The sequence below is a fragment of the Papaver somniferum genome, chromosome 7 (genome assembly GCF_003573695.1).
Source record: "Papaver somniferum cultivar HN1 chromosome 7, ASM357369v1, whole genome shotgun sequence".
Taxonomy (NCBI): domain Eukaryota; kingdom Viridiplantae; phylum Streptophyta; class Magnoliopsida; order Ranunculales; family Papaveraceae; genus Papaver; species Papaver somniferum.
Genome location: NC_039364.1, coordinates 70,302,445 through 70,374,533, shown reverse-complemented (window position 1 = coordinate 70,374,533; position 72,089 = coordinate 70,302,445). Strand labels below are relative to the sequence as shown.

General features: G+C 37.1%; 2 protein-coding genes across 2 annotated transcripts; both read left to right on the top strand.

Annotated features, from left to right (window-relative positions):
• Window positions 1-13,146: 13,146 nt before the first annotated feature.
• On the top strand, window positions 13,147-16,418 carry LOC113292726 (mechanosensitive ion channel protein 10-like). Its single transcript, XM_026541598.1, has 6 exons — window positions 13,147-14,168; window positions 14,427-14,699; window positions 14,821-14,944; window positions 15,042-15,335; window positions 15,496-15,698; window positions 15,804-16,418. The coding sequence occupies exons 1-6, from the start codon at window positions 13,255-13,257 to the stop codon at window positions 16,072-16,074; spliced, it is 2,079 nt and encodes a 692-aa protein (XP_026397383.1). The 5' UTR covers window positions 13,147-13,254; the 3' UTR covers window positions 16,075-16,418.
• An 8,307-nt stretch (window positions 16,419-24,725) lies between these two features.
• On the top strand, window positions 24,726-30,232 carry LOC113297574 (cyclin-dependent kinase F-4-like). Its single transcript, XM_026546087.1, has 17 exons — window positions 24,726-24,927; window positions 25,660-25,920; window positions 26,148-26,745; window positions 26,827-26,905; window positions 27,033-27,101; window positions 27,172-27,261; window positions 27,354-27,492; window positions 27,707-27,809; window positions 27,896-27,948; window positions 28,036-28,102; window positions 28,277-28,385; window positions 28,550-28,615; window positions 28,705-28,773; window positions 28,886-28,949; window positions 29,049-29,165; window positions 29,281-29,400; window positions 29,750-30,232. Exons 3-17 carry the CDS (start codon window positions 26,738-26,740, stop codon window positions 29,986-29,988), a joined length of 1,392 nt encoding a protein of 463 aa, XP_026401872.1. The 5' UTR covers window positions 24,726-24,927; window positions 25,660-25,920; window positions 26,148-26,737; the 3' UTR covers window positions 29,989-30,232.
• The last annotated feature ends 41,857 nt before the right edge of the window (window positions 30,233-72,089 follow it).

Genomic DNA, 72,089 nt, shown 5'->3' with positions numbered 1-72,089 from the left:
ATATGGAGCACGCTATTTGATTCTTGAGTTTGAAGAGTTATTGCTTGTCTTTTCCACTGTCTCATCTTTTTAGTTATTTATTATTCAGATTTCGAGGATTTAGCAGGAGAGTTGTTGGTTGTTTTTCTTGGTTTTATGGTGGAGTTGGGTTGCCAATGTTTGGATGTGAAAAAATAGGAGAGATGGACTGATAAGGGGTACTTGGTTGGAGAGTAACTAGTGGGATGAAAATAGTTTATGGGATGGATGTGGTTGGGGATAATGTTTGGGGTGATAAGGGGTACTTGGTTGGAGAGTAACTAGTGGGATGAAAATAGTTTATGGGATGGATGTGGTTGGGGATAATGTTTGGGGTGATAAGGGGTGTTTTTTTACGGGATGTTAATGGGTATGGTTGTCGGGTTCTAAATGGTTTCTTGGGTGGGCCTTGTTTGGGGGTCCAATAAAATTTGGATTTTCCCTCAATGTTTCCTGATTTAGTTGTTCGATTCTTTTTACTGGGTTAGAGAATTATTTTTTGCTGATTGAGGATTAGTATAAATGGGGAAAGTTTGTTGATTAACAGTGGATTTTAAAAGGGTTTAGGATGGGTAAAGTGATTGAGTGACTGTTGAAGTTGATGATGGAATAGGTTTGACTTGGTTGGATGATTGCTGAAGATTTAGGGTTGATTTTATTGTTCATGTCATCGACGTGACTGGTTTTTGTGTCTCTGGGTTCTTCTGGTCATATGATTGGTATGTTTTTTTTTTAGTTTTGAAGTAAGCATTAATTTCTTTAGTGAACCGAGCAATCTTCATATCTTGCATTTTTTCCATGAAATTCAGGAGAGAAGAAGCCCATCTTGTCATATTCCTTGGATAATTGAGGACATTGTTTGATGATGTGACCAAACCTTCCACCAAATAAACATACCTAAGGAGTCTTTCGTACCTTAGCATGACTTTACATTTCTTTTGTGATGGTAGAGTAAAGTTCATTTCTTGCTTTATGGGTTTAGTTACATCAATCTTGACTGTGACTTTGGCGAAATTCCCTTCTTTAGCTTGGTCAGTTGCTTGTAAATAATACAGAATCCTAATTTTAATGATACAAACTCCGCCATTTTTATTTTCTAAGCTATCATTGGGAGGCCATGAACTTGGACTGTGAAATCATCTTACTTGTATCCATATTCTTGAGGAAGCTTGTTTGGATCACAGATTGCTAACAACAACATATATTCATTAAGATCCCATGGTGATATTGCAATGACCATATTGAAATCACAACCCAACTCAAAGCTTGAATTTCCGTATTTCCATAAGGTCTCATTGATCTTTGTAGCATGTTATAAAGTATGTTTATCCCACACTCCCTTCTTGTGACTGTGGTGATGACTAAGAATTATTTGTGATCACTGCTTGGTTCATCCGGTTTTTCAGGAAACTCAAAAAATGCTCATCATCTTTTAATAGGGATGTCATTTTATATGGAAGTTAATCCTCCCCCAGTTCAGGTGTGGTGGATGATGAGGCCACCAGGGTGATGAAAGGAGGACACAGATGGGAAGATCCGAAGAAGAAGAAAAAACCAACACTTCATAAGATTTCAACGAAGAAAAAGACACAAACATATGCCAAGAAAGTAAGACGCGGGATAACTAGATAACCCGCAAAACACAAACAAACTATAAAGCATATTAGAAAAAGATAGAGAATCGTCCTTTGACGTGAGACTAAATTAACATAAAAGATGAGAAAAGAAAAAATCTTCCTAGAGACAAGGATTTTAAGAAAGTCTGCCTAGTTTACCGTAAATCTATAGTGGGGAATCGTACAAGACTGAAAAGTGGGGGTCTAACAACCACACCCAATATTTCTCTTAGCAATATGTATGAACTAACTCCAATATACTTTCAAGAGAATCAACTAGACAGTCAGACTCAATCTTAAGAAAAGTATATCAAAGAGTTATATCTCAATTTCTCAATTCAATCTGCAATCAAACAAATAGGAATTTGCGAGCCCGATTGAATATAAGAAATAACCTGGACAAAAACCAATATCCAAGTGTCAATCAATTTAATCAACAACCAAATGTTGGATTCACAATTGATTGAAATTACGCACAACCTGTGATATTTCAATTATATAAACAAATATAATGCGTAAAAGAAATAACACAGACACCAGAAGTTTTGTGAACGAGGAAACCGCAATTGCAGAAAAACCCGGGGACCTAGTCCATATTTGAACACCACACTGTATTAAGCCGCTCCAGACAGTAGCCTACTGCAAGTTAACTTCGGACTGGAATGTAGTTGAGCCCTAAACAATCTCACACCGATCAAGGTACAGTCGCGTTCCTTACGCCTCTCGAACCACACCGGATTCTGCGCACTTGATTCCCTTAGATGATCTCACCCACAACTAAGAGTTGCTACGACCCAAAGTCGAATACTTGATAAACCAATCTGTCCCACACAAAAAAAGTCTATTGAATAGATAAATCTGTCTCCCACAGATAAATCTATGAGTTTTGTTCCGTCTTTTGATAAATCAAGGTGAACGGGAACCAATTGATATACAGACTTATATTCCCGAAGAACAGCCTAGAAATATCAGTCACCTCACTATAATCTTAATCGTATGGCAGAGAAACAAGATATTGTGGAATCACAAACGATGAGACGAAGATATTTGTGGATACTTTTTATCTTGCCTATCGGAGATTAAATCTCGAGAAAATCTTAGAGAAGATAGTACTCAATTACGATAGAAAACAACAAGATCAGAACAAGCAACTACAGAGAAAATAGTTGGGTCTGGCTTCACAATCCCAATGAAGTATTCAAGTCGTTAACCTACAGGGTTTTGGAAAAAACCTAAGGTTAAAGGAGAATCGACTCTAGTCACAACTATTATATCACAGGAGGTGTGGGGATTAGGTTTCCCATTTGCTAGAGTTCTCCCTTATATAGTATTCAAATCAGAATTTGCAATCAATGTTACCTTGATAACAAAGCATTTAATATTCACCGTTAGATGAAAACCTGATTAGACTCAAGCTAATAACTTTCAACTGTTAGATCGAACTTAGCTCGTTACACTCAAATGAAAAGTGACTTCATTTAGATATGAGTAACCGTACCTAAACGTGTACACCTTTGTTGGCGCAACAATAATTAACCGAAGTTATCCATATGAACACTTTTATACCAACCATATTCATCTTAACCATAACTAGTTCAAATGACTCAAATGAAACTAGTTATAGAGTTGTTCAATTGTTTATATTCTCATAGAAGTATACAAGATACAATTGAAGCAAAATCGATTTTGATTCACTCGAATCAAGTCATGAACATTATATCCACGGTTTGCAAAAGATTGCATTCCTTATTAGATAAATGTATTAGTTCATGAACAAATCGATTTTAGAACTTAACTTACTCAGGTATGCATACGAGTACGCATACCTAAGTAGTCGGACTAATTTTGGGTTCGCCAGTATGCGAACAAGTACGCATACCTCCAAACTCAGCAAGAATTCCCGGACCTGAACCTCATGCCAGTACGCGTACCGGTATGCGTACAAGGTTCCCGTACTTTCACTAAACCAACCAGTACGCATACGGGTATGCATACCATGGTTCCCGGACTTGGACTACATATATGCAAGTACGCATACTATGCTTATATCAAATTGTTCTAAACTCTCATTTCAACCATTGAAACATTCTTGGAAGACGACAATATTTGTCTCACACAAACTATTAGCTTCAAAGCAATTTTCAAGTGATCGAATGATCAATACGAAACATTCCGAGTCTACATCAAATGACTGTCTCACACAAATCATGTAAGATGTTACAAGGCGATTTTGACATGATCATCTTTTGACTTTCGTCAAGAATATAAGATGAACTTGGTTAAAGCGAAAGCTTGCCAACACATATTTCGAGAAATATGTAAGCGAGTTAAACTCAGCTCGAAATATCAAATGTGCATAATTGAAGTCTATATAGTTATACGACTTTTGTCTCAAATAAGAGATAAAGTAGATAGACTTTTGAGTGATAGATGAGTTCAAGTCTCCACATACCTTTTGTTGATGAAGTTCCACAAGCTCCCCTTAGTAGTTCTTCGTCTTCAATCGATGAACGCCGTGAAGTCTAATGCTCAACTACACTTTATATCCTAATCCGAGACTTAGCTATAAGTAGACTAGAAATCAAGACTTACAGTTTTGGCAACTAAACTTGACTAACAAACTTGAGATAGCAACGCTTGCGAGTTCGACCGAGCAGTGCTCTAACAAAGACGATTAACAGTTACTAAGTAAAAGGAAACACGTGCAACTATATTTGGCAAGTTATTTGTACTTATTTTGTATACTTAACGTGTTCAATTAATTGGTTGATTTGTTAATTGATTGTCTCATTATCATCCACGTATAAATTCTTGATCCGCCTTATGTAATTTCCTAAACTAAATTACTGGTGGAAATTAAAATGTTACGTGTGTACAAGATCATACTCTTTTGTCTCCTTTAAATTGCAATAATTCTTTATACATCTCGGAAAATTCTCACGGTATACATAAAATTACTCTTTAAATTACGTGGGCTTGGCGCTGTTCAAGTCAACATCAATGCCACGTCAACAAATTTAAATACCATCGGATAAAAATTGATGTGTGTGGTCGAGGAATTTTATTTGAATTTGTTGATTTTGTTCAAGCTTATGCGCCAGAACCCACTGTTTGAAAACTCTAAAATGGGTAAATTTTTAATTTTTATATAAATTTAGGAGAACCAATTTCATAAATATTCTTCTTAGGAATATGCTTAGTCGCCGACCGTAACGTGGAATCTATTTCTAATCATATACACATTTTTTTCCAACCAAAAAAATGATAATTCAAACAGACGCATGGCACCACTCTACATGTACAATAATTTTTTGGGACTGCGGCTCCTATAAGCAGTTGATACTATTCGACAGTGTGTATGTGGCGCAGCCCATTATCACCGAACATAATATATGAGCTGATGTGAGAGTATCATGTTTTGTTTTTTTTTTCTCTTTGATCAATGATGTGTATAGTGTTAGGTGATGTCCTTTGACACTATTGGATTAAATAATAAATTAAAATAAAAAATATAATTAAGAAAACATATGGAGGGAAGAAAATTTTTAGAAGTTGGACATAACAAGCGGAATGGATGGCATACGTTGCATAACTACACTGGTAATGCTTTAAACATGACTCATCGAAACATAATTTCCTTTTAAGTTCGTCCAAATATAATTTCATTTAAAGGATAAAAGATGTCTCTGCCGCGTGTTTTTTTTTTTTTTTTTTTTTTTTTGAGTAAAGATGATATTAAAAAGAAAAGGGAACAAAATACAAGCCAATCGTGCTAGGTGAACAGTTGTGTAACAGCTAAATAACAGCGATCGCCGACATGACACCTACACGATGGAGACAAACAATTTTTCTTTTGCCACGTCTCTTTTTCATAAATATATAAATAAAATAAACTTTATATCTCCGGTGGATTAATATTTCAGTTTAAGAATCTGAAGTTTATTTGCTTTGTATCATCATCATCACGAAGCATTTGTTGGTGGTAACATCAGTAAGTAATTCCTTGGTGCTCCGTCATGAATAGAACTAGGATCTTTCATTCAAAAGTATCATTACCACTTGGCAGGATTCCATTACATACTATCACTAACCTATCTAGTTGCAATGAAACCTAGCTATCATTTACCTTGTGTGGAAGGCTGATGATTTTTTTTCCTGATCCGTTAATTACCGATCTTAAACATGAATTCCTTTAATTTCCCTAATAATTATTTGTTTTTGGTCATGGAAACTCATGATCATGATCAAGTTTTTTCTTTTTCTTATCAATCTAATTTGTCCTTTTGATTAACTTATCCATTGAACGATCCCTAACAAAAAAGTACCCTTCAAATGTCCATTGTCGCTCACCACTATCAAATATATCTCGCCAATTTTTCATCTTCAGGGAGATACTTCCATTGTTGAAAATCAAAATCAAAACAAAAAATCTACTATAATGGCTTCGATCAAAATAATATCCTGAACCGGAATGACTAATTGTTTTTGAGTTTTGAATCGAATGAGAAATATTAGTAAGAAAAGATTAAAAGTTAGTAAGAAAAGATTAAAAGAAATGGGAGAGTGAAATTGAATCATTATCAGGATTGAAAACGGATCAATACTTCGTAGATACAAACGACAAATATTAACGTGAAAACTAATTGATGATAAGAAGGAATTTCTTCGCAAAGATTTATAAAGAAAATATTTTCTGTATTTAAAGTGACGTGGAGAAAATATTAAGCGACCTCTCTCGGACACACCAGCAAGACACGTCACCAACGCTGTCATTCAGCTGTTATATAGTTGTTCACATAGCATTTTCGAATACCAGCCTAGGAAAGCCATTCACTACAAGTTAAACATGAATGGCAGTTTCCCAATTTAAGAGTACTTGACTTACAACCATCCTCTAAATACATCTTTCTCACAAAACCAAAGTAAAAGAGTTTGTTTAACGAGTAAACATAGCTTATCAGACTGCATACTTCTTCCACCAAAAACTCTTGAACATCTTTCCTTCCAAATGTGCCACAAGATTGCATAAACCAAAGAGCTCCAAATATTCTTCTTTCTTCCATTCATATCCACAACAAACCAAGCATCAAAATGTGACAGTACATTATTATTCATACTCCATTTCACATGAAAAGAATCTAAGAAATAACTCCATACCTCGTGAGCAAACTCACAATGCAACAAAACATGATTTGCAGTCTCTTCCTCTTTCTTGCATAAGCTACATAATGTACTTTGCACATCAACCCCTGTGTCTCAGCATACTAAAAGTAGGCAGAGAATTATGATAGTTTGCCCAAAGCATAAAGCAAACTTTGGGTGGAATTTCCTTTCTCCAGATGTACTTCTCATACAAACAATCTTCTTGCTGCCCATTCTGAATCTCATAACACTTTTTCGCCGAGAAAGGTTCCAACATAGAAACTGTATCATCTTCATGCACTAACTCAGGCAATGGACCAGGCTCATTGCACAATAAATTCCATTCCAGCTGCTCACCATCTGAAAGATTTCTTCTTGATTTAATACACAGTCTACCATCTTCAATCATGTCTCTGCCCCGTGTTATCGGAGCAGTTCTTTTTTATAGAAACCAACCAAGTTACGTTAATAGTTATTATAGGGAAAGTAAAAAAAAACGAACAAAACAAATGATGGAAATCACAATATCCCTAAAGTGATTTGGAGTTGGACAACATGTGTTGCTTCTTAAAAAGTATTGGCAAGAAAAACCCGTAGGAAAAAAACCTTGACAAAGAAACGAATAGAACGCGAAAAATTCGAAAGTGAAAATAATAATAATAAAAAAATATCAGCATGATCTAAATAAAAGTAAATTTTCAGTAAACTAGAAAGTTCTAATTTTCCTTCAGTACCACTGAGAAGTCTTATAATATTGGCAGTATGTAAGAATTCGCGAACAAGTTATAAACATCTTAGTTCGCGATAGAACTATTAAGATGGGTTCTTGTGCTATTCTAGCGACCTCATGAGTGGTATAAGTGCAACGACGGTGTACCCAGAAATAGGAGGTTCTATTACTGATTGGGGATGGCGGGTGCATTGTCACAATCGAGGATTTAATTGGTGAGTATAGAGGTTACATCTTCGGAGAAAAAAAAAACATTCATTTGGACCACCAACCCTTGAGCTTAATCTACTTAAAGAAGAAGATAGATTAACATAGCCAACATTGTCATAGCAGTTTAGTTTGTATATAAAGCTGATATTTACCATACGCAAAAAAAAAAAAACTTTAATATTTGTAATTTTATTGTTCACGCAGTTGGATCAATCTAAGCTTTTTAAAGAAGTCTTTTATTGTCAGTTCTACAAAATCTTCTTGCGGTTGTCAATAAGTCTGGTTCCTTTATGGTACTATTGTGTATGGAACTAAACCCGATGAGAATGCTCCAAGTCCTAACGGTTCCGAATACGGGTTCTAATACAATGGACCCGGATCGGATTCGGTAAAAACCCTAGATTACCGTCCGGCCCGGATATCCGTTGAGTATTGAAAAACCATCAAATTTTTTCTTGAAAGCTTAATATCTTCATCTTTTTCTTGATCCAAATTATTATTATTATTTTATATTAATGTTGTAAACAAAGATTAAATGTAAGATAAAAATGAAAAATGGGAAAAATGCAAAGTTAAAACTCGACAAATAATTTTGCTAAACGGGCTAACAAAACAACAAAATGATCGGGTATCCTCCGGATACACCCGATTGAACCCGATATTTTTTCCGGTCCAAAAAGGATATGCCTATTACCGGTTGGGTATCTAAATGGCTACTGGGCCGGATCCGGTTCCAGGCAATTAGGCACCCATTGACGGTCCTAATGCTGCCAAATATTTAATGATTTTATAATTGTTAATATTCCTTGTGTGGCAGCTATTAAGGACAATTTTTCTCTCATCCAAATTCTTGAACTCAACAAAAGATATTAGCTTTAATATGGTTAGTTCCTCTTATCTTGGGTTGGATAGAATCCCAGTAGTGTTTTTCAAAAAAAAATAAAATGATACGTTGTGTCAAAGGATATATTATTTTTATTCTTCAAATATTTTATAAAAGTAGTTTTATTCTTAAAAATTGAATAATACTTTCATTTCTCTTCTTCCTAGAATTAAGAATCCGGAAGAAGCTTATGATTTTAAACCTATTAGTTGGTGTAACACTTTGTGTAAAATTATATTTAAGCTTTTAAATCCATGGAACCTCTTTTGGATAAATTAAATTTCCCATTTCAATCTGTGTATGTCCTAAACAGACATATTTTCAATAATGTAATAATAGCGCATGAATTAATTCATACACCGAAGAGAAAAAATGAAGGTTATCTGGGAATTAAAATCGACATGTCTGAAGCCTTCGACGGAAACGAATTGGCCTTTCCATTTTTTAATAATGATCAATGTAATATGTATAAGGACTACTATATCATATGTCTTGTTAAATGGCTTTCCAAATAAAATTTTAAACCTTCTCGAGGAATTAGGAAAAAAGGTCATTTATCTCCTTACCTATTCATTTCGTATGTAATTTTTTCACACTATCACCTTCCAACTGAAAGGACGATTCCATACATGGTATCAAGGTTTTTAAAGACAGTCGTCTTGTCAACCATATTTGTTCTTGACAAATGACTGTTTGAATTTTGTTAATGCCAATCTTGTAGAAAGCAAAAATATTCTTAGAATGTTGATTGATTTCAATTTTTCAGTAAATATGTTCTTATTAATTTCATAAATTTATTATTATAATTTTTAATTTTCAAAAAGTAAAATTGGATGATAATTCACAATTATTTCGAAAAATGTTTGTTTTGAATTCGCTATTCAAAAAATTTCCAATGGGCTTAAGGATTGGAAGAGTCGAATCCTTAACCCTTTTGAAAAGAGTTTCCCAATAAAATTTGCTAACAAAATATTTGCTCTCCAAAGAGATTTCTTTTCTTCTTTTTTTTCTTTTTGATCGAAATCCATTTATTTATTTATTTCATTTATTCCATGACCGGAACAGGAGATGGGGGCATGTTATACCTCAAAGCATGGTCTGGTATCTATAAGAATAAATATGGGAGTTGGGATTTAGAAACATTAAAATTATGAATGAAGTTATGAGGGAAGAGCAGGTTATACCTCAAAGCATCGTCTGGTTTTATAAGAATAAAGATGGGGGTTGGGATTTAGAAACATTAAAATTATGAATGAATTTCTGATAACTAAGGTTGATCGGAGGTTGATTACCTATCCTAATTCTTTGTGGGAAACCATCCTTAAACTTAAATACTTCCATATAAGAAAGCACTTTGAAAACTGACTTTTGGCTTTATAAAGGTATTTTTCAGACCATCGCTTCGTCGAACTCACAAGTTTTGTTGTCTCAAACTTGTTGTCAATGTTAGAAGTACAAAACTACATCTTGATTTCTACTCTACTAAAGTCAAGGTTTAAACTAGGATTACATTATAGTAGTTGGGTATCAGACATCAGTGGATAACCCTCGAAGGTTGAAGACTGAAGAACAAACGAAGACATTTACGAGAACTTCATCAAAAAAGAAGTATGTGAAGACTGACATATCCCTATTTACTCACGGCATTTATCATTCTATCTTATGAGACAATGTCGTACGATATTAGTAGATTTAATATTGCAAAGAAGAAATTTCGAGTTCAAACTTGTCTTAGTTGAACTATCAAATAAATAATTCAAGCAATGGATGTTCGTAGACCCTTAACAACATGGTTTTTAAAAGCGTACACTTCACGCTTCAGAGCGTACGCTTCGCTTCAAATTTCAGCATTTCGCTCCGAAGCGGTCATGCGTTTCAAACTTTTAAAAGAAAAATATGAATGTTTTAAGGGGGAGTTGAAACACCCTGCCTCCCACTCGTCTGGAGTAGGTTGAACTGGTGTACACACACTTCGTTTTTGATAAAAATTATACTTATATAAAATTTATATAGATATTATCTTCCTAATAAATTTATAATTACTAGTTACGACTAATTTATTTATAGGAAAACATCCGCTTCAAACATCAACCATGAAGCGACGTTTCACGCTTCGACATACGCATCGCTTCCTAAAAATGAAAAACGCTTCACGCTTTCAATACCTTGCTTAGCAATCTTAGTTAGAAAAATTTATTGTCCACTAACTATTTTTGTTTCAAGTTGATCATTTGGAAATTTCCCAAGAAACAGTGCGCACAATATATGGCTAATTGGAATGTTTCAAATTAATTATGTGATAAAAAGAATTGTTGACAATAGGTATAAATACTTATATGTTTTACCAAAATCAGTTTGAACTCCGTGAATTGTATAGGTAAACCCGGTTTAATAAAACCCTTTACATCTGAATTCTGGAATGAGGTAGGTTCGCAAACCCCTACATTTGACTTTCGCAAACTGCCGAGGTTTGCAAACGCTTGTGACATGAGTATCGCAAACTGTTAAGGTTTGCAAACCCTTGTTCCCTGACTTCGCGAACTGTCAGAGGTTTGCAAACCTGTACAGTTCCAGTATTAGCAGAGTATATGAACTACTCTATATGACTATGTTCGCTTTTGCTACAACTCCCAAAGACACTTTTCTGATAACTTTATTCACAAAATCACTTTGTGCTTGTGGATCACTGGTTAGTCTTAAGTTTTGTTGAACACCGCTATGTGTGCTTGTAAGTTCAAAGGCTACTTAGCCGCTATGAACCATCATTGTGCACGGTTCCAGAATCCTGGACCATATTGCATATCTCTCTGTGCGATTTTAAGGAAGACTTCTCACATACTTACATGAATTCCTATTAAGAACTTCATCTAAACTGAGAAAGTATTTGCTTGGGTCACAAGCTACCTTAGCTTAAATCCAAAGCTACCTAGAGCCTTGAAAATCTATAAATAGATAGACTCTTGCAACAGGATTTCTCAATCCCTGACACTCTTTTCTCCTAGTTGCTAAGCTTGAGTCATCCTCCAAAACCTAGGTTTCATCTGAGAAACATAACTGGGTTACGACTTTGAAGATTTCCCTTAGGGATTCTTGAAGCCCGATCACACTATCTTTACGTGATAGCACTTGAATCTCAATCTTGTTCTTGTTGGTCTTTGAGATTTTTGTAATCTTGGATCGGGAACGAGATAGATAGAAATCACAAAGTTTTCTTCCTCTCAGGCTTTGTGATTCCTGAAGATAAATATATATCTAAACTCTCTTTTTTTTGGGTTGTTCTTGAGAGGTGGTTAATAATCCAGGCTTCTCAACGAACTGAGTGTAAGTGTTCCGGATTCGTGAGGTTCGGTGGACTTTGCCTATTTCAACAGATTTCCAAACCTAAATTGAAACGAAATCAAATAGGCTTGTCTGTTAGAGGAAGATCGATGTCAAAAGTCTTCACTGAGGTTGAAGCAACTATTAGGATGTGTAGAACGTAAACTAAGGGAATCAACTGCGTAGAACCTTACGAGGTTCAAGGGACGTAAGGAACACGGTTGTAGCTGAATTTCTTGGAGGGTTAATTCGGTCTCAACTGCATTCCAATCTGAATTCTGATAGTACGCTAGTGTCTGTAGAGGTTTAATACAGTGTGGTGTTCAAAGCTGGACAGGTCCATGATTTTTCTACAAGTGTAGTTTTCTTCGTTAACAAAATTTCTGGTGTCTTGTGTTTTTCTTTTTCTGCATTATATTATTTATCTTTATAATAATAAAGTAGTAAGTAATCGATCTAGGTAGTTTAAGTCCTTATTATTTGAGATTAAAAAAACAAGACTCGTCCTTGTTGAATTCATATCTTGAAAGATAAATTACATGTTTCATACTTGTTAGAATTTGGATCCTCTTAATTTGGATACAATTAGATTGATCTTGGATATTGATTTCTCAGATCGTCTAAAAATTCTTTCGCACAATCAGGTTCGCGGACATTTGTTCTATAAATTCTCCTTTAAAAAAGGTTACCATTTATTTTAAAAAAATAATTATTAAGAGATTGTGTCACAAGGGGGGCAAAATAATTATTAAGAGATTGTGTCACAAGGGGGGCAAACTAACACTACCTTCCATGTCAATTCCTGCAATATTACGCTATTGGGGATTTGAACCTGGGACCTCCTGAAACGCATCAAACTTTGGGAAACGGGGATGACCAGCTGAGCTTGACGGACGGCATCTGGAGAATTTTTTTTATTGCATTTTAACATGTCATTTCAGAACATTACCGTCGAGTGTAGCCTGTAGGTAGCCAGGTGTTTCATCAACTTATAATACGCACATCAAACACCATTTCTTTACGTTATCTTTGATATTTCTATTATATTTTCAGTTTGACTCCAATGATTCAATTGAGGCGTGTCACCGCATCCACCTAAACGGGGATGAAATTATTTGACTTACACACAGCAAACATGTAATGCAAATTCATTCGCGGTTTAGTTTGAAATTGCATCCAAGTTTGCTGGTATAAATAAATACTTCGAAAGCTAAGTTTTGCTCCTAAAATAGGTAGTTGATCATAAATATCATCCACCAGAGCATGTAAAGTATTGCTGTGATAGTCTCCTAGCTCAACCATTTTCTGCTCATGCTCTTCTCTTTAGGAAGAGAAAGATGCAGAATACGCAGAAGGGGAAACCCATTGCAGATCAAGTTGTTCTTCAAATGGAGCAACAAAAAACTCCAAGACATACAGCTGAAACTGAATTTTGCAGTCATCCAAATTCTCCATCCACACAACAAACACCTAGAACTCTTAGAAGACTGAATTTCTCAAAACCCAAATCAAGATTTTCCGAAGTGAATTATCCTCACCCAACAAAATCACCAATGTATCGTGAAACCGAAGGTATAGACAGTGCCAACAATTCGTCATCAGATGATGACGACGAAGACGAAATATGGCACCGAGAACATGAAGAAGAAAGAGATCATTTTAGGAAAAATAACAAGAGATGTGGTTGGAAAATTATAGTGGAATGGATACTTTTTGTTGTTATTACAACTGCTTTAGTATGTAGTCTTACAGTTAAATCATTGAAGGATCAAACAAAATGGGGTTTAGAAACTTGGAAATGGTGTCTAATGATTATGGTGATTTTTTCCGGAAGATTATTTTCCGGTTGGGTTATTGCGATTATAGTTTTTTTCATCGAGAAAAATTTTATGTTGAGAGAAAAAGTTCTTTATTTTGTTTACGGTTTAAGGAAAAGTTTTCAAAATTGCATTTGGTTGGCGCTAGTTTTATTGTCTTGGTCATTAATGTTTAGCCCTGATGTCCAAAAGAACAATGAAATTTTTAAGAAAGTGTTTAGGGCTTTAATTGCGGTTCTTGTTGGTGCTACAATCTGGTTGATCAAGACTGTTCTAGTGAAAATCTTGGCTTCCTCATTTCACGTGGCAACTTTTTTTGATAGAATGAAAGAAAGTGTTTTCCACCATTACATCTTGGATTCTTTATCTGGTCCAGCACGAGGTGAGATTGATCAGACAGTGCCGGCCAAGCGGAAGATTTTCGGACCCTCAAGGTATCTACAACTTTCAAACTGCTTTCTGATAAGTTTATGTTTTTAGCAAAGTTGGTTTCATGTTCATATTTTTGAATTTCTGGTAATTCAGTTACCTACGATTATTCTTACACTTATCTTTACAAAGTAGTACTTGCACAGGGTTCCAGAAACTTTTTGTATTCCTGGAAATCTGTATTTTGGATCTCTAATTATGAGCACACAGAAATAGCTAGACATGTGATTGATGCTAAACATTCTTACAATATGTATAATCAGGTCGATGCCAACAAATTTGAAAGATGGGGAAAAGGTGCCTGGAGGAATAGGTGGTTCAAGGAAGATAGACATTGAGAGGCTGAGGAAGCTAAGTAGGCAAAGTACTGCTTCAGCTTGGAGCGTCCGAAGGCTGGTGAACTACGTGATGTATTCTGGTCTGTCCACAATCTCAAGGACAGTCGATAATTTTGAGACTTCAGAAATCACAAGCGAATGGGAAGCAAGAGTCACAGCCCAAAGGGTTTTCAAGCACGTCGCCAAGCCTGATGCCAAGTAAATATCACACTACTATTTCCTGCTCTTGATCCTTCATCATCATCTCTAAACATATATATATATATATATATATATAGCAAAATGCATCTTTTGGATAAACTTGCTTGTGGTGTTGTAGGTACATACTCGAGGAGGATCTGCTTAGGTTCTTAAGAAGAGAAGATATTCGCACGATATTGCCTTTCTTTGATGGAGCTGTTGAAACTGGACAAATCAAAAAATCCGCTTTCCGGAATTGGGTGGTAATTAAGATTATCCTTTCATATATACATTTTATTTATTTCTTTCTTTTGTCATCAGCAAAAGTCAATACAAAGACAACTCGTTTAACATCTGCAGGTACAGGCTTACATTGAGAGAAGGGCTCTAGCTCATTCCCTGAATGATACAAAAACAGCGGTTGAGCAACTTCACAAGTTAGCTAGTGCACTTGTGTCGGTTCTTATTGCCGTGGTTATAGTCCTTGTGATGGGGCTTGCGACATCCAAAGTTATCCTCGTGATCACATCTCAGCTATTACTCGTGGGCTTCATGTTCCAGAATACGTGCAAGACAATCTTTGAGTCTGTCGTCTTCGTCTTTGTAATGCATCCATTCGATGTAGGTGACCGGTGCAAAATCGATGGTGTCATGGTAAAATTCCTTATCCTAGAGGCAACTAACTTCCCATTGTTATATATTAGGCGTAAAGCTGGATTACCAATTTGGCGTTTTGTTCAGTGTTTATTTACTTTTGGATTGCCAAAGTTCTCAATTAAAGAAAATCTTGACAGCAATGTTCCTAATTTGGCAGATGATAGTTGAGGAGATGAATATCTTGACAACAGTGTTCCTCAAAATTGATATGGAAAAGGTCTACTATCCGAATTCTGTTTTAAGCACAAAACCGATCAGCAATTACTATAGAAGTCCCGATATGCTTGACTATGTTGATTTCATGATAAACTCCTCCACATCTTCGGAAAAAATCAATCTTCTTAAAAAGGACATACAAACGTAAGCAACACAAAAGACATTTCTCGTTTACTCTTTTTACAAACGCATTATATGCATCTTTTGAGTTCATGTTGTGTTAGGCCATGATCTGTTTTTTTATTGCAGATTTATAGAGAACAAACCAAAGCATTGGGCCCCTAAACACGCATTGTTGGTGAAAGAAATTTCGACTTTGAACAAGTTGGATATGAGTCTCCTTGTGACACACACACAAAACCATCAAAATTTCTTAGAGAGAAACTTACGCCGGACTGAACTCATTCTTGAACTGAAGAAAATCTTTGAAACCTTAGGAATCAAGTACCAGCTTCTTCCACAGCAAGTTCATCTCACTCATGTTTCCACGGCTAATGGAGGGCCATCAACACAATTTTGATGTGGTTACTACTGCACTGGATGAAGTCATAATCCCCAGGTTATCATACTTTCAGGGGCTATACACTATGATAATAATTAAATGAACGTCCCCGATCTTACTTAGTCCTATGCTCCTATTTGTGTATAAGTGTATGATATTGCACCTTGAGTGATCTGTGTTGCTGCAGGCAGCATATTATTTATAAGATTCCTCTACATTTCAGAGGTTGCTAAAAGATGAATGAGTGTGTACTGTGTAATAGAGATTACTAGGAAGTTGATTTGGAACTTCTCCTGGAGTCCCATATCCATATTACATACTTTTCTTAGGACATTATATGGATAATAAATAGCTTGCATAAGTTACAGTATTATAAATTCTCTCATTACAGTTTGATTTTATGTTGTCGGATTTGCATAATTGAAAAGGAAACTCTAGTGCGCATAATTATTTCTTGTTCGAACAGAGAGGAGAAAAGAACAGAGAGAGGCAAGACATGCTGTGGTCTGTGATGACTGGTGAGTCAAGCCCGGGAGCAGATATGTCGACGAAGTTTTTGCAAATGCAGTTTAACTCAACACAAAAAAAAAATGCTCTAGGGATAAAACGGGGTTGTTTGGTAATCATTATTATAATATATTGTAAGCTCATAATTAAATATAGTAGATTTACACCATATTAAAATTTCTACCAACATAGTACTCAGTTTTAACATAGATAAAATACCTAAAGAACGAAAAGACAATCTTCCAATATGGAACTGTTGGACTAGGTAATCTGGTCCCCACCCCCACCCTCACCTTTTTATTCAGAAGAGCAATGGCATGCTTTGCATCACTCCTTAAACAAATACTGTTAGAACCTCTAGTTTTAACCCACTTTACAGCTTCAAGTAAGGCTATGCATTCAACTTCTTCTGGGTTAAGTGCTTGGCTTGCGACTGTTTTGCATCTTTTGAACTCTCTGTTTGGTAGAGAACAACAATTCCAACACCAAAACTATTAGTATCTTTATCATGAGAAGCATCACAATATACCAAACAACAATCAAGTGGAAGATTTTCATTAGAAGGAGCCACCTGAACTTGAACAACGGTAGAACTACTATTAGGTATAGATGAAGTTAGGAATTCATTGGTATCACTAATAATCTTAGATGACAGTCTGACAGTGCCTAGAATATTAAGGGGTTTATGTTGAAAAATGTGAAAGTATCTGTCCTTCCAAATACACCACGCAATAGTTAAAGCAGAACAACCGGGAGCATCATTAGACGAAAGATATTTGCTAATCCAATCATAAATATTGGCAGTAGTAGCAGAATCTTGAAGCACCATATTTCCAAAGGGCAAAGAAGCCCAAACATATTTAGAGTAAGAACAATGCAAAATGAGATGTTCAAATATTTCAGCAGTATTAGTATCACACATACTACAACTATTATCCTGATTAGGTTTGAAAACAGACACTCTATCCTAAGTTGACAATATCCTTTCAATACATTTCCAAAAAAAACAATTGGATTTTAGACAAGGGGAGCTTCCCAAAGATTTATACATATAGGATTTGGATGAGTATGTATTAGGATTAGCAGAAGGTAACTCACCAGCTAAAAGCTTATAAGTTGATTTAACTGTAAAGGTACCATTTTTAGTGAATGGCCAAATCAATTCATCAAATCCAGACAATGGAATTCTAATGTTCATTATTTTCTGATTGTTTTCTTAAGTAAAGAAGGCTTGCACTAATTCTGAGTTCCAGATGTTAGAATGTTTATCAATCAAACTGCTCACACACAGGTTAGGATTAAGATGACAAATGCATAAGGAAGCAGACATGTTAGGAACCCATGCCAATTATCAACAAAAGCATGAATGTTTTTACCATTTATAACTTCCCAAATAACATGATTCTTAATGATACTAAGACCATGACAGATACTTTTCCAAACCCATGAAGAATCCTTAATATCTAAATGATGCAAAGGGTGCATAGTTCTTAAAGTACTTGCATTTCAAAATGAAATTTGTTAGAGGGAGAGAAAAAAGTGATTTGAGGAGAGCAAAAATCGTAGCCAACTCACTAAAAATGACCTGGTCAATATATTCTACCAGCTTAGACCAAACTACCTCTGTTAAGTACACCCGGTATTACATTTTTGATACTCACCCAAAAATGATGTTCTTCCTCTGACAATATCTTCCACATCAAACCACCGAGATTAATACTCACTTTGCAACTAATGGATTAATCATCATCATTCATCGCCTTCTTCGTATGGGAGGAAACACTCCAACTAATGGATTAATGATGTTTTGAAAAGTAAGGGTTGGAGTGTTTGGTTGGATTAATACTCACCATTACTAATAGATGATAACTCTGTTCTTATCAAAACAAACACTCCAACCCTTAATTTTCTAATCGACTGAGACATAAAATCTACTGAATCTTTCAATAGAATTTGGTTGTCCTAACTTTTTTAATTAAACCTCATCTATATATTCTCCAATGCTTCGTCCATCGTTCCCAAATCCATCCCTTATCAGCACAAATAATGATAAGACAAACCCAAACTTGAATAAGGTCGTCGATTTAATATCCTGGTTTTTATTTTATCAATTTGAAACGGAATTTGTTAGTATCAAATACTAATCACCATTATCACCTGATAAAACAGCTAGGTAAACAAACAACTAATCGATTGAGTAATATATTTCCAAAGTGGAGATTCGACAAAAACTCCTATTTTGTTTGTACCATCATCAGTTTAATGTCCAATATGCAAATATGATCCATTGGTTAAGACATGGTAGTGGTACGTATGATAATTTAATCAAGTAAATCAGTTGAATAAGTTAACTTCGTAAAAATAAAAATAATTGTTGGATCAACATAATATTTCATCCAAATCTTTTCTCTGTGAGTTGTTTCGGAAATTGATTAAGTTATATAATGAGCATGGTTAATTTAGTCCGAGTAAGAAGAACACATTGAATCGGTCCTAGTTATTGAGTTGATAACGATTTTCGCTCTCCTCGAATCCGTTTTTGCTCTCCCTCTAACAAAAATCTTCAAAATTTTAAACCACAACTCATCTTCATAATGAATAAGTAACCAAGCAGTTCTAGTTAGAAGGGCTGCATTAGTAAACTTTAAATTTCTAAAACCTAATCCACCTCTCATTTTGTGAGTGCATACTTTTCCCTATTTTTTAGGGTAAAAACCACCATTTGAACCTTTACCCCGCCAGACGTCTCGTTGGGATTGCTCCATCTTATGAATGAGGTCATTTGGGAAAAGAAAGGAATTCATATGATAGATGGGAGAAGAATTTGAGACATTATTGACCATAACTGACCTACCAGATTGGGTCAGGTTCTTACCTTTCCACTTAGTCATTCCTTTCGCGAAATGATCAACAAGAAATGAAAAGGTATCATTTTTTGATCTTTTCATGAATAGGGGATACCTAAGTGTTTGAGATTAGGATAAACTTTCTTAACATTTGGTGATCTAATAAGAGAGACACAATGGTCCGATGCACATTCTTACTGAAGAAGCTTCCTGATTTTTGAAAATATATCACTTGGGCTGAATGAGACTAAAATCCTTAATGAGAAAAATTAAGTTGTTAGCCTCATCATGAGTATCTTTAGTGAATAAGAAGCAATCGTCAGCAAAGAGGAGATGTGAGATACTAGGGGCCTCTTTACTGACTTTAAACCCATGAATGAGCTGACATTGTTCAGCATGCAACAAATTCTAGAGAAAGACTCCATGCATAGAATGAACAAATTGGGAGATAATGGATCACCTTGTCGTAAACCTCTATTAGGTTTGTATACAGGACAAGGTGAACCATTAAAAAGAACAGAAATACTAGTGGTACTAATACATCGATAAATAATCTCACACCAAGAGTCAGTTAAACCAACACATTTTAGAACATCAATAAGAAAGGACCACTCCACACGATCAAATGCTTTAGACATATCCAACTTTAGACCCATAAAACCACATTTATCATTTTTCCTTTTCGTTTTCATGGAATGAACTAATTCTTGGGCAATAATCACATTATTCTAGATATTTCTGTTTGGAACATTAGCATATTGGAAGAGTGATACAATTTTGCTTAAAAGAGGTGTCATCCTATTTACAATGATTTTAGAAATTATCTTATAACTAGTATTGCATAATAAAATTGGCCTAAAGTCAGCAGGAGTAACGGGATTGTTGAAATTTAGGTATGAGAGACATAAATGTATGATTCATTTCTTTAAGCAAATGCTTAGAGTGGAAAAAGCTTGGAACAGTTTTGAAAACATCAATTTTCACAAATTCCGTGTTCTGCTTATGAAAACCTGGTGGAAATCCGTCAGGCCCTGGGGCAAACCATGAAACCATTTGTTTTCATTGTGTCTCTAACTTCTTGTAAAGTAATGGGACTCAATAATTTGTCGTTGTCATCATTAGCTATACAAAGATTTATGCAATTCGGAAAATTTCTATTACGAAAAGGATAAGACGTAGTACCAATTGAACTAAAATGATTAACTAATAGGTCTTCAAGTTGATTCTTATCCTTGGACCAAGGGTCATTCTTCAATTTGAGAGAACTGATATGATTAAAATGCCTTCTTTTATTGATATATGTGTGATACAAGTTGGTATTTCTGTCATGCCCCTTCATGAACTCGACTCTAAACTTTTGAGCATAAAATTCTTCTTGGATTTTTTGCGAATGGTCCAACTGTATCAACTTGCTTAATAGCTTCAAGGTTCTAGATAGTATTATCTTGAATATTTATAACTTGTAGTTGAGTTTCGAGAGACCTGACCTTATAATCAACATTGCCAAAGTGCGAAATATTCCAATTTTTCAAATCAGTTTTCACATTCCTAAGTTTATTAAAAAGTTGAAAAGCATGGGATCCTCTAATGGGGATATAAAAAGCATGTTTAATGACTGAATGTGAATACGAATCACTGAACCAACACTTAAAGTATCTATAGGGTCTCTTACCTTGATTAGAAAGACTGTTTGTAACCAAGATAATCGGTAAATGATCTGAGCCTATAAAGTCAATATGGAAAACTTTTGAGTTGACATAATGACTCAGCCACAAACCATTTACCAGTTCCCTATCCAATCTATCTCTAATAGTATCATCGCCAATAATATTAGACCAAGTGAAACGGGAACCCCAAAGCCTAAATCAGGTAAATTAGAATTACCGATAATATGTAGAATGATAGGAAAATCCTCAGTAGTAGGATTAGTAAAAGTAGACCTCTCATGGGCAAACATGGTTATATTGAGATCACCAATTAACACCCATGAGAGAGTGACTTGTTTACCAATCCTGCTGAAAAGACGAGGGTACCCAAATATACCACAATCTTAAACTTTTCCACCTATAAGTCCTCTTACCGAAAGTGATTGTCTATGGACTGAGTCGAGACAATACAACGAATCGGTAATCACACTTTGTGTGATCGTCTATGGATACGAGATCGAGACAATACAACAATCAAAGTGTGATTACATGATAATAGGTTCGGACTTAACCAAACTCTATAGGATCACTATCAAGTAATACGGAGTTAACGTTTGTATATTTACTTTAAATTATAATAACAATAATTATAATTGCGGAAAACAAAAGTAAATGACACAACAATATTTTGTTAACGAGGGAACCGCAAATACAGAAAAATCCCGGGACCTAGTCCAGAATTGAATACTCTCAGAATTAAGCCGCTATACAAAATCAAACCAACTTCGTATAGTTGAGACCAAGCAACTAAACCTATAGTTCACCTAGTTTCTTCAGTATCCCTGCGCTTCCGACATTCAATAAGTGCACGCACTGGAACAATTCCTTTGGTTCGTATTCCAAACAGTAAAGGAACAACAAATATGTTCGGTAACAACTCTATTCAATCTCAGTGATATGAGTTAGACAAATGCTCTTCTGTTTAATCCAATAAACTCCTTTGTCGGGTTCATATATATCTATTCAACAACTACCAAAGTAGCAGAGTTTAGATTTTTCAATCAATAATAAGACCCACCAAGATACTATATACTGATGCCGATCTACGCAACTAATCAATCAAATCTATCAAAGATAAACCGATTATATTTGGATCCCAGCCGATCAATTTTTGTGCACACCAAAGATTATGAAACCAATAAGAAATCTTCTTTGTCTTCAAATATTCTTAAATCTTCAATAAACACCTGCACACCACAACTTGAATCTCTTGTGATCAATCACGCACAGAATGGAGTCTGTTAACAATGGATTATCACAAGACGTCTTTAGATCCACAAACAGTTCTAAAGATCTCGTCGATACTTCGATCTAGTTTGAGTGGATCTTATATCAGAAGAGAAGATTATCAAGAATAAACAAACTAATGCAATCAAAGTTCAACAACCGTTAATCAATCAAATCAAACTGAAAACTAATAATACTGCAATTATCTAGTTTTCCACCAACGGTACTCGTAGAGCTTCTTGATTCCACATAAGTCTTTAAATGAGCGGTCATAAGAGATTTTGCCTAATTAGGGTACTTTCCTCTCCGAATAGACGGCTCCACCAGCAACAACACAACAAGGTAGTTTTGCTGGTTCTTAGGATAGTTTGCTCGAATTGCAAACTTGGGTATTTATAGACCAAAGAAGTTTGGACACCAAGGAATTTCCAAAACCGAATATTCTTAAGATATGCAATAAATTCCCAAACCGGTTTTCATAATTCCTAGATATGCTCTGTCCAAAATTAACTGAAATCCTACTAGAAAATCTCCAATTAGTAAATGCACATTACCATTTTTTATTTTCCAAAGATATGCATTTTAATTGCTGGTAATTAAAAGCATATAAAATTAACAACCTTAATTAAAAGATTGTCAACTTATTTCGGTCCGGGATCTCCCTAAGTTATTAAGGAATATCTTTGAACAATAAAAGATAAGAGTTACAGAACATGGTCAAAGTATGTTTAAAGGGCTGTTGTACTCTTTTTCTTCTTTCAGTTTTTACTCTTTTGGGTTTTTCTGTCAAGGTGCTGACGAGGCAACAAATTTGTTATACTTTTTGCTTGGGTTTAGGCATATCAGGATTTACCAACAAAGTTTTAATCAGACAATATTTTTAACGACGGATGATCCAAGGGAGTGTGCTATATAAACACTGTTATAGGTGGCTGATCCATCGGTTAACACATTTTATGTGGAACCCACACAAGCACCATGTGATAGACATTGGTACTCCTATGTGTTTCATGTACCCTAATAGTTATCTCCTAGATGATCTCCTCAATCACAAATATATATACCCGTTCGAGAGTCATGTGTTTGTAAAATATGATCAGAGTTACATTTTCATGTACCCTAGCTAATAGTTATTGCCGATGAAAACATCAATTTTTACTTAACAATGACCGTAGCAATGAATCTTAGCTGTTTTACTGGCAATTTCAAGAAATTTAAGCAATGTTATTTTTTAGTCTGATAGTGAAGTTTTAGTTAGGTCCATCAATGAACCTAATTCCTGTGTTCATTGGATGAATCAAATCTTCATTCTAGATATTAGGTTGTTATTAAGTAAGATTAGAAAATGGAAATGTGTTTCAGTTAAAAGAGAGTCCAATAATGTGGCAGACAAAATTGCCAAGAAGGCTGGAGTCTTAAAATCTGATTTTGTATTCTTAGATAGTTTTCCTCTTGACATTCAAAAATTGATCACTAATGAAACTCATGTGAGAACTACTTGATTATCAATGAATCCTTTCTTTTGAATCAAAAAAAAAAAAAAATTGATCAAAAAGAAAAAACGTAACAATGACCTTTTCTGTTATAGAGAGATAGAATATCTATTTTGACCAATCAACCAACCGACCCACCCCCTCTCTCTCTTCCTCCGTTTCTTTGCTTTATTTAGGCTGCATACAGCTAGACTACTGTTTCGTATTCGTGGCGCCACCACATTAAGCATATCTCTTCCACCTCCTCACCTTTCCATACATCACACAACATTACTTATCACCCCACACTATAAATAAAATACTCTAAAAGACAAAATATAGTCCAGAAATATCACATTCTATATACATCTCCACCTACCGTATTAAATCACTTTAAGCAAATTGTGATCTTAATTAATTAATACTCTATGTTAACACAATTTCAATCGCCTGTCACTAATGTGAAAACACCATGTACATAGATCTCTCTTTGGTTTAGCCGAACTCTGTCCTCAGAAGGTCTTATGATCACGAGCTCGTCATAAGCTCTCAGACTCACAGAGGTACTCTCCTAAGTCCTAACCACGTCATACCGGACATCACTCCTTTAGGGGAATGAACGAATCGCAACGGGTTCTCTTATTAGCGATCTTTAATCATGTTAAACATGCGGGCGTGTAATTCAACTTAAACAACCAGTCCCTTTTGCAACCAAATGACTTAGGAGTTGATGTAATATTCCCGTAATCAAACAAAACAACAACTAATCTTATATTTAATCTAACGGTAAAAAAAAAGCAAATCTGATGGAATTTTAATAATGTGGGACCCAATTTAGAATTAGGTACCCTGCGTAGTATTGAATCGGAAATTAAATATATAAGGTATATAAAAGAGAGAGTATTGATGGGAAAATTCCATTTTGGTGATATATATTCGGTTTACATAGTTTGCTTGTTCTCGAGTTCTCTTTGTTGGTTGTTTTTGTTTTAGGAAGAGTGAGCGTTTTTCTATTTAGTCCTAAATAAAGGAAAGGCATAATTTTAGGTTTTTAGCTCTGGATTCGGCCATTCTTCGTTCGAGCCGAGGAAGGTTATGCCGGAAGGCGTAAAGGTAAACCCTAATTCTAGACTTTTTTTTTTTTTTTTTATATTTCTACATCTATATATGTAGATCTGAAAAACCTGATTAGATTAGATTAGATTTGATATAGGAATCATCGGATTTGATTGATTTTGGACGAGTTGCTATTTGATTTTTTATTTTGAAATTGAGATGAAATTTTCACTTATATTGGGATTCAGACTGGGTTTTGATTTGTATTTTATCTTCCTATGTGAATCTACTCGATCTATCATTGATATTTAAGGTAATTGAAGGTTTTGATTCGGATTTATGTTTTTATGATAGTTTGGGCCCGATTTTGGGTATTTGGGTTGAATTAATTTCATGTTCCAATGAATTTTAGATCTGAATTCTAAGTGATGATTGTTTCAGTTTGGTTGATTTTGTTGTTTTTATAGATAATTTTGGGGATTATTTTGGTTTTATTGGAGTATATTTTTCTATATGAATAATTGATATTGTATTTTGGTATTGATGACTATCATATGGAATTCTGCTTTTTACATGTCTCATTAGCTGGGAGCTGGTTGGGTTCTAGTGAAGTTTTCTGGGTTTTCCACACTCATTGATGAACAACACCCTTGAATAGGGGACTTCTTCATAACCATAGCGTGTCTGTTTCAGTGCTTCTAACCCACTGATTAGTTGATTCAAATAGTTGAAGTTGATATTGTTTGAGCTCTGTTTAAAGAATAATATGCCAATTTTATCTGTTGCTAGGTTGCGCCACTCTGTAATTCGAAAGGCTTAATCATTCCTCTTGAGATATGGAGCAAGTGCATCTTTGGTCAAATTGCCACCAGTTTCGAGTTTTGCTTATCCAGGAGGTTCTTGACTGGCGGTTTTTCGTTCTTGGAGATTTCCTTCGTTTTTCCTTTGTTAACTGCACTTAGTTGCCACATGCTTGCGAATGATCACCATAGCAGGCCTGATGCAAATACTTTCTGATTATGGTGTTCCACCCGTACTGCAATTATATGAGTAAGTTTTTTGTTTACTTGCTTATGTGAAGCAGAGTCATTTAAGATAGTTTTTTTTTTCCTGACATCCTCTCCATTGATAGTGCATTACAACACAATTTTCGCTCGAGATATTCGGGGGAACATCTTGTGGGGTACAGTAACTGTTATGGAACTTCCCAAAATACCTACTGCTAGTGTCGTTATTGTATTATAAGATGCTTACCTTGTTTAATTTTCAATTTGCAGGGCCAAAATCCGCAAGTGAAGTGAAAGTTTTTGCTTAGTTATCTGTAGATACATCTGTTACTTCGTATATGCAGACCTAGTGTTTCTTAGTCATTACTTCGTCAGAGCTCAGATTACGCTAGCATGGAAACCCATTGCTGAATTCTAAATCCCTTTCTCCAAATTCATTAGAGTATAGGTTTTGAACTCTAGTACCTCACAATGAAGGTCATCTCAGTGGGTATGTCAATTCCGCTTGAACCAGTTGTCAAAATTTCCGCAAGATGCTCCATGATTTCCTACCTCATCTAGCATCATATGTTAGTTACAGAATTAAGTCTGTGCTTCTAGAGCTTTATGTGGACAAGACTTTCAAGTGCACCCCTCAGAAGGTTACTGCTTTTGTAGTGTTGCACAGCTGCTTGCTCAATTAATGGTGGATTTGGCAATAGAGGTTTACATATATTTTATAGCGTACTTAGTAGTATTTCCTTAGCTTGTATACGTGGGATGTCACTTGTTTAAACACAAGTTCTGCATTTTTTTTTTCTCAATTCAAATAAGTAAGTGTCAAAGTTTTGGAACCGGTTGTGTGATATTCGCCAAGAAAAATGGATAGGTGAGCTAAGTTCCTTATACTTGTTTATGTTACTGGTTTGAGCATTTTATGGGGTTTAATGTTTTCTCCTGATCTTTATAGATATAAGATTATCAAGGAAGTTGGTGATGGAACATTTGGAAGCGTTTATCGTGCTTTAAATAAGCAGACTGGGGAAGTTGTACGTCTATTTGATACTTGTTTTTTCTTCTTCTTCTGGTTGGGTTCATTTGATGTTTCATGACTGGAGTCACAATGCTAGAATTGGTCTTGATTGTGTCTTCTCACGTTGATGTATTTCGCTGAAGGTTGCAATAAAGAAGATGAAGAGGAAGTATTATTCTTGGGAAGAGTGCATTAACCTGCGGGAAGTCAAGGTAGTGTCGGCTTTCTATATTCTAGTTCTTCTCTAATCTGAGGATCTGCACTTACTAATTGTTTTTGCAGTCATTACGAAAGATGAACCACCCCAATATTGTGAAGCTCAAGGAAGTCATAAGAGAAAATGACATCCTGTATTTCGTGTTCGAGTACATGGTATGCTTTTTCAAAAATATCTATGTGTGTTTTGTGTCCTTAAGTCATGTGTGGGCATCTATTAACTGTCCGGCGTACTGCGTTTATTTCAGGAATGCAACTTGTACCAACTAATTAAGGATAAGGTGAAGCTCTTCCCAGAAGCTGAAGTACGCAACTGGTGTTTTCAAGTATTTCAAGCTCTTGCGTATATGCACCAGCGTGGATACTTTCATCGCGACCTTAAGCCTGGTAATGAGGTTTATCTTTTGTTTTGTGGTTGTGAAACCACATTATATGAAATAGTAACTGTTTCATATGCAATCTGAACTTCTGTCTTGAGCTTTGCATAAGTTTTCTGCAAAATTGTATATTTCTCTTATAGGTCTTGCTCATGTAATTGGCTGTGCTTGTCCCTTTTTCTAAATGAATGTTTCTAATTTTATTGTACACTTGAATTTTGCAGAGAATTTGTTGGTTACAAAAGACCTGATTAAAGTTGCAGATTTTGGTCTTGCTCGAGAAGTTTGCTCCCAGCCGCCTTACACAGAATATGTCTCCACTCGCTGGTTAGTTCTATTTGGTTGTCACGCTAATGTTAGGCTCCTGTGTCTTCAAATGCATCTTGTCATCCTAACAAATATGCATCTGGCAGGTATCGAGCTCCTGAAGTTCTGCTCCAGTCACCATCTTACAATTCCGCAGTTGGTGCGTATGATAGTACTGTACCATGTTATCATATAATGCGTGATCCTGTTTGATTATAATTTAATAGATCAAATGTTCCTTCTCCAGATATGTGGGCTATGGGTGGTATCATGGCTGAATTGCTTTCACTCCGCCCTCTTTTTCCTGGTTCCAGGTGTGCATTCACATGAACTGTTCAAAGTTGAATTCCTTTTTCTTAAAGATTTGTGAGCATGCTTCTTGTAATTATGACTTGTGTGAATGGAACAGATATCTATTGTTGTTCTAAATTGAAACTAGGTTACGAAATGTGAATCTCAACAGCTGTTGCTTTTCTTTTGTTATGCAGTGAAGCGGATGAGATATACAAAATATGTAGTGTGATTGGCAGTCCAACTCAGAAATCATGGGCTGAGGGTCTTCAGCTTGCAAACTCAATCAACTATCAATTTCCTCAGGTAAGAGTCCTTGTGCATGTCTAAAATAGTAAAATGTGAAGCTTGCTTGTGTTTTGTCTACCTATTCACTCAGTTGGATAACTGCTGCTTCACTCTTCTTTTTTACTTCCTATGCATCTTTTTTTTTTTTTTGGGACTAATCAATAAATTTGAATGCTCTGCAGTTACCAGGTGTCCACCTTTCTGTGCTTATTCCATCTGCTAGTGACGATGCTACAAATCTCATTAGTGTAAGTTTTCATTTTGGTATAAGTTGTCTTTGCAAATTGCGGAACGAAAAAAACTGTGAACACTTTATCCTTTCTTCAAATATGTGCAGTCGCTATGTTCTTGGGACCCAAACAAGAGGCCAACAGCTGCTGAGGCACTACAGCATCCGTTCTTTCAGGTAATTTTCTAGTTAATGTTTTTTTATTGACAACAATGTAAGCAACAGATTCTTCTTTTTTCGTATATTTAGTGAATGTGGTAACTTACACGTGTTTCCTTCAATTTTTCAGTCCTGCTATTATGTTCCTCCATCTCTACGGGCAAGAACTGCAATTACTAGAACACCTCCATCTGGTTTGTTCTTTTATCTTTGGCGGCTGGTAAAATCTCAAATTATGTGGTGAAGATACTGTGTTATTTTGACTTCTAATTAAGAGAGGCGAATTTGTGCAGTTGGAACTAAGACAACACTGGAGCAGAGGAGCACTAGACGATACTCTGGAACTTTCTCTGATACAAAACCTTTGCGCAACTTCTCGTCTGCGAAGGCAAACACTACATTGAGTCCAGGTGATTTTTTTGAAATTCCGCATATGAACATCTGTTTTGAGCCAACTTGTACATGGAAGTTCTTTCTTTTTTTTTTTGTCAATATTCTAATTCGGTGGGATGTATGCCATCTCAGGGGTCGTACCAAAAAGGCTGGAAATGGATCAACAAGCTACGAATAAATTAGACAAATCTGTGAAGGTTGTTGCTAAACAACAACAACCAAAATATCGACCGCCAGCAAGGAACAGCCCAAGTAAGTCTTTTAAATGTCTCTTAGTTGCACTTGATTTGATAGGTACTAATTGGGAGAGATCAAATGTCATGCAATTATGCAAAATAGGGAGTAGTTTTTGAGGTGCGGGTAAGTTAGACCTAGGGAGTAGTTTTTGAGGTGCAGGTAAGTTAGACCCATGTCTTTCATGTCCCAATCAATTGAGCACTGGATCTATATAGAACATGTAAAGTGCCCAAATGTTCTCAGGTTCAGATGCCGCCCCAGTAGCTTGTACCACATTCTGATGTTTAGTGATTTTTTTATTTGCATCTTTTTTCAAACTGAGATGCTATTTAGTTAAAAGGAAAAAAAAATCTGTTGTGTGCAGCTTCGCTCTATACTGGAGGCAGGGCTCTTCGAGGGGTATCGGATGCGACAGAAAAGTTGGCACAGCTGACAGTAAGCACTGGGAAAGTTGTTGCTCCTCCCTCCAAGCAGCAAGCATCGGCACCACCACCACGTATGAAGGCTGGAGGTTGGCATGGCCACACCACTGATGGGTTCCTTGGACGACCTACTCACGAGATTCCCTCAGCCAGAAATCATTCGAGGAGGGTTGCAGGATGAAGGAATATAAAGCCCTTATTAGAGATGCAGGAGAGAATATGCCCTGGTTATTATTACCTGCTTAAGAGTGTAAACATGGGTAGTCAATAAAACAATGCTCTCTTTTGGTTGTCTTGAAGGTTCAGGTTTTGTGGTTGGAGTTTAGCTGTCGTAAACCAAGAAAACTGTGATGTTTATTCTCCTGTTGCAACATATATTTTAAGTGTTTATCAGTGCATCTTACTACGATGTTTGGTTCTTATGATTCCGTGAGTTTGTTTTAATTGCCGCTAGCCCAATGCTCAGAAGGAGAAGCAACTTAAACCCGCTCTTATTTACCAATATGAGCATGCTATGTTAATACCGGAACATTTGTGATTGATTACTCTTGCTTAGTCAGTTACCTTCTCTATTGTGATCTTTTTTGAATGCTGGGTCTAGCAGCACTGAGACTGCTAGATTACACATCAGTAAACCTTGGGTTTAACCCCAGTTAGCACGAGATTGTTGTTTTGTTACCCTGTAAGCACGAGATCAAATTACTATTATCATTTGATTGTTGTTTTGTCACCCTGTAGGCATTGAATGTGATACCGGTTAATGATACACCGTAGTCTACATGACCCAACATCATGAAGTCGTCTTAGTCCTTCGGAAACTCCAATTAGTAGGTGCGATTAAGCATAGTAGTGATGTAATAATTTTTTTTTGATCACAAAGTGATGTAATAATTATCTCTAAGAGCATCTCCAAGAGAGGGTGAATTCTTTTTTTTTAGTGACACATGATTTTATACCTCCGTTTGGTATAAATCCATCTCAAATAGTAGGATCCTACAAATTAGGAGGGACCAATTACTAAATATGAAGGTGCTAAAGATAGTGTTATTTATACTTCCGGCTCAACCTCCATGTCATATTTTTCACTATTTTTTAAATTTTTTTCTACTGTTGGATATGATTTCTTTTAAATATGAGTTCATATATTTACTCTATGTGTAGATTCCATAAATAAAAGGACTAAATCGAAAAGCCACCTAGAATATTTTGCACCTTTCGGTGAAGATGCTCTAAGCATTTGTCATCTCAAAGAGAAATCCAAGCACGGTGTACTTCAAGCAAGGAAGTAAATTTGTTCTCACAAACTCCAAGGTAGCTTGGGCTTTAAAAATCTCAACCATGTCAACCTTTTTATCCTCTCCAAAGCCGAGATCCATTGCCCTGGCTCAAGTCATGTGGGTAGGGGTGAACAAAATGTCCGGAACCGCGGATTTCACCCGTATCCGTCCACAAAATTACGGATAAAATCCAATCTGCAAGATCAATGGGTCAGACACAGATGAGATTCTCAAATCCGCACTTTCGGCGGTTTGGTTGCGGTTGGAGTTCGAAATCCGCGGATTCACCCAATCCGCAAGAGAAATGTTGTCTCATCTTCTGGGGAGACTGGTGTGACCACTGTCAATATAGAAGCTTATCTAACTCTTTTTCTCCTAACTACCCGCATGGTTGTAACCTTCATTTTTGTTACATCAGTCCTCAACCCACATATAGCAAAAAACAAGGGCAATAACAAACCAGACACAAAATCAGAAATCCTCCAAATTTTCTATCAGTACAGTACGTAGTTGCCAACAAATGCACCAAAAATTGAGTGAGTTCCGGTTGAATCCGTTATAAACATACATATCCTAGCTCCCGTTAGTATCAGACAAATACAGAAATCATTAAAATTTTCTCCTTCGGGTGTTCTTCTTATAATCCATCCAATCACTAGCCTGATTACGAAGATACAAAAACCCACAAAGGCAACACGAGAGCACAACGAATATAAGAAGCCCAACAACTGGCATGATCGTTGTGATCACTTTCTGCAAGAGCTATAGCCACAGCTAATAATATCCAAGCACACAATATCATAAACTATGGCAGATGACATAGCTATTCTACCAAGTTCTGTATTTAGAAGTTTTAGTTCACAACCGCGGTTAATCCGCATCCGGTCCGTATCACCCGCTAATCCGCGGACATGAAATTCGCGGGTGATTGGGCCGGACACGTTTGGATTTTCAAATCCGCATCTTTGACGGTTTGGACGCGGGTGACCCCTAATCCGCATTCGTCCGTCCGTTGCTCACCCCTACATGTGGGTCATGATTCTCGAGTGTTAATATTTTAAAAATGGAAATCCTTTGCATTATGACAAGAGAATAGTTTGTTATTATATTTGGAAGAATATTCGTTCTCATCTTGATTTCATTGTGGAAAATTCTCTCTGTTGGAATCAAAATGAGAACGAATACTCTTCCAAATACAAGAACAAATTGAGGATTTTAACAAATTAAAGATTTACTTGTTAAAATTCATATTTTCCCACTTTTTATCCTAATTTACCTCTATGTTGGAACGTGGCCCTCATATGGAGAATTGTGTAGTTCTAATTTCTAAACACAATTTTAAATACCCTTTCTATATAAATGGACATTTTTTTTTGCCAAGTCTACATATAAGTTAATTTCAGGTCAAATCAACCATATGCACAATCCACAAAATATGAACCCTAGGGCCCTTTGGAAACTTTCTATCCTGCCTAAGGTGTAACTTCTCGTTTGGAAATGCCATGAGAAGATCTTACCTTCTAAAGTCACTATACGGAGATATACCAACAGTCAAGGCCTACATTGCAGCGTGTGTAACATACAACACCTGAAACCCCTGTGCATATCTTATCGAATTGTCCGTTCACTAAAGCTTTTGGTCTCTAGCATCTAGTAATGCTCTTATATCTCAAATCATTGGCATGAATTTGGATCTGGCGGGTTAGATTGCTCATTGGCTAAATTCATCTCAACTCAAATTTTGTGTTTCCATTGTCTTTACTATTGCTTGGAATATATGAGGAGATAAATGTTTTCATATCTTCCAGGGGAAAACCTTAATCCCCATTTCACATATAGACTTTCCCTTTTAGCTTGTTAATGATATAGAAACATACTTGTATCCTTTCTCTCTTCCTATTCTATTATGATTCGTCAACCAGTAGTTGAAAAGAATTTAAGTAACGTGACTTGCAATTTCCCTTAACATTGTGTGATTATTTTATGTGATGCCTCTCTAGATAGTAACACTAATCATTCAGGAATTGGACTGATTATGAGAAATTATCTTGGTTGCAAGATCATCCCCGGAATAGCAAGGCATCCGAAAGTGGCAGCAAGCTTTGCAGTATCGGAAGCAGCAATATGACATGAGATAATAAACAAACAAAAAGTCCGCATTATAAGTGATGCAAAATTAGCAGTGGAGTCTTTCAGTTTAAACAATAACCAGTTGTTTTGGTTAATCATATATAATTGTAAGGTCATTTTCAAAGCATTTAGCTTTGTCAAAGTTGAGCTCTTAAAAAGAAACTATGCTGCTTTGGCTGATAATACAACAAAGTTCTGTAGAAGGTCTAGAAATTCTGGGGTATGTTTGGATATAATTCTGCGCTTCTACTCCTTCTTGTGCAATACAGATACTTACATCTTTTTCCATCTTGAACAATTCAAATACTCCTATCTTTCTCCATCTATTAAGATTAACACATACAAAAGATTCACTTTCGTTGATATGAGAAACATATGGTTCACTTTGAATAATATCAGGCGGAGTTGGAAACTTATAGTCAATATCTCTCGTTTCTTTTAATTAAACATGGATTTGACGCTTATTACTGATCCAATACGAAACACCCATAATCGAAAACATAACTGGATACATCAGCAAAGCAACGATATCGACCTTTTTAAGAGATACAAACATTTAAGGTTTTTATACTAACATAAATGAAATAAATATTCATTAAAGTTACAAGATTCATATTAAAAAAATGGTTGTGCAACTGAGGTTAAATCCAGGTTTTGCTGGGGTCGTATCTGCTTAATCTGGCAGTCTAGAAGCTGCCAGATCAATATTTGATTGCGCGGTGCGCGTTCAAAAACATTTCCAGTTAAATGGGTTTACTATTAGCTTAGAGCATCCACAGTGTGAAAGTCAAATATGTCAAAAAAGAAAAGCCAAGTTAAATTCAAATTTAGAAATAACACATGGACGAATCTACAATGACACAAAAAGCAACATAGCCAGGCGGGGTTTTAGAATGAGCATGATTGAGAGTCGTTTTAAAACTCCCCTCTACTTGATTTAATTACTGAGAAATACGTTTGAAGTGTATGTAAAGAAAACGCTCATACAATCAGAGGTGGGTTAAAAGTGAGTCTAATTACTCGATTTTAAGAAAAAATTATTGGATTGCCTTTATTGATAATAGCTAAAAGGAATGTTTGAACCGAACATAAAGATTAATGTTCACACAATCAGTTGTGGACTAAGAACGAGTCTCATAAAGACTCATTCTTAAATACCGTTGTGCAATTTAGGTATTAATTCAAATGGATGGTCGCATCTTAAATCACCCCCTCCTACCAAGTTATTATTTTTTTTTTTTTGAAAGTTAATATATTGGCCAATAAACCAGAAAATTATAGGAGGCTATTTAACCTGTTGGTTTCCCTTATATCATTAGTGTAATATGAGATATGAGAAACGTCCAAAAAATTGTTATCCTCAAATTGTAAGTGCATATCATTTGAAAAGTAAAAACCTAGAATCATAATCCAAAACAAACTGAATAAAAGTTGGCATTTTCCTCCATTGATGTTTGTGAGAACCTTGACTTCTTGCTTGTTTTGCCAGAACATCTGTTACCTTATTACTACTCCTATGATTGAAAATAAAACCCCAAAAATACTCACATGATATCATCTTGGCTTCAGAGATTATTGCTTGATTTCTCCACTCAATTGTGTTTGCATGACCCCGTGCAAAATCAATCACTCCCTTGCAATCTCATCCAATCCAGAAGTATTGACAGTCCGTGTTTTCCACCCACCTTGCTGCTTCAAGCAGTACAATGCTTCTGCCTCTTCAGAGTTGGAAACATAGATGGTCCCAAATACATCTTGGATAATTGTATCTGTTGCAGAACGTAAATAACATGTGAGATTATTTTCATCAATCCATGAAGCATCAAAAGTAATCTTATATTTATGTGGTTCAGGTGGAATCCATCTTTTGATGTTATTAGTATTCAGAATTATATGAGGTATTGAGATTGTTCCTAACTCAGATGTTTGTCCTGATGTCAACTCAGTAGAAACATTTACAAGTAATAGAGACCAAAATTTAAGATGTCTCAGCACAATCAAAGATGAGACTAGTTTTTGATTTTCCCTGAAAATTCTCATTCACCTTTCTTTCCATATTATCCAAAACATTTTGTGGCTACAATTTCAATCACATTATCACCAGAATATCCTGCAATCCGCTTAGTGTATAGATTCATGAATGGAAGATCTGAGATAAGGTTGAAATTCATACCTGCCAAATGAGGAAGCATCCATAATATTTTCGAAAGAACATTCAAAAAATAAATGTTTCAGAGATTCACATGGATGATTATAGAAAATGAAATACAAATCGATGTTTTCAAAGTATTGACCAAGTATTTTCCCAACTGGTAATGCATTACGAATGCATTTCCACAAAAAGATCTTGATTCTATGAGACACATTCAACTTCCAAAAGGCTTTCCAGAATGTAGCAGTAGATTGCGTAATCTGATTAGGTACATTGTTTTGCAGTTTATCATACCATTTTTAGTTAAAAAATATCTTAAGATGTCTTTTTTTCATTTTCCTATTTATGTCTGGAAAATTTTTGATCTTTAAAATTTTACCTGAAACCGCTTAATGGCATTTCCAAATCCAGGTTTCGTTGTTAGTGTGAAAGATTGTAGTATTTCTAAATTGTTTTTTTTTTTTGGCTGATAAGCTTCCAAATTCATTTTATTGGCTTTTTTGAAGGCTAACCCTTCCATAAATATTGGTTTGCACAAAAAATCAAAACATTTCAAGTAGCAACTTTTATGTTTTTCCTTTCCCCACCAAACGTCTCTGTAGATTGCATTAATCCTTTTAGTGATATTTTTGGGCAATATAAAACAACGCACTTAATAAACTGGCATATTAGTTAATACTGATTTATTCAGTACAAGCCTACTCGCATAAATCAGAAAGGTGGCATTAAAACTCAGGACCATGGATTTTTCTTTTAAACAATGGTATCGAAAGTTTTATTTTACGCCCAACATTAAACGTTGGATAAGTACATGCCTAGCTATATTTGGAAAATCCCGAATTTGGCATGATTATTTTAGCTTTTAGTTCCCATACTACAACCTTTTTATGCATAAATGGATTTTATAGTCTTGACTGTGGATGCTCTCACGGGTCTGTAATGTGGTGGAACTTACTATACCAGAACAGTTAAATGGGTTACCTATTGCTCTTGCTTAGAGCATCTCCAACAAAGGGTTAAAGATTTATTATAATTTATAAATAGAAGCACTACTTAAGAAATTCACTAAATATTAGAGCTTATCCAATAGTGAATGTGATGTTTCATATGTGGCATCACTTTTAAAACATCCTCTAGGTATAAAATCCTAAATATCAGGAAAAAATAAAAAATTTCTACAACCCAGTTTTTTGTCATTCTTTTATTTATTTGTAGGTATATAATTGGTTAAAATTATTTTTATTTTTGTTTTCAATGATTTTTATTAATAAAAGTGTGACTAAGATGGGGAAGACATCTTCTAGGTGAATGCCTAAAACCAGAGGTTTACTTTGTGGATGTCTAGCTTATTTTTTATGCCACATCATCCTTACATTAATGGGTTAGAGATGATTTTTCATAAATATGGTTGTTCATCCTATGTGAATGAAGACTTTTTTCTTCACAAACATTCCACTAAAGCTCTTAGGAGTTTTGATAATATTGTTTTAAACATAATTCAATAGAACACATACATTTAAAAACCCTATTTTAAAGAGGAGGTCCAAGCGAATGTCTAGTTAAGACAACTTCTTATACATTTTCTAAGTAAAAATTCCATTTTTATAAATACATTTAAATTTTAATATATTATCTTACAACAACAACTCGATTTTTTTGTTTGTTTGTTTGGTATTTCCATATGGATGTGCAAAAGAACGGTTTAGTCCATCCTGATCCGACTAGGTACAGATTAGTCCAGAATTAATTTGAAAATGCGTAAATACTTTCTTCTCATTCGCACACTTTCATAATGCACACGTGGGGTGAATGAAAAACCGTATGTAACTGACACAATGAATGTGAGAGTACCACATTTACCACTTCCTGAAATATAATAACGGAAAATCATTTTCCTTTTCCTTAACGTTATCACCGAGAGAAAAAGAGAAACTGTAAAGAAAAAAAATCAGAAAATCAGAAAATCTAAACCTGTGAAGAAACAAATCAGAAAATCTAAACTCAACTAATGGGTGCCAAATATTGCACAATTCCATGTATTTGTATTGGCATTTATCTCATCGTTTGTTCTTTAAGTTCCCACCTTATACCAAATTATGTATTTTCACCGTGTTCAAATAAATTTGCTCGTACTAAGTTATTTTTGTGATTTTAGGTAATTAATGAAGCCGGGAGCCTGGAGATACCGAGAGGGGCAAAGAATTGGTGCCTACTGGCAGAAAAGAAGAGGTTTCCGCAATCCGTTGGCGCAGCTAGACTTATCAATGAGCTTAGAAGAGTCGAGATCCAAGGCCTTAAACCAAACACCATCTCTAGATCAATACATCAGAATTGATGACACTGGCCAACACCGAATACTTCTCCATCTCCAAGCATCAAACTGGATGCTCCTGCTCGACACCGTCAGAACTCTCCCCCTCTCACCCAGAAACATCGCCATCCATTTGTTCTAACATCTAAAACCAGAACCTAACCCTAGCCTCAAGTACCTTCTACCTCCATCAATTCACTCTCCTTGTCAATTGTTGACCAATCCCCCACAAGGGTAACTTTCCTTATCTAAAATCTTTCCCGACAAACCCATGTTCAAGTGTCTCTCTTCCTCATCCAATTTTTCACCAACGGTAACCTACCTAGAAAATTCATGAGTGTTTAAATGAAAAGGAGACAATTCTTTTCAATTGTTGCAGCAAGAAGATAAGATGGCAAAGAGGCATTAGTGGTGAGTTTCAAGAACATCAAATCCCTAATTTGTAGTTGTACTTTGTTGAAAATGGGATTGGTTAGATGGGAGAAGATTGTATAAATAAAGGAGGCAGTTGTGAATGAAAGGAGATGTCCGGAGTAGCCGGTGCAAGCTGTAGCATTAGTATAGGTTTTATTTCAATGTTTTTTATGTTTTAAAAATCTCTGTTATGGCAGAGATGAAACCCCCTTTAATAATTAGAATTCCTCTTGTTTGATTTTACTTGTTCTTCTCTATGGGATTTCAATGAAAAACATGATTAATTTCTGAATTTTGGAAATTGCTTTCACCTTGTACGTCAAGCATCCTAGGTAGTTGGATTAATTCTTTGTCAATATTCAAGCATATGTAAACTGTTTTTAGTTCAATCTATGATTACTTGTGCCTTATAAATACAAGTAATGCTAGGGATTGGCATATTAGCTGAGATTAACTCATTCATATTTGTTAGTGATTTATCACATCTTCAAGGGTGCTTGAGGATAGTATCTCTGCATCTCCTTGATTAAAAGTAGAACTAGTATGTCAAATTAGGAACTTCTATGCGTTTAGGAGGTGGATTTGAAGCCGTAGTTACCTTTTATCGCTTTGCAGTCCTATTTCTTTAGCATAATCATCCATATCCTTGTCGTATCGACAACCTATTTCGTTTATTTATAAAACTTAGAAGTTTAGTTCACCAATCCAACTCCCCGTAGGATCGACTCGTATTTGTCATTCACTATGTTCTATAAATCGTGCGGTTGTGGAATTTTATAGTAGGATTGTAATCCTACCACTAACCCTAACCAAAAACCAAATTCAACACAAAAATCTACATCATCTAAAGTCGTTGATGAGTGCAGAATGGTTACGAAAAACCTTGTTGCAAAAAGAAAAACAGAAGAAGAACCGGAAGATTCGACGTCAATTGAAGCAAAAGAAAGTACAAAATCACTAGCACCTAAGACGAGATCAAAATCATCAAAGAGTACAGTAGATTCAACATCATTTTTAGCAGTAGAAACTTCAAAATCACCACCATCTAATAAGAAATCAAAACATTAAAAAAAACAAAGCCTTCAAAGACAACAACAGGTTCAACATCTGTTCAAGGAGCGAAAGGTAACAATTCATGGCCAATTTTCTTTGTTTTTGAGTAGGTTTTATGAGATGTATTGTTGGTGTCTACATACTGGTACACAAGCATGCTGTTGCAGTGATTCATGGCCTGTTTTCCGTGTTTTTGAGTAGGTTTTATGAGATTTGTTGTTGGTGTGTACATACTTGTACAGAAGCATGCTGTTGCGGTGATTCATGGCATGTTGTATGTGTTTTTGAGTAGCTTTTATGAGATATGTTTTTGGTGTGTACATACTTGTACACAAGCATGCTATTGCAGTGATTCATGGCATGTTGTGTGTTTTGGAGTAGCTTTTATGAGATTTGTTGTTGGTGTGTACAGATTTATACACAAGCATGCTCTTGCAGTGATTCATGGCTTGTTGTGTGTGTTTTGGAGTAGCTTTTATGAGATTTTTTCTTGGTGTGTACAGATTTATACATAAGAATGTTGTTGCAGTGATTCATGGCCTATTGTGTGTGTTTTAGAGTAGATTTTATGAGATCTGTTGGTGGTGTGTAAAGATTTATACACAAGCATGTTGTTGCAGTGATTCATGGCATATTATGTGTGTTTTAAAGATGTTTCTGTAGGAGTGTACAGGTTTGTACACTGATAGACACATTTTTGTGTCTAATTTGTCCTCAATGCCTGTATTGTTGGAACTCTATTTTTGTACTAATATTGTGTTTTTATGTTTGTTTAGGTGTTTTTGGAGAAAATACCCTTGTATGGAAAGAGTTGCTCAAAAAGTGATGATTTACACCCCGGAAAAAAGTACTAAAGGCACCCCAGAAATGTCCTGGAGGCGCCCCAGAAATGTACCGGAAACGTCCCGGAGGAAACCAGAAAAATTACTATTTCAACCCAAGAATTACTATTTCATCCCAAATTCCTAAGGGGACACCACTGTTTGCTAAGGGGACACCTTTTCACGATTTGAATTTGAAAATGGCGGGAGAAATCAATCACGCCTGCATGAAATTTCTACTCGATTCTTGGACGTGTTTTTGGAAGATTCGATCGCTGGAAATTATTGGGCTAAGCCTGTTAAGGCTAAACAGGCCGAATGCAAGTGATTTTAGCGATCAAGTTGGGCTGAAATGACCGGGAGAGAAGATCAAAGTCCAAACAGGGGAGCTGTTTTCACGGGAGAATATTTTGGAAAATATTGGATTCTGTTGGAGGATATACGTGCGTTATCTCATGGGATTCGAATATATCTAAGCTAGGAAAGATTGAGAGAGCGTTAGAAGCCAAGAGAATATTTGGTAAACACGATTTCGATTAAACAGGAAAAAAATCAAAAATATTATTCTCGCGTCTGCAAAGAATTGAAGAGAAGATTATATGGAGTTATAATGGAAGATATCGATGTTGTTGGGTATAAATAGCTCACTGAGGTCAAGGAGAAAGGGTGTCGAGAGTTGGGAGGAGAGGAGAGAAGGCTGCAGAGGGAGAATCACCATTTTTCTCTGTTGCTGCTGCTGCCATTGATGAAGAGGAAGAACACGAAGAACAGACGTCCAAAGACAGTCGTTCCCCAACAGTGACAACGACCGGTCTCTGTGGGTCGTAGTCATCTACGCAGACAACATCAGCACTCTTTTATCGTTCTTTGTAACGGTGTTCTGTAACGCCTATAAGCGTTGCAGTTTACCGATTTTCACCCTTTTCTCCATTTTCTCTTCATTGTAAACACCAATTGAGCTTAATAAAATATTTTGAGAGGTATTTCACTATGATGAGCTAAACCCAAGCACTGGGACGACAGAGAAAGCCTTAATTCATCCATGTGGTAATTTAATTAATTCTTTTATTTACTTTTTGCACTAATTTTAATTGAATTAAGATTTTAAATTAATTACTTGTGATTTTATTTGATAGAGTATGCTTGGTCCTAGGGATTTTTGATGCGCCATGCTCATAAAATACAACTAATATTTTATAAAATCTATCTTGGCAATAAACTAGAGTTAATATTTGTTTTGTTTTTGAACTATAATTGTTAGAATTAATTTCTGAACCACTTGAAAATGAAAAAACGGCCGTATCTTTAGCCCTAGTACTCTTGCCCATATTGTTAATATTTTTGTATATATTTTTATTTTTAAATCTTTACAAGTCCGAGCAACGAACTTTTACTACCACTTTCAAAACTATAACAAAATGGCGCCGCCGACGCGGACTTGTATATAGATTGATTTATTTTTTTTAGGTTTATTATTTTTTTTAGAATTGTTTGTTCCTTTTTACGTTTCTTTTTGTCTTTATTTTGCAGGTTCAAAGTGAAAACTAAGGACTTGGAGAGGAAAAATCTTAAAGCGAAAAGCGAAAAGAGAAGAAAAAAAGGACAATTTTAGGATTTAATTTTTAATTTGTAATTTTTTTAGAGTGTGTGAGGAAAACTGTAATTTTTTATTTATTTATTTTGGACTTTGGACTTTAAACAATTGGACTTTGTTTTTTTTTAACCCTACGGAAGGGTATTATTATTAAAAATAAATAAATTATTATATAAACTGTGTGCAGGGAAGGACGACGATTACTATATCGTCTCGGCCCCTCGGGTTCGCACACGGCATAGGAGTCGTGGCCCGAGTCGACGACACGGTTCATCGCCCGTCTGGTCGGGAGGTAAGTCCAATCGAAACACCCGCGAATCTCTTTGGCAAGCGGGTTACGGGTCTGCCTTAAGGTGATAATTGTTTGAGGACGAACCGGACTGTCTTTATTTTCCTAGTAAAGGGCAGGCCTGGCCTAAACAAGATAAGGGTTCGGATTTCATCACCGTTCCCTTCTTTCCCGCCTTAGGAAAAGGAAACCTAACGCTAACCCAAGCTTAAAATTTGGAATAGAACGAGACCGATAGGGTAACGAGCTTAATAGGAACTCGTTCGAAAAATATTGGTTGCTCTTTAAGCACACTCCAAAGTTCATGATGGTTTCTGTGAGTTGAATGCGTGACTCTGCGCCGCCTTGTGATAGCGGTGAGGCCTTGGGTATCAAATCTCCACTGAGCTTCCCTCGCCTCAATTCAACTTACTTTGACTCGGATTGATTCCAGAGGGTTTGCTCAAATTGCAACAAATTCCCTTTCGAAAGATAGAAGCTGGTCTAGAAACAATCTAAGTGGAGCCATCATGCTTTTTGTTTGCTAGAAATATTTAGGTTTGCTTTGGTGAGTCGAGTCGTCCTTGTTTGTGATTGGATAGAATCCCTCTGTAGTTTATATTTCTTCGGTGATGAATCCTTTGAGGAGACGCCACCCCGCGATGACGTTGCGAGAATATATGTCTAGAAATTCTCGTTATCAAGAGACGTCTTCAGAAAGACTCTTGGGTGAATATATGCGTGGGAAGCGATATATGGATACTCCAACTTTTATTGAGGAATCACCTCTAACGATCTATGAGAAATTATAAACATAGACCATGTAGTTGGGAACAAGCTTGAGAATTTGTGAATATCAAAATTATTTGATGATGATGATGAGGAGGATGGTGATGATGATTATAATGATATTTCTAGTTCAAATCCAAATAATTTTAATAATTATTTACCTATTCAAAAGGACGAGGATTTGACTAGAAATACCCCCGTTTTAGACGATGATTACGAAACCGATGATGGTTTAGAGGAACCAGTTTATCTTGAGAGTACTATTTTGAGTCAAATGATTTAGAAACAATAGTCTTAGAAGAACTCGTAGAGATTAGCGGGGATGAACCTGACTTAGAAAAATCAATCGCCCACTTTCAGGAATCTGATGACCTAGAAATTAGGGAGATTATGACCAGTCCTACCTAGAGACGCTGAAAACTCTAAGCTTGGGTGATTATCATTCTCCATGTTCTTTAACTCTTAAAAATATCCCTCACTTGGGACTTGACATCAATGCCTCACCCATCTTACGAGACTATCTTCGTACTCGTTTTCCAGAACCTAATGATATCCAACAAGTATCAACTGTTAGAAACCCATCCTCTGGTTGATGTGGTTAACCCAGGCAATAATACCAAGATTGATTTTGTTTTCCCCCCAATAGTTTTTCTTCCAAATGTGGGAACATATAGATTTCAAATGTGTCGAATATTAAGTTGTGAGACTAAACCTAAATGCTTTAGGAAATTAGAATCGACACATTTGCTTAAGGACCACTACTCTCATTGTGGTCAATTATGTAAGTCATATCTGATTGACTTAGAGGATCCGCAATTATTTAGGTTATTACTTCGTGATTCTAAGTTCGTATTTGAGTTTTTCCAGACCCAGGACCTAGTAATTTAGATCCATCTATGAGGAAATGCATCCAAGAAAATTTTATTTATACCTTTCATAGAACCTGAACCTGAACCACAATTAGATATAAATATCTTAATCAGGAAACTAGGTAAGGGCACGCTAGTCTTGTTCATTTTCTTGTTCACTGCAATTTCCTGTTGTCATCTCTTTTTGGTTTTAAAGACCCGCATTTTCCGGATACTGTTATACGGTTCGAGTTGTCTAAACCTTTTCTAAAGTCTGGCTGAAGACTTTAAACTTAGAACTTTTTGGGAGGTAACCCAATCTCATGCAACACGGTAATATCCTTCCTTAACTCTTTTGCTTCAAATAGTAACCGTTTCTCCTTGTTCAGCTTTTAATTTCATCTTAGAACATTGAGGCAATGTTATATTTAAGTTTGGGGTATGGGAAAATCTTTTTAGTGCAATAAATAAACTCCAGAGCCTAGAAATTTACGCCTATTAAGGATAGCACTAACCAATATAAGTGGATGGAAACATTTTTGTTTTAGGAGTTGAGGAACCAATCTGACTAGATGGAAACATCTATAGAGTCATTCATAAAGCACAGAGCTCAGGTGTTAGAAAACATGATAGTTTTCGCCATATCTCGTCGAGTCCTTTTCACTTTCTATTTTCAGTTTTCTTTTATTTCAAGTGATTTGGTGGGGAACACGATTCAAGTTGTTACCACTGTTAGGGTGAATTAAGTGACTGAGATTACTAAAAAAAAAAAAAAAAAAGACTGGACCAAATAGACCAATCGGAATAGTATTAACACTTGGATAGCAATATGCGTGTGTTCTCCCTGTTTCCGTCGCCTAAGAAAGCGTGGAATGCAGGACCCGTGGGAACTATCGTGTAATCTGCTGACAACAAGCATGCGCTTGGATCAAAAATATCTATTCATGCCGTCAAAAAAAAGGTTATTGTTATGTGTAGTCAACTGCTGGTTCCCTTGTATTTGCCAGTTTGTTGATCTAGATTTAAGTTATTGACCACTGGTTCCCTTGTATATGCCAGTTGTGTTGATATTAGTCAGACCGGTATCTCAGTCCATTAGGATAGGTTCATTCTGGCAGTGGCCTTCAGACAGATATGGGAAACAATCGTTCACTTTTCAACCATCTACATTTTCTTTTTCCATCTTCTTAATCTTTTCATGTGATTAGTCTGACTCCAAGAGTATGATGTCCATCGTGAAACTATCTTAGTAGAGCTGTCACTTATATGAATGTTTAGTATGCTTGAGTGAAAACTCGTGTACAGTAATTGGAATTTCGCATCAGGGTACTTCCTCCTATAATTAATAAGTAGCCAACCAGGAGGTTCTTTAGTGCTTTCCAAGATTTTGTGTAGATAGTTAGGGTCTGGAGTATTGGTTTTTGTGGGTACACCTCAGATAAACCCACCCGAGATTAACACGGTCACTTTTCAAGAATAAATTTGCTCGAGGACTAGCAATATAAGTTTGGGGTATTTGATAGACACATTTTTTGTGTCTAATTTGTCCTCAATGCATGTATTGTTGGAACTCTATTTTTGTACTAATATTGTGTTTTTGTGTTTGTTTAGGTGTTTTTGGAGAAAATACCCTTATATGGAAAGAGTTGCTCAAAAAGTGATGATTTACACCCCGAGAAAAGTACTAAAGGCAACCCCAGAAATGTACCGGAAACGTCCCGGAGGAAACCAGAAAATTACTATTTCAACCCAAGAATTACTATTTCATCCCAAATTCCTAAGGGGACCCACTGTTTGCTAAGGGACACCTTTTCACGATTTGAATTTGAAATGGCGGGAGAAATCAATCACGCCTGCATGAATTTTCTACTCGATCTTGGACGTGTTTTTGGAAGATTCGATCGCGGAAATTATTGGGCTAAGCCTGTTAAGGCTAAACAGCCGAATGCAAGTGATTTTAGCGATCAAGTTGGGCTGAAATGACCGGAGAGAAGATCAAAGTCCAAACAGGGGAGCTGTTTTCACACGGGAGAATATTTTGGAAAATATTGGATTCTGTTGGAGGATATACGTGCGTTATCTCATGGGATTCGATATATCTATCTAGGAAAGATTGAGAGAGCGTTAGAAGCCAAGAGAATATTTGGTAAACACGATTTCGATTAAACAGGAAAAAATCAAAAATATTATTCTCGCGTCTGCAAAGAATTGAAGAGAAGATTATATGGAGTTATAATGGAAGATATCGATGCTGTTGGGTATAAATACTGCACTGAGGTCAAGGAGAAAGGGTGTCGAGAGTTGGGAGGAGAGGAGAGAAGGCTGCAGAGGGAGAATCACCATATTTCTCTGCTGCTTGCTGCTGCCATTTATGAAGAGAAAACACGAAGAACAGACGGCCAAAGACAGTCGTTCCCCAACAGTGACAACGACCGGTCTCTGTGGGTCGTAGTTAGCTACGCAGACAACAACAGCACTCTTTTATCGTTCTTTGTAATGGTGTTCTGTAACGCTTATAAGCGTTGCAGTTTAACGATTTTCACCCTTTTCTCCATTTTCCTCTTCATTGTAAACACCAATTGAGCTTAATAAAATATTTTGAGAGGTATTTCACTATGATGAGCTAAACCCAAGCACTGGGACGACGGAGAAGCCTTAATTCATCCATGTGGTAATTTAATTAATTCTTTATTTACTTTTTGCACTAATTTTAATTGAATTAAGATTTTAAATTAATTACTTGTGATTTATTTGATGGAGTATGCTTGGTCCTAGGGATTTTTGATGCGCCATTCTCATAAATACAACTAATATTTTATAAAATCTATCTTGGCAATAAACTAGAGTTAATATTTGTTTTGTTTTTTAACTATAATTGTTAGAATTAATTTCTGAACCACTTGAAAATGAAAAAAACGGCCGTATCTTTAGTCCCAGTACTCTTGCCCATATTGTTAATATTTTTTGTATATATTTTTATTTTTAAATATTTACAAGTCCGAGCAACGAACTTTTACTACCACTTTCAAAACTATAACATACACCAGCATGGTATTATCGTTGCTCTTGTTATATTTTTGTAAGAGTGTACATATTTTTACACAAGCAGATTTATATGAGTATTATGTGTTTTGCTTCTCTATCATATTCCCATTTGTCTATTTTCTTAGATAAAAACAAACCTTATAGATCAGGTTTCCATGCAATCGATGACTTTGTGAACAAGAACTTTAAGGAGGATGAAAAACTAAGAAATGAGAATTATGATAAAGTATGGTTCACTGAGTTTCAATTATAGAAGCAAAAGGATAGCCCTTTTTGGCATGTTGTAGACATATTTATTCACAAGAAATCTAAAAAACAAAGAGCGGAAAAAGTCAGAAAAGAAAAATGAGAAAAAAGCAGAAAAGAGAGATGTGTGGTACAAGAATCCAAACTCAATCTATATGATTGTGAGACAGTTCCGCCACGATAATTCAGGGGAGAATGTTTTTGTTTTCAATACTGTCAAGAAGAAAAATTTAGTAGAAGTAAAGAGTATGCTAGCAGATTTGTTTTTAATTTTTAGATTAGATATGGTGGCATCAGAACCTGGAGAAGGAGAAGATACCAAATATAAAGTTGAGGGGACATATGGCCCACTGATAATCCTAATAACTCTGAAGGATCCAACTAAGTTGGGGAAACTAGATGTGGAGAAAATATTTGATGAAAAAAAACTGGCCAGTTCATATACATAAATATCTGATGGATAAAATTAGAAAACATATCCAATCACCACTTAAAGTTAACTGTTGTATGATATACCTGTTGGTAAGTTTACATATGTACATTCTTTTACACCCGTGTGTAGATGGTGGATTTTCGACAAAGGGTAGAATTGTAAAACTATACTCCAGATTCGGCAACCGGATGAGTATTGAGACTCATGTCTCTCATTAAAGCATGAAAGCTCATGTCATAAATCTCTGACTGAGAAGGTGTCTCTCAGAGTACGTGTAGATGTGTAGTCTCTCAGCTGAGGCCACGACACATCTCATGAATACTGAGCAATTTCAGTAATTACTCCGGATCGGCAATCAGATGAGTATCGAGACTCATGTCTTGTGCATGAAAGCTCATGCCACCTCTGATGGAGAAAGTCTCTCAGAGAAGATGAAGATGTGCAGTCTCTCAGCTGAGGCCACGACACATCTCATACTGTATAGAATCGAAAGATTGGGCGGCTCCTAGACAGCATGTCTGCTAGTATAGAGCGACAACGTCTTCGGGATGTAACCAGATTTTCCCCGACTATGCAAGAGGAATATGACACTCCAGCAAGTTCATATTGCTCAACCCTCAGATAATTAATGCTCCTAGACAGGAACCCTTCTAGTAAGAGCCACAATTAATTATCTTAAATCGTCTGAATATCCAGCAATATTCTACGAGCCATCGTCTGAATATCCAGCAATATTCTACGAGTCGTCAATTAATCGCCTGAATATTCAGCAATATTCTACGATTCCTCGTTATATTTCGTTACTTCAATCTGTGGTTCTTCCCAGCAGAATTCCACAGGTTAGTAATAAATATTCAACGAAACAGGCATCTGCATCGAATAAGCCCTGACAAAATGGTGCAAGTGTAATTAGCAGATAATACACAGACCAGCATTTGAATGCACGAACGAGCATTTCAAAATACGAACGAACGAGGAACCTATGCAAAATAGGAAGGAAAATATAAAAATATTACAAAGCGCCAGGGGACTAGGCTCACCCGGCCAGTCATGCCGTGACTAGTCCCCGCCCAATTTTATATTTTATCATTTTTACTATTTTCCCTAAAATCATGAAAATTCCTAAGCATGTATTTTTATCTAAATCACATGATTTTATCAAAAAATAATAAAATTAGGGAAAGGTGTCGCGGGACCGCCGAGCCAGCCGGCATGCCTTGGCCGTGGCCGGTCCCACACCTACGTCTCCATTATTTTATTATTTCTCTAAATTATGAAAATTCCTTGATTTATGAATTTTCCCTAAAATCACCTAATTTCATGTATTTTTTCTAAATCACATGATTTATCAAAAAATAATAAAATTAGGGAAAGGTGTCGGGGACCGAGCCGGCCGTGCCTTGGCCGTGGCCGGTCCCACACCTCACGTCCCATTATTTTATTATTCCTTCTAAATTATGAAAATTCCTTGATTTTATGAATTTTCCCTAAAATTACCTAATTTCATGTATTTTCTCTAAAATCATGGAAAATATTAAAAAATTAGGAAAACTTGTGGGACCGGGCTCTAGCCGGCCGGCCATGCCCTAGCCGGTCCCACACGCCATTATTTTATTATTATTTGGTGTTTGTGTTTCTGATTTCAACAAAATATCTTGGTTTTCAACAAATCCCTTTGATTTTATGAAAATTATCTAAAATCATCAAAATTACATAAAATTGGGAAGAGTGCTTGGGACCCCGCCATTGGCCGCCGGCCATGCCAGCCATTGCCGGTCCCACACTCCCATTCCCTATTTTATTATATTTTATCTCTCATGGAAGTTCCCTAATTTCGCCAAACTCTCCAGTTTCATGGAATTTCCCTTAAATCAGAGAAAATACATAAAATCACATAAAACTGGGAAAGCATGTGGGACCGCGTGTCAGCCGGCCGGCCATGCCCTAGCCGTGGCCGGTCCCACACCTTGTGATTCCTTGTTTTATTTATTATTTCATCATCTCATGTATTTTTGCCGGTTTCAGCAAAACCATGGATTTTGCATATTTTCTCCAAATGTTGCTCAAACGTGCATCAGAAAATATCAAAATTCTCAGGACTGAAGCACGGACACTGGTGACACGGGCATCCCCTTGACCGACCAAGGGTGACCCTGAGGCTTGCAAACAGCTGGTCCCGCATGTTTTAATGATTTTAACCTAATTTGCTCAGTTGCTCATATTAGGTTCGAACTCTTTCCAAACAATTGGAAGTTCGCTCAAACGACCATCTACTGGTCCCACGACCATCAAGAGCCGGTCTCATGACCTCTTGGTCGGCCCCTCATATTTTCTACATCAGGTTTTATGATTTGTTGCTCACACGAGCATTATTTCAGTAAATGATTAAACCAGCATTTAATCATTCTTTCACCAACTGGTCCTCAAGAGACTTTGGTTTTTTGCTCATTCGAGCATCTGGGCGTTATATGGTGAACCCGTCATCCCATGTAGCCGGTCCCGTGTGATTTGCAATAAATCATCATTTCGGTAAAATTAGGGTTTTGAATCCAGAGCTCTGCAGAAACGTGATTCTGTGCAGATTCGAACACTCTGATAATTTTATGTTGATTCCATGATTGATATTCATATTTATTTTGCTCGACCCAGCAGTCAGTAACTTAAATTAATATTTTATTTGGTCCAGCTACCAACAATTCATCAAAAGAACAATATTTGCTCGAACTAGCAATATTCGCTCGAACCGGCAATATTTATTCAATTAGCAATATTCGCTCAGACTAGCAATATTTGCTCAAATCAAAGAATATTGGTTCAACTACCAATATTCAACAATTTAGCAACACAGTTTTGCTCGTCTTAGGTTATAATGATACCTCGTCTCAGCAGACATTAAATTCATGAGTTTCGAAACATTTGCTAATCATGTTCAACTCAGCGCTACATGGACTCATCGTCCCATAAAGTCAGCAACTGACTCCACAATCACGAGATTTCAATCGTGTCACATGGGGGGATATTAACTAGGGTTTTGGTCTGGCGGTCTACGGCACGTGTGTTCACCCACGATGAGAATGTGAGCAAGTCGTGCAATCAGTTGGAAGAGTCAGCAAAGTAGTGGGTGGAAAGTTAACCAAGTCTCCGCACGATGAGTAATTGGTTTTAACACGATTTCCCCATTTCCCATTCTCTGATTCCAGCAACTGTCACACTTCATGGGATCATGGTGTTTTCAACTCCGGCATTATAAAATGTCTCTGAATCCTGATTGAAAAGACAGAGGTTTTTCGAACAATCGAACAACATTCGCCAAAACGAGCAATTTCTCATCAAAGTTCATACAGACAATCTTTCGTCTACACGAACTCACAGAAATTACTCTCAATTGAGCAAAATTCAATCATTCAGAGCATTTTCACGCTGAATTCACAACACACCTACAATCTCAGATCACCATTGATCTCACGCATTTCTCAGCTTCCCTCCTACAGATCAACCCATCCTCTCTTGTGACCGAATTGACTCTGGAACGGCCATTGTTCTTGGTTTAGGCCGGGGTCTTACAGATTGATCTCTCGAACTTAAAGCACTCCCTTCTTGCAGTGCATCTGTGTGAGGTTCAACATTTCGCTCGGTTCAAGGAGTCTCCACACGGTCGACTCTTCAATTCCGTAAAAACCAGCAAATCGTTTTTCCCACTCACAGATTGGCGACCACAGTGGGAGATTAATCTCTCGGTTGCAATCTCATTTTCACAAGATGGTTGGTCTTAGGACTAATTCAACTGATCCAGACCCAATCCAGAATCTTTCAAATGGCAGGATTCCTCATGTTACACCTGACGACACGGAAGGCAGGGAACCCCGACTCTGGCAGAGCTATCTCAAATTCTGGAAGTCCACACCAGGAACATGGATCTGATGAAGAACAATAGATCACATACTCGATTTTCTCATCAAGCTGACATCTGAGTTGGGCGGTGTCTCGGAAGTCCCAACACTGGGGACTGGTTCAACGCCTGACCCTCAAATCAACAGTTTCACTACTTATGAAAAGCCGGTGGATCAAGAGGTTGCACAATTGATTGAAAATTTGTGTGAACTTTTACACTTTTCCAGGGAACAGCGTACGGACACGTTTGCCGCACTCAACCAGATATCATCGACGTACAAATAACTTTACCAACCCCAGCAGTTGAAGAAGTATCCCTGGTATCTGAACATTCAATCGACAACATCACTTTTGGAGAGGAAGATCGCATCGCAGACGAAGGGCATAATCGCGCGTTGTATGTGACTGGCTTCATCAAAGGCACCGAATTTAGAAGGGCTCTTGTCGACACCGGTGCTTCCAGCAATATTGTCACTATGAAGACTCTTAGAATGGCCAGATTCCCACGAGGTAAAATCATTCGCCATCCCATCCTAATGACAGGATTTGAAGGAAGCCAAAGCCACACATATGGATACGCGTACATAGATTTGAGGGTAGGACCAATTCAATCAAAGGTGAAATTCCACGTGATCGAGCAAGAGCCTGACTACCACCTGATACTTGGGCGACCTTGGCTCCATGACAACAAGGTGGTTCCATCAACCTACCATCAATGCATGAAGGCCTTACTCAATAACAAGATCGTCCGCATAGCTGCTTCATCATCTCCTTATGCTCTGTCTTACGATGCTGAATTCATCGAATCCCAGAGCGCCCCTGAACCTCCTAAGAAAATCTACTACTCCACTTCCAAGTTGGAAGGCTATTGAGGCATCCGCATCATCACCATCTTCGGAAGCGGAACCAGTCGAATCGCCTGCTACATCGTTCAACGCCGAAAAGATGAAACTACGATCTCAGGATCCAATTTTATGACCACTCATGACGCAGAAGGAAGGGTCATTTACCGGCGACGCAAAGATTAGCAATTAATAGGGGAGATTGATCAAGAGTCTCCCGCACTGGTGAATCGTGTCAGAATGAACAACTACCCGAGGATGAAGTTCAGGAAGCTCCACAACAGTTGCAAGATGGCACGAATTCTACCACTGATGATCTTGAGACGGTTAACATCGGCACAGAGGAAGATCCAAGACCGATCTTGGTCAGTTCTGCGCTATCACCGGAAGAGCGTGCAGGTCTGGTAGAGCTACTGAAGGAGTATCGGGATATATTTGCTTGGACGTATGAAGAAATGCCTGGCCTGGATGACAAACTGGTCACTCACCGTCTACATATCATTCCCGGCTCCAAGGCTGTCAAACAACCCCCAGGCAGTTCAGGCATGAGGTCGAGGAACAAATCAAGGCCGAAATTCAAAAATTGCTGGTAGCAGGATTTATCAAGCCTATTCACATCCAACCTGGCTGGCTAATGTCGTCCCAGTTAAGAAGAAAAATGGCCAAATCAGATGTTGTGTAGATTTCAGAAACCTAAATAAATGCTGCCCGAAGGATGACTTTCCTTTACCCAACATTGATATGCTCGTTGATGCGACCAGCGGCCACGGTATGTTCTCATTCATGGATGGTTACAGTGGGTACAACCAAATCAAAATGTTCGAACATGATGCCGCCAAGACCGCGTTTCGCACTCCCATTGGGAATTTTCATTACACTGTGATGCCCTTTGGGTTGAAGAATGCTGGCGCCACCTACCAACGAGCCATGAAGCAATATTTCATGATATGATGCACAAGCAAGTAGAGATTATGTTGACGATGTCGTGGTGAAATCGAAAGCTCGAACATCCCATCTAGAAGTTCTGAGACAAGTCTTTGAAAGATGCAGAGAATACAAGTTGAAGATGAATCCTCTAAAATGCGCTTTTGGAGTTTCTTCTGGAAAGTTTCTGGGATTCTTGGTCACTGCCGAAGGGATCAAAGTCGATCCGGACAAAGCGAAATCCATCTCCACCATGCCTCCTCCACGCACTGTGAAGGAACTGCAGAGCTTCATGGGTAAGGTGAATTACATCAGACGCTTCATACCAGGATTGGCTCAACTTATTGCTTCGTTCACCCCTCTGCTGAAGAAGGGAGCGAGTTTCACGTGGACGGATGTTCAGCAGGAAGCATTTCAAAAATACAACAGATACTTTTATCACCTGCAGTCATGAGGTCTCCAGTGCAGGGTCGACCGTTGATATTATACACAGCCTCCAGTGATGTTGCTATTGGAGCACTACTGGCTCAAGAAGACGAAGAAGGCGTCGAGCATCCAATTTACTATTTCAGCCGAACCATGAAGGATGCTCAACTCAGATACCCGAAATGAAAGAGCATGCCTGGCGTTAGCTCATGCAATGCAAAGATTCAGGCATTATTTACTATCCAACAGAGTTGTGCTTGTATCCAAAGCTGATCCCATAAAGTTTTTACTCTCAAAGCCCGCTCTGATAGGAAGACCTGGAAAGTGGCTGCTTCAGATGTCGGAATTCGACATAGTATGTGTTTCCCCCAAAGCAATCAAAGGTCAAGCAGTAGCAGATTTACTAGCAGCGTTCCCAGGAGAAGATTCCGCGACATTACCAGATGATGTACCAGGAGAACTTCCAGGAATCTCAGTCGTTAAAGAAGAAACATGGTTGTTGTACTTTGATGGATCCGCCACTCCTAGTAATGATACTGGAGGAGCGGGCATAGTCTTGGTCTCGCCATCAGGAGAGGTATTCTCACACTCATTCAAGCTGGATTTCCACTGTACAAATAATTCAGCAGAGTATGAGGCCTTCTTGCTAGGATTATCCTTAGCTAAACAAGCAGGAGCAATGCATCTGGAGATCAGAGGAGATTCAAAACTACTAGTCAATCAAATGAATGGGGTGTACTCTCTCAAAGAGATAACACTTGCTCCATTCAGGGCTGAAGCACAGCGACTCCTGACTCATTTCGCCGACGCGACCATCACCCATACTGGCCGAACCAACAATAGGCATGCTGATTGCTTAGCAACTCTTGCCTCCAAGTTGCAATTCGAAGGATCAGAGAAATCCATCATAGTGCAAAGACGAGCTGTGTCATCCACGTGGCTTAATCAAACTGAAGAAGCTCAAGCAAATGACTGGAGAGCACCTATCATTCATGAACTGAGCAGCTCCATTACAGAAGGGACGATCAGCCTTAAAGAACTGAAGAACTTCTTCTTGCTTCATGGAGCCTTATACCATCGTAACCCGGATGCCTCTCTACGATGCCTGGGTGATGAAGAAGCGAAAGAAAAACTCGAAAGTGTGCATCAAGAAGTGTGCGGACACGCTGGTGATAACACTTTATAGAAGACTCCAGAGACTCGGGTACTATTGGCCTTCCATGGAAGCACAGTCGAGGACTTTGCAGGGAGCTTGTCCTAATTGTCAGACACCTCCTCATCATTTGGAGGTGCTAACACTCCTTCACACCGCGGACTGGAGGCAGCCTTACATCGAATATCTTCGAGACAACAAATCGCCACCAGAAAAGAAAGATGCAATCAAACTCATACAGAGAGCTAAGAGATTTGTTTTTCTTGACGGAATCTTATACCGCAAAAGCTTTGGAGGAGACTTGTTGAGATGCCTAGCCGAAGATGAAATCCTGACAGTCCTGAAAGAAACTCATGAAGGAGAACATCAGGGGAAAAAGAAGTTGTTTCTCCAAATCCACGAGAAATACTACTGGCCGACTATGGAAGATGATGCAGCCGCATACGTTCAGAAGTGCCATAAATGCCAGATTCACGGTAATCTCATTCATACCCCTTGTCTTCCATTACACTCTGTGAATAGTCCATGGCCTTTCTATAGCTGGGGACTTGATATCATCGGGAAGATCAATCCAGCATCCTCAAAGCAGCATGAATACATCATCACAGCTACTGAGTATTTCACTAAGTGGGTCGAAGCAATCCCGCTCAGAGGTACCACAGGGGTAACTATTGCAGCCTTCATCAAGGAGCATATTATATGTAGATTCGGCGTCCCTAAACATATCATCACGGATAATGGGACTCCTTTCGCCAATCAAGATGTCAAGAAATTACTCAAGGAGTATGGGATTAAAAAGATCTTCTCCACACCATACTACCCCCAAGGAAACGACCAAGCGGAGAGTTCCAACAAAACTTTGATCCGGATTATCAGTCGAACAATTCATGACAATCCACGATCGTGGCATGAGCAACTTCCCATGGCTTTGTGGGCTTACAGAACTGCACCAAGGAGCTCAATTGGGACGTCACCGTATTCGCTCGTCTATGAGGCTGATGCTATACTCCCAGCTGAGATAAAATTTCCTTCAGCAAGGATTGCAGCGGCTAGCGGAATACAATGGGATGAAGCTGAAGTGTCCAAGTCAAGAGTTGCTGAACTAGACATGCTTGAATAAAGGAGAGCTAAAGTAGAAAAGTACGTGGAGGCATATAAACAGAGGGTATCTAGGGCTTACAACAAAATGGTAAAACCCCGAACTTTTCAAGTAGGAGATTTGGTATTAAAGACAGCAAAACACATTCAACAAGACATGTCTGCTCCCAAATTCTCTCCGAAATGGGAAGGGACGTATGTTATCATAAAAGCGGTGTCTAGTGGATACTACAAAATTTTAGTACTCAGTGGAGGAAAGGAATGAGATATTATCAACGACAAATGGCTCAAAGCCTATTACGCTTGATCAACAACAGATAATTAACCTTTATTTCAAATACATCTCAAATGTAATTTATTTCCTTCAAAGAGCATGCAAGATGCTCATTCGTTCATCAAATATTCATCAATTGAACAAAAACTCCTCATATTATCAGATTATTCTACCTTGTCAGAAACCTACATTACAACTCTCCTGAATATTCACTTAGAGCAAACCATCCAGCAATGGATAATACCTATATGAAACCCTGTCGAGTTTCTTTTGGAAGATCCTAGTCTTTGCCTTCAAATCCTCAACCGTATTCTCAACCCTCGCTGACTCCAAATCCAGTATCTTTTCCTCCTCCAATAAAGCAGTGGTCATGAAAATCGCATCAGCAGCTTCCGCCGCCTTATGGATCTTAATTATCTCAAGACGACGACGAAGCCAGCTCACATTGAATCGCAATATCTCACAATTGGAAATCATCTCATCCTACTTGTGCAGTTCCTGATTCTTGACGTATCACAGGTGCATTTGGTTCATTTCTTCAATGATCGGTAGCAGCCCTGCGACTGTAGTCAAGAGAGTGGGTAGAAACCCTTTCCACACTTCCGTAGTAGCAATATGCCCATACTTTTCCAGATCTTGGTATATAGAGGTGCATGGCACTTGGGAATGACAAATCCACCAAACATCTCATTGTCTGGGAAAGTGTTAACCAATGGAGTTTCAAACGAAAGTCCAGCTGTCGGGTATTCACAGGCGTGAACACTGTCTTCTGTCTCCACGGATTCTGCAGAATCTTCACATGCTCGATTGCCACTGTCTTCAACCTCGACCACAGTCACGGAATTTCCACTCCTTCTCCTTCTATCATCAACAACGACACGAACATCCGCCTGTGATGAACGGGGAAGTGTTTAATTTCGCCTGAATTAGAAATGGTAAAATTTCAAGGATTATAATATTGCTTACAGATGATCCAGTCTCAGCAGGAGCCGACCTATACCGGGTAGGAGTTCTAGCAGTCCGTTTGGGCCTTGAATTGTGAGAAGAAAGATTCTTCTGGTCATCCTGCAACAAATCATCTTCTACGATCAGTAACCTCAACTGAACGAGATGGAAAAGATGTTCAACTTACCAAGATGGGCGCTTCTACTCCATGTTTCGACCGAAGTCCGTTTTTAGAAGAAGTATTATCAGCAGACATGATATGAGAGGTGTGACGATCAAAATTTCTTCTGTGATGAAACTAACTTAGGAATGGAGGAAATATTGGCGCAAGTGATAAACTCTAAATCTACAAAGATATATACAAGATACAACAGGCATTTATCTCCGATTCAGTTACGAGTTTTACTGAAACCCTAAGTCTTGAACAGGGTCAAACTGGAGATGCGGAAGTAAAATAGTGCACTGGGGACCGACCAAGGTTAATTGTGATCGGAAAGTCACACGGCCCCATGTACTATACAACTTATGTTCGGATATTTTCATAAGATGAAGAACCACAAGGGTTAAGGGAGATTACAATGAGTTCGGCATGAAGAGTGGCTCGGTTTGCTTAATTCAATCAAGAAGAACTTGCATTAATAAAATCTCTCATTCAAAAGTAAGACCTAAATACTTCAATAAAGTTGTTCGAATGAAGACATCCACTACGACGATTGAGAGTATTCAAATACTAAAAAAGAAAAAAGAGATCGAAAGTAAAGCTACTCGTCAGATCCATCTGAGTTGTCAGATTCCTCTTCATTGTCTTTCTCAGAGTTTTCATCACTATCCTTCTCGGAATCCTCTTCTTCGGAATCACTGTCATGACTATTGGTGACGTCTGGATGAACATAAAAATCATCATCTGAATCTTCTTCTGCTTCAGCTGCAATGTTCATGGGACTTTCGAATTCTCTGGCACACTGATCAGGCAAACCCCAGGCGGTTTCTTCTTCGGAAGCATCAACATCAGAATCAGAGGGTACCCCGTCCAAGAATTGGCATTTCTCCTCAGCTCTCTGTATTTTGCGCCGGATTCGATCCTTTGTGCGCTGACGAGCATCTTTCTCATCGTCTTCAGCTTTTCTTTCATGAGTTCGGCGAAAGTAACTCTCTGCTCATTCGAGGGTACGCTGGGCTTTGCTCCCTCATCGTGAATTACCTTGTCTCTCGACTTAGCTATGAGAGCTTTGGGATCTTCGTCAGAACCGGAGGAATAACTACGACTGCTGGAAGCCGGCATTTTCTGAAACCAGGAGCATGGAGTTATCGACATGCAGATAAATTCATCCACAAAATGGTAATTCTTGAATCCTACCTCTTTCAATTTCACTAACAATAGTGGTTGCAAGAGTTAACACACGAAATCAATTCGTTCCTTGAAACCTGCAATAATGAACAACACTTCATTAGTTCATGAAAAATGATTTTCTCATAAAATCATAGAGATAATTTTCATAATGTGAACATTCACACAACTGACCTCATGAAATTTACAACAAGACACTATTTCGTCGTAAATAAATTGTCTAGTTTGAAGGTTACTTAAAATCCACGTATTGATTTTACAAAGCAACAATTAATGCAATTTGTTCACGTAAATTTTCAGAATTTATCTAATTAGAACAAGTCCATGTGAATAAGATATGACATCATGTTTCACGTAAAATATGTCACGGCTACATATATAAAAAATCTATTTTCGTTCGTATTAGTGTTTTATTAAAAAAAACGAAGGTTTATGCTAGTTTTGTGAAAGCTCACAACTCTTGTGATAAAATACTAGTTCACATGAAAGCTCATAAACAAAGTTTTATCACTGGACATAAATTTACATACATAAAATTACATGTATCTATTTTCCTCGAATGAGCATAATTTTCTAAAACGATGTTTATTTCGGTTTTGTGAAAGCTCACATCTATTAAGGTAAAATCTTGGTTCACATGAAATCTCATACACTAAGTTTTATCACTGGACCTAAGTCCATATATATAAAAAAAATCTCCCATAAATCAGGGGTTTTTATTAGTTTTCAAAACTAACGATCGAACGAACATACGTTTGATAAAAAACAAGGGTTTTTCTATAAAACTCATGTCAACATATACACATGTATAGAATTTTAACATGATGGAAGCATGAACAACTCATGAAATCAGCCAGCAAAAGTAAAAATAATAATAATAAATTACCTGGACGTTACCGGCCGGCGGTGAACGGACGGCGCCGACGGTGGAATTCCGGCGAACTTCTCCTGCTGCTCCTGATGCTCGGACGTGATATGGGAGGAAGATGAAGATGGTGGTCGGTTGTGGGAAGAAATAAAAAAAAAGAAGGGATTAATTTCCTTTTATACCTAATTTTATTTCCAAAACCTAATTCCATAAGGATTTCCCTTTTGGGCCCGACCCGTGAATCTGAAACCAACCAAGGTTCCACCATAGAACCAGCGGTTCTACACGGTTTTATATTCACTGGATGACGCTCTATTATGCCAAAGAGGTTCCCGCTCAAACCATGGTTTTCTCATTCAGTCGAAATCCGGTAATATCTTATCTTATGACTAAGTTCAATTACTTATTTTTATACCTGGAAAATCACCATTAAATGCTGACTGAGGAACATGACGGTTCCTCACTAAGCAGGGGACTTAATATAGATGGTGAATTTTCGACAAAGGGTAGAATTATAAAACTATACTCCAGATTCGGCAACCGGATGAGTATTTTTGAGACTCATGTCTCTCATTAAAGCATGAAAGCTCATGTCATAAATCTCTGACTGAGAAGGCTGTCTCTCAGAGTACGCGTAAATGTGTAGTCTCTCAGCTGAGGCCACGACACATCTCATGAATACTGAGCAATTTCAGTAATTACTCCGGATCCGGCAATCAGATGAGTATCGAGACTCATGTCTCTGTGCATGAAAGCTCATGCCACCTCTGATGGAGAAAATCTCTCAGAGAAGATGAAGATGTGCAGTCTCTCAGCTGATGACACGACACATCTCATACTGTATAGAATCGAAAGATTGGGCGGCTCCTAGACAGCATGTCTGCTAGTATAGAGCGACAACGTCTTCGGGATGTAACCAGATTTTCCCCGACTATGCAAGAGGAATATGACACTCCAACAAGTTCATATTGCTCAACCCTCAGATAATTAATGCTCCTAGACAGGAAGCCCTTCTAGTACAGAGCCAGTAATTAATTATCTTAAATCATCTGAATATCCAACAATATTCTACGAGCCATCGCCTGAATATCCATCAATATTCTACGAGTCGTCAATTAATCGCCTGAATATTCAGCAATATTCTACGATTCCTCGTTATATTTCATTCCTTCAATCTGTGGTTCATCCCAGCAGAATCCCACAGGTTAGTAATAAATATTCAACAAAACAGGCATCAAGCCCTGACAAAATGGTGCAAGTGTAATTAGCAGATAATACACAGACCAGCGTTTTGAGTGCGCAAACGAACATTTCAGAAAATACGAATGAACGAGGAACCTATGCAGAATAGGAAGAAAAAATAGTAAAAATAATAGCAGAGGCGCCAAAGGACTGGGCTCACCAACCGGCCGGTCATGCCGTGACCAGTCCCACGCCCAATTTTATATTTTTTATCATATCTACATCACATGATTTTATCAAAAAATAATAAAATTAGGGAAATGTGTCGCAGGACCGCCGGCCGGCCGGTCATGCCTTGGTCGTGGCCGGTCCCACACCTCACGCCCCATTATTTTATTATTTCCTCTTAAATTATGAAAATTCCCTTGATTTCATGAATTTTCCCTAAAATCACCTAATTTCATGTATTTTTCTCTAAAATCACATGATTTCATCAAAAAATAATAAAATTAGGGAAAGGTGTCGTGGGACCGAGCACCAGCCGGCCGTGCCTGGGCCGTAGCCGGTCCCACACCTCACATCCCATTATTTTATCATTTTCTCTTAAATTACGAAAATTCCCTTGATTTCATGAATTTTCCCTAAAATTACCTAATTTCATGTATTTTCTCTAAAGTTATAGAAAATATTAAAAGAATTAGGGAAAAACTTGTGGGACCGGGATCTAGCCGGCCGGCCGGCCATGCCTTAGCCGGTCCTACACGTCTATTATTTTATTATTATTTGGTGTTTTGTTTCCTGATTTCATGAAAACTCCCTGATTTCAACAAAATATCTTGGTTTTCAACAAATCCTTTTGATTTTATGAAAGTTAGCTAAAATCATCAAAAATTACATAAAATTGGGAAGAGTGGCTTGGGACCCGCGCTAATGGCCGACCGTCCATGCATTAGCCATGCCGGTCCCACACTCCCATTCCCTATTTTATTATTATTTTATCTATCATGAGAGTTCCCTAATTTCACCAAACTCTCCAGTTTCATGAAATTTCCCTCAAATCAGAGAAAACACATAAAATCACATAAAACTGGGATAAACATGTGGGACCGCGTCTGTCAGTCGGCCGGCCATGCCCTAGCCGTGTCGGTCCCACACCTTGAAATCCCATGTTTTATTTATTATTTACATCATCTCATGTATTTTTGCCGGTTTCAGCAAAACCATGGATTTTGCATATTTTCTCCAAATGTTGCTCAAACGTGCATCGGAAAAATATCAAAATTCTCAGGACTGAAGCACGGACACTGTGGTGACATGGGAAAATCCCTTGACCGACCAAGGGTGACCCTGAGGCTTGCAAACAGCTGGTCCCGCATGTTTTAATGATTTTAACCTAATTTGCTCAGTTGCTCATATTAGGTTCGAACTCTTTCCAAACAATTGGAAGTTCGCTCAAACGACCATCTACTGGTCCCACGACCATCAAGAGCCGGTCTCATGACCTCTTGGTCGACCCCTCATATTTTCTACATCAGGTTTTATGATTTGTTGCTCACACGAGCATTATTTCAGTAAATGATTAAACCAGCATTTAATCATTCTTTCACCAACTGGTCCTCAAGAGACTTTGGTATTTTTTGCTTATTCGAGCATATGGGCGTTATTTGGTGAACCCGTCATCCCATGTAGCCGGTCCCGTGTTGATTTGCAATAAATCATCATTTCGGTAAAATTAGGGTTTTGAATCCAAAGCTCTGCAGAAACGTGATTCTGTGCAGATTCGAACACTCTGGTAATTTTATGTTGATTCCATGATTGATATTCATATTTATTTTGCTCGACCCAGCAGTAAGTAACTTAAATTAATATTTTATTTGATCCAACTACCAACAATTCATCAAAAGAACAATATTTGCTCGAACTAGTAATATTCGCTCGAACCGGCAATATTTATTCAATTAGCAATATTCGCTCAGACTAGAAATATTTGCTCAAATCAAAGAATATTGGTTCAACTACCAATATTCAAAAATTTAGCAACACAGTTTTGCTCGTCTTAGGTTATAATGATACCTCGTCTCACCAGACACATTAAATTCATGAATTTCGAAACATTTGCTAATCATGTTCTACTCAGCAATACATGGACTCATTTTCTCATAAATTCAGCAACGGACTCCACAATCACGAGATTTCAATCGTGTCACATGGGGGGATACTAACTAGGGTTTTGGTCTGGCGGTGTACGGCACGTGTGTTCACCCACGATGAGAATGTGGGCAAGTCGTGCAATCAGTTGGAAGAGTCAGCAAAGTAGTGGGTGGAAAGTTAACCAAGTCTCCGCACGATGAGTAATTGCTTTTAACACGATTTACCCATTTACCATTCTCTGATTCCAGCAACTGTCACACTTCATGGGATCATGGTGTTTTCAACTACGACATTATAAAATGTTTCTGAATCCTGATTGAAAAGACAGAGGTTTTTCGAACAATCGAACAACATTCGCCAAAACGAGCAATTTCTCATCAAAGTTCATACAGAAAATCTTTCGTCTATACGAACTCACAGAAATTACTCTCAATTGAGCAAAATTCAATCATTCAGAGCATTTTCACGCTGAATTCACAACACACCTACAATCTCAGATCACCGTTGATCTCACGCATTTCTCAGCTTCCCTCCTACAGATCAACCCATCCTCTCTTGTGACCGAATTGACTCTGGAACGGCCATTATTCTTGGTTTAGGCCGGGGTCATACAGATTGATCTCTAGAACTTAAAGCACTCCCTTCTTGCAGTGCATCTGTGTGAGGTTCAACATTTCGCTCGGTTCAAGGAGTCTCCACACGGTCGACTCTTCAATTCTGTAAAAACCAGCAAATCGTTTTTCCCCATTCACACCGTGTTAAGTTGTATCATTTGAAATGCTTTGGTTCATTTTCTTTGTTGGGTTTCATCATATTTCTATCTCTTTACCTGTTTTTTAGTGCAGTATTGGTTTGCTGAACACAACAAAAGCATGACGCCAAGAAGTGAGCAAGGTTTCCCAAGGCTTCTAAGGTGGATCATCTGTGACGTCAGTAATACAATCGAGAGAGACCTAAATGACGCAATGAAAAGGTAACTCGATAACTTTATTATGATAGTGATTTCATGATACATGTGTACATTAATATACACCTTAATAAGGAGTACAAATGGTGATGAATTTTGAATTTTGTCATGCGTACAAAAATATACACATGTAACACCGGTGTAAAAAGATGTACGCCTGTGAACCATATTGATACTTTGGAAGATGCAACCCATAATGGGTAAAGGCTTGCAGTAATGAAGAGAAACAGGTTTTGGATGAGTACCAAAAGAATATGCAAGAAAATAACACAGATGCACTGAAGGAAAAGCTGCACATAACACTAATGCAAAGAGATTATATGAAGATCTTTATGACTTGCAGGATAAACATGAAAGGCTTGTTACTTTCATTGAAGAAAAAACCTAAAAATTCATGCATTTGATTTGAAGAGTTAGCCAGATGATAAGGTGATTGTTGATTTATGTGTTGACACTTTGCAAGAAATCATTTCATTTACAAAAGTATTAAAACGTGAGGATGGAAGTGAATATGACAAGAATGGGGATGAGGAGGATGATGTGGATGATGATGATGACAAGAAGGGTGTCAAAGTTGACGATGTGGATGATGATGATGATAACGAGGAGGGTGGCAAAGGTGGTGATGTGGATGATGATGATGATGATGATGACGAGGAGGGTCGCAAAGGTGGTGATGTGGATGATGATGAAGAGAAGGGTGGCAAAGGTGGTGATGAGGAGAATGGTAGTGAATCTGACAAGAATGAAGTTACGTCTGAAACACCTGAAAAGCCGAGGTATGACATCACTTTTATTAAATGTGGCAGACATGTTTTTTATATTCTTTATGTGTGTACATAGTTGTACACCAGCGTTAGAGCATTGCTCAGTCGAACTCGCAACCGTTGCTATCTCAAGCTTGTTTGTCAAGTTTAGTTTATCAAAACTATAGTCTTGATCTCTAGTCTATCTATAGGAGTTTCAGACTAGGATAGATTGTATAGTTGAGCTTTAGACTTCACGACGGTTACAACTGAAGACGAAGATCTACTGAAGAACTCGAAGGAACTTCATCAACAAAAGGTATGTGGACACTAAAACTTATATATCCACAGAAGTCTATTATATTCTTACTTATCTCCAAGTGATACAAAAGTCGTATACGATATAGTCTTTCGTATCATACACATTTGATATTTTGAGTTGAATATAACTCGCTTATCTATTTCTCAAAATACCTGTTGGTAGCTTTCTGTCTTAGCTACATTCATCATTATTCTTGACTTTATGTCAAAAGATGATCATGTGGAAATTGCCTTGATCAGGAGCTAAAGTTTGCGTACCCGTTTGCGAACTGTTAGCTTGGAACCAATGTACAGAACTTAAGTTTGCATACCCGTTAGCAAACTTAAGTGGTTCAAGTTCTTAAATCGGTAAATTATGCTTTCATACTCATGAACAAATACATTTATATAATAAGGAATGCAATATTTGCAAATCGTGGCTTAAATGTTCATGAATTGATTCTTCCGAATCAATCCGATTTTGCTTCGATTCGTTCTTGTATTTTACTATAAGATAATGGACAATTGAACAACTCTATAAAAAACAAAATTATATGCTTTGATTATCTTTGATCATCATAGTTGATCTAGATGTGTTAGATGAATGTGGATTAGACAAAAGTGTTTATATGGATAACCTTGGTTGACTAGTATTGAACCAACTAAGTATACACGTTTAAGTACGGTTACCCATATCTAAATGAAGTATATTTCATTTGTGTGTGACAAGCTAAGTCCATATAACGGTGGAGAGATATTTCTTTGGTTTCAAGCAAAACTTAGCTTACATCTTAAATTAAGATTTCATTTAACGGTGAATAATGAATGCTTTGTTTCTAAGCTAACTAAGCAAACCCTGATTTGAAATCCATATAAAGGAGAACTCTAGCAACAGGGAAACCTAATCCCCATACCTCCTGTATGATATTAGTTGCGTACTAGAGTCGGTTCTCCATTAACCTAGGTTTTTTCAAAACCGTGTAGGTTAACGACTTGAAGACTTCATTGAGATTCTGAAGCCAGATCCAACTACTTTCTATGTAGTTGCGTATTCTGATCTAACTTGTTCTATCGTATTGAGTACTATCTTCTCCAAGATTGACTCGAGATTTATCTCCGATAGGTAAGATATAAAAAGTAATCACAAAGCTTTTTGTATCATTCTTTGTGATTCCACAATAACTTGTTCTACTACCATATAGTTAATTTATTGTGAGGTGATTGATATTTCTAGGTTGTTCTTCGGGAATATAAGACCGGATTATCAATTGGTTCCTGTGCACCTTGATTTATCATATGACGGAACAAAACTTCATAGGTATTTCTGTGGGAGACAAATTTATCTATCAGAATAGACATTTCTATGGGAGACAAATTTGTTTATAAGCCTTCGACTTTGGGCTGTAGCAACTCTTAGTTGTGGGTGAGATCAGCTAAGGGAATCAAGTGCGTAGAGTCCTGCTGGGATTCAGAGGCGTAAGGAACGCGACTGTACCTTGATCAGTGTGAGATTGGTTAGGGCTCAACTACATTCCAGTCTGAAGTTAATCTTGTAGTAGGATAGTGTATGTAGTGGCTTAATACAACGTGGCGTTCAATCCGGACTAGGTCCCGGGGTTTTTCTGCATTTGCGGGTTCCTCGTTAACAAAATTTCTGGTGTCTGTGTTATTTCTTTTCCGCATTATATTTTATATAATTGAAATATCATAGGTTGTGCGTGGTTCAAGCCATATCTCAGCTGAACCCTGAAGGCATGTTGCCGGTTAAAGAAGATGTCCTTTTACTCACATAGGTAGAAGAGCCAGAGAAGGAGACTTATACAACAATTGATGACCTTCTAGAGAATATGTCAGAATCTGTGTTTGTGAAACTTGAAAAAGGATGTTTCAGAACGGCACCAACTAAAGTCAAGGAAAATATGGCAACAATGTTCTGTGACAATTGTCATACTTGTGACCAATGTACGGAACTTAAGTTTGCATACCCGTTAGCAAACTTAAGTGGTTCAAGTTCTTAAATCGGTAAAGTATGCTTTCATACTCATGAACAAATACATTTATATAATAAGGAATGCAATATTTGCAAACCGTGGCTTAAATGTTCATGAATTGATTCTTCCGAATCAATCCGATTTTTCTTCGATTCGTTCTTGTATTTTACTATAAGATAATGGACAGTTGAACAACTCTATAAAAAACATAACTAGATGCTTTGATTATCTTTGATCATCATAGTTGATCTAGATGTGTTAGATGAATGTGGATTAGATAAAAGTGTTTATATGGCTAACCTTGGTTGACTAGTATTGAACCAACTAAGTACACGTTTAAGTGCGGTTACCCATATCTAAATGAAGTATATTTCATTTGTGTGTGTCAAGCTAAGTCCATCTAACGGTGGAGAGATATTTCTTTGCTTTCAAGCAAAACTTAGCTTACATCTTAAATTAAGATTTCATTTAACGGTGAATAATGAATGCTTTGTTTCTAAGCTAACTAAGCAAACCATGATTTGAAATCCATATAAAGGAGAACTCTAGCAACGGGGAAACCTAATCCCCATACCTCATGTGTGATATTAGTTGCCTACTAGAGTCGGTTCTCCATTAACCTAGGTTTTTTCAAAACCGTGTAGGTTAACGACTTGAAGACTTCATTGAGATTCTAAAGCCAGATCCAACTACTTTCTCTGTAGTTGCGTATTCTGATCTAACTTGTTCTATCGTATTGAGTACTATCTTCTCCAAGATTGACTCGAGATTTATCTCCGATAGGTAAGATATAAAAAGTAATCACAAAGCTCTTTGTCTCATTCTTTGTGATTCCACAATAACTTGTTCTATTACCATATAGTTAAGTTATTGTGAGGTTATTTATATTTCTAGGTTGTTCTTCGGGAATATAAGACCGGATTATCAATTGGTTCCTGTGCACCTTGATTTATCATATGACGAAACAAAACTTCATAGGTATTTCTGTGGGAGACAAATTTATCTATAAGAATAGACATTTATATGGGAGACAAATTTGTTTATAAGCCTTCGACTTTGGGTTGTAGCAACTCTTAGTTGTGGGTGAGATCAGCTAAGGGATCAAGTGCGTAGAGTCCTGCTGGGATTCAGAGGCGTAAGGAACGCGACTGTACCTTGATCAGTGTGAGACTGGTTAGGGCTCAACTACATTCCAGTCTGAAGTTAATCTTGTAGTAGGATAGTGTATGTAGTGGCTTAATACAGCGTGGCGTTCAATCTGGACCAGGTCCCGGGGTTTTTCTGCATTTGCGGTTTCCTCGTTAACAAAATTTCTGGTGTCTGTGTTATTTCTTTTCCGCATTATATTTTATATAATTGAAATATCATAGGTTGTGCGTGGTTCAAGCCATATCTCAGCGAACCCTGAAGGCATGTTGCCGGTTGAAGAAGATGTCCTTTTACTCACATAGGTAGAAGAGCCAGAAAAGGAGACTTATAAAACAATTGATGACCTTCTAGAGAATATGTCAGAATCTGTGTTTGTGAAACTTGAAAAGGGATGTTTCAGAACGGCACCAACTAAAGTCAAGGAAAATATGGCAACAATGTTCTGTGACAATTTTCATACTTGTGACCAATGTACAGAACTTAAGTTTGCATACCTATTAGCAAACTTAAGTGGTTCAAGTTCTTAAATCGGTAAAGTATGCTTTCATACTCATGAACAAATACATTTATATAATAAGGAATGCAATATTTGCAAACCGTGGCTTAAATGTTCATGAATTGATTCTTCCGAATCAATCCGATTTTTCTTCGATTCGTTCTTGTATTTTACTATAAGATAATGGACAGTTGAACAACTCTATAAAAAACACAATTAGATGCTTTGATTATCTTTGATCATCATAGTTGATCTCGATGTTATAGATGAATGTGGATTAGACAAAAGTGTTTATATGGCTAACCTTGGTTGACTAGTATTGAACCAACTAAGTATACACGTTTAAGTACGGTTACCAATATCTAAATGAAGTATATTTCATTTGTGTGTGACAAGCTAAGTACTAACGGTGGAGAGATATTTCTTTGGTTTCAAGCAAAACTTAGCTTACATCTTAAATTAAGTCCATCTAACCTTGAGGACACAAGCGACTGGAAAATTGTCCAAGATACAACAAAAGATAGTTGCAAGGAAAAATCTAGATCCTGAGTTCACCGCCGAGGGTAAAACCAGACCAGTTAGGATAAAATACAATCAAAAAGGAAAGGCAAAGTTACAAGAAGCAGGCTATCCTGCACCACTAAAGAGAATGCAGATGACTATCATCCTCCTAATCCATTTCCAGATGTTCGTCAATCCCGACTATACCAAGACATGAACCCAAGAGAGGAAAAAAAAAGAGGATACAAAATTTCTTTGACGATGCAAACCTGGGGTAAGTTCACAAAACACTACCTCTCACTCTCCACATGATTGAATCTTATAAAAAAAATTAGGAGCACCACTATGTACACCATGTTAACATTTCCTCTATGATTCTGCAACACTGTAGCTTGGGAACTAACGAGACTAGAAGATCCAGACGTGAGGGAAAATATTATGATCGTGGGACGAGTACTACGTGAACTGATATTCAACAAATATCTGGATCAAGAGGTACTGCAGTTCTACATCCATCAACGTAGGAGAGCAATTGTCAAAAATAACATTCATTATCCAGCAGATCAAAAGTACTTGTGTTGTGAAATAATGGGTCCTACTGCATGTGTAAGTTTCTCAAACTAATCAAAATGTCATATATAATTCAGATTACTTAGATACTTTAATATTGTGTACATATTTGTACACCTAATTGACATGGCATGTTCTATGTGTTTGTAGAAGTTGGATTTTTTATATTTCTTTAGGTGTGTACATAGATGTACACCGTATGTTATATGATTGGTACATGGTCTATCAAGTGTTGGCATCGATGGTTGATTGTTAGATTTATTTAGATGTGTACATAGTTGTACACCTATACCATACGTCATGGATATATGGTCTGTTGTCAGGTCTAAGATGCTTGATTTGTTTGTTTTATGTAGGACTGTACATGCTTGTACACCAGTGTGATATCTCACGCATATCTGGTCTAATTTAGGTGTACCTAATTCATTTTATTTTCCAACAAATTATTGATTGCAGTACTATGTGAAGCGTAATAACACCAACATGGTACAACAACTTGTGGTTGATTTCATAAGGGACATGCCTGGGAATCTAGAAGTTCTAGTAATCATTGTGAATCACTCTGTAGAGCACATGATAGTAGGATGACACTAGTTGCTCTTGAAATTTGACTTTGAAGCTCTTGAATGGAAGTGGTACAACTCCTTGCACTAAAAAATGAGGAGACATATAAAGATGATGCACAACCAATGGCAGATGTGGTTTGGAACTCAACAAGAAGAGAGAGTTAAAGGGTGATACACCTATAGAAGATCACGAAATAAATGTCATGCCATGCACCTGCACAAAGAATCAACCCAGACCGCCTCATATACACTTGTTACTTTATGAAACGATGTCCGAAGAAAACAAAAAGTGTCGAGATAAGAAGGCCGAATACATTTGTCAGCAAATGAGATCAAAATTGGTGGCCAAGATGCTGAAAAAAGTCGGAAGTTATGAAAAAGTGCGGGATATAGCAAAGGATGAGCATCACAAGGAGCGGCGTAAGAGTAGAGGATTCTAACCATTGAAGATGAGTTTTTAGTTTTTAATCTTCATACAAGATCACTTTCTGAATTGCTTCTAAACGTTTTTAATCTTCAGACAACTTTTTAAATTTCAGTTTTCAACTTTCTGTTTAAGACTTATCACTTCTATAAAAGACGTTGAATTAATATTTTTATTAGTTTCAATATTGATGTTTTGAACAGACTTGCGGGGTAAATGTTAAAAAGGAGTACATTATTGTGCACATGTACTGACAATAGAAAATATTAAGGTGTACACGATTGTGCACATGTACTGACAGAGTAGAAAATCTCAATAATTGAAGTGTATAGGAAGGTGTACATAATGGTACACATGTACTGAAGATTTTTATAATTATCAAGGCATACAGAAGTGAAAACATAGAATTGAAAAGGTATTACCAAAAGTAATTATATAAATCTGAAAACATAGAATCTTTCTAAACAAAATAACATAGTATCATCGATTGTACAGGAAGGTGTACATAATGGTACGCATGTAATGACATGTAAGAAAGACGAAGTATACATGAAGGTGTACATAATGGTACACATTTCCTGACATTAATTAACCATGCCTAGAAAATCGAAAAGACATTACCAAACGTAAAAACCGAAAACATAGAATCTTTCAAAACAAAAATAACATAGTAAAAAGCATCAAAGAAGGGGGCAGGTAGCTCTGTTGTGATGACCAAGGGTGAAGAATTTTTTGCACATAATAGCCCTATTTTTCTTCTCCCAAGCACTCCTGATACGCTGTGTTCTTCGTCTACCAGGTGGAGGAACGAGAATGGGAACAATAACCCTATCACTAGGATCATAACCCTGCGGCTTGTCAAAATTAGGGATGAGGCATATGATCTTCTGGTATTCCAAGGTGAACCATTCGGTGGTGAAATATAGCTCAAGAAATGAATATATGTCCTCCATCGTAGATTGAATGGCAGCAAAACCATTAACGCGACACCTGTGACACGTACAAGTTTTCTGCAAAAAATATATAATGAGACCTGGGAGAATGGAATTCTTACAATCTTTCCCCAGACTCACTAACCATCCAAGTACGACCAATGTCGATGTTTTCCTTTAGTAAAGCCTCATATATGGGAGTGATCCTAGTATTGAAAGTTTCTAGACCTTCTACCCTTTCTCTTAGCATTCTTCTTCATAATCTTCAACCTAAAATAATAAAAACACAAAACATAAATAAAAAAAAAATGATCTAGAAAAAAGACAGATAAACATGTGTCCAACAATGTACATATTAAGGAAATCCATGTGTACAATAATGTACACATAGTTGCAGAATGACAGATAAAACATGTGTACAAGAATATATACATTAAGCAAATCCATGTGTACAAGAATGTATTGATCCAATGAATACAGATTAAGCAAGAATGTACATAACCAAATCCATGTGTACATGTGTACAAGGAAGGTGAATGAAAAAAATGAATGAAACACTAAATCATCGAACTCGCCGTATCACATCGAGAAGAGCATAAACAGGAAATGAGAGAAAGAATCCAGTTTTAAATGACTCTGCAAGAGTTGAAGAGTGAGTACTATATCTGCATATAGGGAAAAATGCATTTGCCCATTTATCCTTTGGAACAACCCTGAGATAATTGGAAACATGTCCACATCCAAGCGTATGCCCGCAAAGCTTCTTTAAAGTTAGCTGATGTATAAGAGTAAGCAGCTTTGTAGAACAAATCGATAACAACCTTGGAATTTGGGTCACTTGATCCAATAGGAAGATTGCACTTGATGTGATAAAAGCAATAGATGTGGTATGAGTCAGGAAATACTTTTGGAATGCCTTGTAAAAGGCCTTCTCCACGATCACTAAGAAAAACAATCGGACAACCATCCACCACTTGTTTAAGATTGTACAGAAACCAAAACCAATTTTCTTTGTTTTCAGCAGAAACAAGAGCATAAACATATGGGTAAAAACCGTTGTTTCCATTGACACATGTTGCAACCATTAAAGCACCCCTGAATCTACCAGTAAGGAAAGTAGCGTCCAAGTAAATCATGAGACTAAGATACTTATAGCT

Excerpts from the sequence above, each read along its gene's own strand:
- LOC113297574 (XM_026546087.1), top strand. Across the intron at positions 29,166-29,280 it reads AAACACTACATTGAGTCCAG|GGGTCGTACCAAAAAGGCTG; the intron begins GTGATTTTTTTG and ends ATGCCATCTCAG. Across the intron at positions 29,401-29,749 it reads GCCAGCAAGGAACAGCCCAA|CTTCGCTCTATACTGGAGGC; the intron begins GTAAGTCTTTTA and ends TGTTGTGTGCAG.
- LOC113292726 (XM_026541598.1), top strand. The coding sequence starts at position 13,255 with ATGCAGAATACGCAGAAGGGGAAACCCATTGCAGATCAAGTTGTTCTT. Across the intron at positions 14,700-14,820 it reads GTCGCCAAGCCTGATGCCAA|GTACATACTCGAGGAGGATC; the intron begins GTAAATATCACA and ends GTGGTGTTGTAG. Across the intron at positions 15,336-15,495 it reads GCAAAATCGATGGTGTCATG|ATGATAGTTGAGGAGATGAA; the intron begins GTAAAATTCCTT and ends CTAATTTGGCAG.